The sequence below is a fragment of the Apium graveolens genome, chromosome 11 (assembly GCF_009905375.1).
Source record: "Apium graveolens cultivar Ventura chromosome 11, ASM990537v1, whole genome shotgun sequence".
Lineage (NCBI taxonomy): Eukaryota > Viridiplantae > Streptophyta > Magnoliopsida > Apiales > Apiaceae > Apium > Apium graveolens.
The window spans coordinates 184,078,208-184,150,296 of record NC_133657.1 but is presented as its reverse complement, the minus strand read 5'-3'; the positions used below and the strand labels follow the sequence as shown (position 1 = coordinate 184,150,296).

The 72,089-nt window shown below is 34.2% G+C and overlaps 3 protein-coding genes across 5 annotated transcripts; 1 reads left to right on the top strand and 2 right to left on the bottom strand.

Moving 5' to 3' along the window:
* Positions 1-29,044: 29,044 nt before the first annotated feature.
* On the top strand, positions 29,045-35,227 carry LOC141697196 (protein SUPPRESSOR OF K(+) TRANSPORT GROWTH DEFECT 1). The gene is made up of 9 exons (XM_074501477.1): positions 29,045-29,227; positions 29,811-30,445; positions 31,732-31,837; positions 32,229-32,427; positions 33,979-34,047; positions 34,135-34,209; positions 34,320-34,418; positions 34,518-34,670; positions 34,850-35,227. The coding sequence occupies exons 2-9, from the start codon at positions 29,974-29,976 to the stop codon at positions 34,973-34,975; spliced, it is 1,299 nt and encodes a 432-aa protein (XP_074357578.1). The 5' UTR covers positions 29,045-29,227; positions 29,811-29,973; the 3' UTR covers positions 34,976-35,227.
* A 623-nt stretch (positions 35,228-35,850) lies between these two features.
* On the bottom strand, positions 35,851-40,634 carry LOC141697195 (uncharacterized). Of its 3 annotated transcripts, none has more exons than XM_074501472.1 (15): positions 40,373-40,634; positions 39,316-39,427; positions 38,948-39,060; positions 38,751-38,873; positions 38,496-38,668; positions 38,261-38,336; positions 37,516-37,602; positions 37,308-37,388; positions 37,189-37,221; positions 36,993-37,046; positions 36,859-36,900; positions 36,519-36,597; positions 36,354-36,424; positions 36,172-36,274; positions 35,851-36,088 (listed from the first exon to the last, which is right to left on the bottom strand). In XM_074501472.1, exons 1-15 carry the CDS (start codon positions 40,547-40,549, stop codon positions 36,021-36,023), a joined length of 1,392 nt encoding a protein of 463 aa, XP_074357573.1. In that variant the 5' UTR covers positions 40,550-40,634; the 3' UTR covers positions 35,851-36,020. The 3 variants fall into 3 exon arrangements, with proteins under 3 accessions (XP_074357573.1, XP_074357574.1, XP_074357575.1); XM_074501473.1 differs by having other exon boundaries at positions 35,851-36,040; XM_074501474.1 differs by having other exon boundaries at positions 35,851-36,037.
* Positions 40,635-58,935: 18,301 nt separating this feature from the next.
* Positions 58,936-66,510, bottom strand: LOC141696880 (uncharacterized). The gene is made up of 5 exons (XM_074501016.1): positions 65,990-66,510; positions 61,717-62,434; positions 60,231-60,603; positions 59,323-59,698; positions 58,936-59,184 (listed from the first exon to the last, which is right to left on the bottom strand). Exons 1-4 carry the CDS (start codon positions 66,243-66,245, stop codon positions 59,648-59,650), a joined length of 1,398 nt encoding a protein of 465 aa, XP_074357117.1. The 5' UTR covers positions 66,246-66,510; the 3' UTR covers positions 58,936-59,184; positions 59,323-59,647.
* Positions 66,511-72,089: the final 5,579 nt, after the last annotated feature.

Here is a 72,089-nt window from a genome sequence, read left to right as displayed (position 1 = left end):
AACTCAATCAAGACAAGGTCACTGAAATTGTAAAATTTATCTGTAACTAGCATGTATAGCATGTTAAGCATAGAAATGTTCACAAAATCAAAATTACTGATTTTTCCAGAGAAAACCTTAGTAACTACATCACACATGAAACTCCACTCCTTCCTAAGACCCATTCTTCTAATATCACTTAGTTTAGAAGTAGGAAGTGCATAATGCATGGAATTAAGCATATTGATAAGATCAGAGTCAGTGTGTGGTGAAGTTACATTATTATCAGGAATTTTGAAATATGCTTTTATCACATCACTATTGATACAAAATTTGTTACCTTTGATGGTTAGAGTGATGGTCTTGTCAGTGGAGTTGTAGATTGCAGTGGTCCACATCTCTTCAACAACTTCACAGAAAATTGTGGGTGATTCTAGCATGGCGTAATTTAACTTGCAGTTCTTCACAAAGTCCATCATCTTGTGATAGTCTTCTGATTGCTGAATACCCTTATTGACCAAAGCAGTGAAGTTGTTCTTCTCATAAATGAACCCAGTTTGAGACAGAATCTTTACTACAGGTGCCATTGTTAGAGAATGAAAGCTTGAAGAGAAAGAGAATATTTGCTTGAGAGATAATAAAATAAAAGCAGTTGAATTTGAGAATGATAAAAGAAAATAATTGGAGTGAAATAAGTTTTTATACTATCTCAAAAATAACTGACAAAAATAATAAAAAAAAGTAAATTAACCAATAGGAATTGACTAAAAATAGTCGTTTAAAAATAAACTGTAAAAATTCCACCCATTATCCGTCGTGTGATGTTTACAAACTGTAAGTATACTCGATGGATAATGTTCAGGAAATTAACGGCTGTGATTTAGACAATTCGACGGATGAGGATAAACTGATATTCGTCGAGTCATAAAGTATTCCAGAAAAGTAATTGACTTTTATTAGCAAGTAGTATATCGACGGATGGCTAAACTCGATGGATAAGGGTCATCCGTCGAGATGCAAATTTTGACTTAGCCAAAATTTCATCCAAGACTTAAAAATCAGCTAAATTTATGGCTACAATTCAACTTGCAAAATACAGATAAATTAAGAGTAATTAAGCATACCTAACTCACTTACCAACCTTGAAAAGGTGGATTCATCCAGTGGCTTGGTAAAGATATCTGCAAGTTGCTTCTCACTTGGAATAAAATGTAATTCCACAGTACCATTCATCACATGTTCCCTTATGAAATGGTACTTGATGTCTATGTGCTTTGTCCTTGAATGTTGCACTGGATTTTCAGTGATGGCAATTGCATTGTGTTATCACAGAAAATAGGAATCCTTTCAACTTACAAACCATAGTCCAGCAATTGATTTTTCATCCATAAAATCTGTGCACAGCAACTGCCAGTAGCAATATATTCAGCTTCAGCAGTAGAAGTAGAAACTGAATTTTGCTTTTTACTGAACCAGGACACAAGCTTGTTTCCTAGAAATTGACAGGTTCCTGTTGTGCTCTTTCTGTCAATTCTACAACCTGCATAATCTGCATCTGAATAACCAGTTAGATCAAAACCAGAATCTCTAGGGTACCAAATGCCAAGTTTTGGTGTTCCCTTGAGATATCTGAAAATTCTCTTAATAGCTATCAAGTGAGATTCTCTAGGATCAGCCTGAAATCTAGCACATAAACATGTAGCAAATATTATATCTGGCCTACTAGCTGTTAAGTACAGAAGTGAGCCAACCATGCCCCTATAACTTGAAATATCCACAGACTTTTCAGTAGTGTTTAATTCAAGCTTAGTTGCAGTGGCCATGGGAGTTTTTGCAGATGTGCAATCCATTAGATCAAACTTCTTCAAAAGATCAAAAATATATTTAGTTTGCCTAATGAATATTCTATCACTAACTTTCTTAACTTGTAAACCAAGAAAGTAAGTTAGTTCTCCCATCATACTCATCTCATACTTACTTTGCATCAATTTGGCAAACTTTTTACAAAGTTTCTCATCTGTAGAGCCAAAAATAATATCATCTACATAAATTTGAACAAGTATGCTAGAGCCATTAACATTTCTAAAAAATAAAGTTGTATCTACAGTACCTCTTGTGAAGTGATTTTCCAAAAGGAACTTTGATAAAGTGGCATACCAGGCTCTAGGTGCTTGCTTCAGTCCATAAAGTGCTTTCAGAAGATAATAGACATATTCTGGAAAATTTGGATCTTCAAAGCCAGGAGGTTGACTGACATATACTTCTTCCTCCAAATCTCCATTCAGAAAGGCACTTTTGACATCCATTTGATAGACCTTGAAATTGGCATGGGCTGCATAAGCTAAGAAGATTCTGATGGCTTCAAGTCTTGCAACAGGAGCAAATGTTTCATCAAAATATATTCCTTCTTGCTGACAATAGCCCTTAGCAACCAATCTAGCTTTGTTCCTGATTACTATGCCATTTTCATCCATCTTGTTTCTGAATACCCACTTGGTGTCTATTGGATTCTTTCCTTTAGGCTTGGGTACCAGCTTCCATACTTTATTCCTTTTAAATTGGTTTAGCTCCTCCTGCATAGCTAAAATCCAATCAGGATCTAACAAAGCTTCTTCTACCTTCTTTGGTTCTTCTTTTGACAGAAAGCTGCTGTATAGACATTCTTCCTGAGTTGCTCTTCTTGTTTGAACTCTAGAAGACACATCACCATTGATAAGCTCAAAGGGGTGATCTTTTGTCCATTTCCTTTGCTGAGGTAGATTAGCTCTAGATGAAGAGGCCTCATAATTGTCTTGATGTGTGATTGAGTTTTGATTTCTAGAAACTCCCCCTGAGTTTATGGATCTTTGATTTGAGAAGGGAGAATTTTCTATAGGTGATCTGTCTTGACCTCCTGCTCCTTTCGATAACCCGACGGATGGTGAGTTTTGATTATCGAAGGATGAGGCAGGTTGTCTTCCGACGGATAACACAGATTGCCTTCCGACGGATGAATCATTATGTAACTTGACGGATGTTGAGTTTTTTGCTTCATTGGTGGTAGATTTGTCTACATTATCCTTAGACACTGTTTCTTGATCACTCTCATCATCACTTTCATCATTAACCATCTCAACATTGTCGAATTTGAGGCTCTCATAGTGATCTCCATCTTTCAGTCCTTCAATCTTTTTATCATCAAACACAACATGTATAGATTCCACAACAATGTTGGTTCTTAGATTGTAGACTCTATATTCTTTACCGACAGCATATCTAACAAAAATTCCTTCATCTGCTTTAGCATTAAACTTCCCATTTTGATCAGTTTGATTTCTCAGAATATAGCATTTACAACCAAAGAAATGAAGAAAGTTTAGAGTTGGCTTCTTGTTCTTGAACAATTGATAGGGAGTCATGCATCTTGCTTGATTAATCAGAGAAATGTTATGAGTGTAGCATGCAATATTTACAGCTTCAGCCCAGAAATATGTTGGAAGTTTAGATTCTTCAAGCATTGTCCTTGCAGCTTCAATAAGTGATCTGTTCTTTCTTTCCACTACTCCATTCTGTTATGGAGTCCTTGCTGCTGAAAACTCATGCAAGATCCCATTTTCTTCACAAAGTGCTCTCATGACATAGTTCTTGAACTCAGTTCCATTGTCACTCCTGATTCTTCTAACTTTGAAATCAGGATGATTGTTAGATTGCCTTATGTGATTGATGATGATTTCACTAGCCTCATCTTTAGACTTTAGGAAATATGTCCAAGAGAACTTTGAGAAATCATCTACAATTACTAGGCAAAATCTTTTCCTTGATATTGACAACACATTGACTGGTCCAAACAAATCCATGTGAAGCAGTTGCAAAGGCTCTTCAATTGCTGAATCAAGTTTCTTCCTGAATGATGCTTTAATCTGCTTCCCCTTTTGGCAGGCATCACACAGTCCATCCTTTATAAACTCCACTAGAGGAATGCCTCTTACTAGTTCCTTCTTTACCAGCTCATTCAGGGTCTTGAAGTTTAAATGGGATAGCTTCTTGTGCCATAGCCAACTTTCATCTTGACTTGCTTTACTGAGACGACAAGTTACAAATTCAGCTTTAGTTGAGTTGAAATCAGCTAGGTACACATTTCCTCTTCTCACACTAGTGAGAACCACTTTGTTGCTTTGATTATTAGTCACAACACAGGCTTCTTTGTTGAAGGTTACTGAATTGCCTTTGTCACAAAGCTGGCTGATACTCAACAGATTGTGTTTAAGACAATCCACTAAGGCAACCTCTTCAATGATGACATTGTCCTTTGAAATCAAGCCATATCCCACAGTATAACCCTTGTTGTCATCTCCAAAAGTAGTACTTAGGCCAGCTCTCTCCTTAAACTCTGTGAGCAGGGTAGAATCACCAGTCATGTGTCTTGAACAACCACTATCCAAGTACCAAAGATTCCTTCTGTTTCCCTGCACACATCAAAATCAAATCAAGTTGATTTTGGTACCCAAGTTTCCTTGGGTCCTGCCTTGTTAGCTTTCTTCTTCTGTTTCTTAGGTCTTAACTCATTTGACTTAGGAATTTCAGATTCTTCCTTAGTTATTTGGGTTGGGCCTTTGAAACCATTTAATGCAACAGAATTATCATGCATATTATGGCTAACAGGAAATGGCATGCTTGGTGTAAACATGTTATTCCAGTAAGGCATGTTAAATGGCATTTGAGGCATACTATATGCAGCATAATATGGATTAGGTGCAAATGACATATTAGCAAACTGTGCATTCATATTCTGTGTAGGCATAGCATTAACAGGCATGGGAGGCAAGGCATTTATGTTAGGAAATTGAGAGTGAACAGACATGGGAGTACGCATGGCAGATTTGCAATTAACAGACAGATGATTTACACTACCACACTTGACACGGATTTTTCTAGGAGCATATTTATCAGGTGTGTAGTTATTGTGTTTGTTAATCCCTACTTTACCATTTCTATTGTTTTTCCTTTTAGTCTCTGTTTTTACCTCAATTTTCTCAAGTCTGTCACTCAACTGTTTGACAGTCATGTGACCAACATTAGCCTTTTTCCCTTTCTTAGCTTGACTTGACTCTCCTGAAACAAAGTTCTTGGAAACAGACCCATACTTCTCATTTAGCTTGATTAGTTTGGCTTTGCTAATGGGCTTGCTCACAGCCGACGGATGAGGATTTTCATCTTTCGACGGATAACACTTTTTGTTATCCGACGGATAATCCTCATCAACCGTCGAGTCTACATCTGTCAGCAAACCATCTACCAAATTAGGTTCTAGTTTCTCTTTATTCTTTTTCCAGGCTTCATCACAAAAAGACTCAATTCCTTGAACTTTGGTGATTTGAGCATGGACATCCCTGGATGTTTTCCATGCTTTAATCACCTCTTGTTCACGCTCGAGCTGCTTCTTTAAAATCTCTTCCTTTTTCAAGGACTCGGTTAACTCCTCCTTAGCAATATTACACTCAATTCTTAATTTCTCAAAATTAATAAACTGAGACTCAAGCACATTGTTCCTCTCACTTAAAAACAAGTTGTTTTCTTTGATTTTAGCATTTTCTTTAGTAAGAGACTTAAGTGTAACACGCAAATGATACAATTCTGTAGACATGTCATTTATGGCATCATTACACTCAGCTTTAGATAAATATGCAAGGTTTGTAGTGATTACCTGATTGCTTGAGGAACTTATCTCTGTTTCATCAGACTTGGCCATTAGGGCTAGATTGACATAGCTGACATCTTCATCTTCATCCAAACCATCTGCTGCCCAGTCATTCTCTTGTGTAATGAAAGCCCTTTCCTTTTGTTTGAGTAGATCAAAGTATTTTTGCTTATAATCCACAGACTCAAACCTTTTCTTACTGGAATCTGACTTTCTACACTCATTAGCAAAATGCCCTGCCAAGCCATATTTGAAACATTTGAATTTTAACTCATCCACCATGTTTCTATTTGGCTTGGCTGCTCCAAAGTTCTTTTTGAACTTGAGCTTGGAAAATCTCCTGGAAAGAAATGCTAGGTGCTCATCAATGTCCTCCATGTCATCTTGGCTCAATGAATCCTCACTTTCTGGTGCAAGACCCTTGCCCTTACTCTCACTGACCTTTGAAGTTGATTCTACAGCTTCCATCTTCACTTCCTTCGCCTTTTCCAGATCAGCAAGTAGTGCAATGGATCCTCCTTTCTTCTTTCCTCTCTCCATCCTTTTATCCTGCTCTATCTCAAGCTCATAGGTCTTCAGGATGCCATACAGTCTCTCCAAAGTAAACTCTTTATAATCTTGTGAGTTTCTCAATGAGACTGTCATTGGTTTCCATTCCTTTGGAAGAGATCTAAGGAATTTCAGATTAGAGTCTTTAGTCTGATAGACTCTTCCATGCAACTTAAGAGCATTTAGTAGTTTTTGGAATCTACTAAAAATGTCAGTGAGTGACTCACTTTCTTCATTGTAAAAATGCTCATCTTGCTGAATCAGAAGCTGCATTTTATTTTCTCTAACTTGCTCAGTGCCATCACAGATTATCTGTATAGTATCCCGGACTTCATTGGCAGTTTTGAAGTTTATAATGTTGTCAAACATGTCTGCATCAACTCCATTGAACAAAATGTTCATGGCTTTTTTATCCTTCCTGACTTGTTCAATGTCAGGATCAGACCATTCGTGCCTTGGTTTGGGAACAGATGACTCATTTCCTATTGCAGCTCTCATTGGAACATGAGGACCTCTTTCTATGCAGTCCACATAGGCCTCATCTTGAGAAAGCATATGAAGATGCATCTTTACCTTCCAATGATGGTAATTATCTTTATCAAGAAAAGGAATCTTGACTCCAACGTCTTTCTTGTTCATCTTGCTGAATTGTTTTGATCTTTAAACTCTTTGTAGATTAAGAGCTTGCTCTGATACCAATTGTTAGTCCCTTAACAATATAGCAAGAATTACAGAAGGGGGGTTGAATGGAATTCTTGAACCTTTTTCTCGAAATAAAAATGTTCAACTCGAATATAGATATAATGTTTTGATTAGCACAATGCGGAATAGAAACTTAATTGAATCAAAACATAAGTAATTAAAAACAAGAGTCTTTAAAAACTTTCTTGTGGATTTAAACAATTCCACCAGAGATATATATTATATATCGAGAGGACTCTGTGTGCAAGAATGCTCACAGCTGCTTACAAATTGAATTGCTGAGAATACAGGGAAATGCTAATGATTCTGCTTACAAAGATTTCTCTTTTTATGTTTCTCAACTCACTTTTTCTATTTGCTACATTCTTGGTTTATATATCACCAAGATTACAAAGTCAAAAAGATTGAACAAATATAAAAACTATCACTCTTAAGCTTTGCTGCTTTTCGTCCTCTATTACCCGGTTAATGGGCTTCCACAGTAGATTTGTATACATCTCAACGGCTGTGCTCAGCTTTCACTGTTCAACTGTTGTTTGAATTCTTTATTAGTTGAGTACATGATCATCCGTCGGGTTGTTGATCATCCGTCGGTTGCTTTGTAGGTTATCCGTTGGGTAGCAATCAATCATATGACTTCATTTCACTTATACATAATTACAAGACATCATTTATGTACAATTAATCAACCTATTCTGCATATCTGGTTAAAGTCAACATGACTTATATGATACTACAGATTCTATACAAAGGTGTATACATAACTGTGCTACAGACTTATTATTACATAAGCTACTCACTCGATGGATAATAAGTTAACATCCGTCGGGACTATAATGAGTTATCCGTCAGGACTATAATTCTTATCCGTCGAGTGCTACATTATTTCAATAAGTAAAATCCACTTAGATGTTTTGTTTATGAAATCATCAAGTACACAACATATGCACAACAACAATAAATTCTTTAAGGGTGATTATGGTGACCAAAGACAATTTTCAGGAGAAGAGGATAATGGTCAATATAAATGACTATGGGGTTGATAGGTGTATGCAGGTGTCCCTCAATTATCTTATCTCAAGGAGGGCATCTAAGTTAGACATTCTAATAAGCAAAGTTAGAGTGGTGATTCATGAAGATACTCTCTTGCTACATGAATTGAAGAATGCATAAGTGACTGCTTTTCCAGAAGCTTATCCACATCCTAGCAAGGGAGTAGCATACATCTGTCCTACCACCAAACACTTCAAACACTTCCAAATCCCTAAACAGTGTGTCATGGCCAACAAGAAGCTTATCATGATTCTGGAGACTGAATTAAAAGCAAAGAAGAATAAGACTTTTGAAGATGAGGAGATGATCAAGCTGTTGAAAAGATATCTGAGAAATCCTGAAACCAACTTGCCTACCTAAAACTCAAATCAACAAGGATAATTTGGATGATGATGAGCAGAAGAAAGATGATCAAAAATCTGCTGGCTCAAATCCAATTCAATCCAGTAAGGCAGCTGGAAGCAAGGGTGGGGAAAAGAAGAATGATGAAAAAAAGAGAGGAAGTGAGAGGAGAAGTAAAAAGAATCATGATGGCTCAAAACCACACCAAACCCTAAAAATCCAAACATAATTAGCTCAACCCTCAGCTCAACCTTCAAGATCAACTATCTCAAACATCAAACCACCTCAAACCTCAAAGCCCAAGTTTCTGTTCAAACAAACTGCAAACACCTTTCTTAAAACACCAATTACCTCAACCCAAACCTGTCTCAAGAAAATCACTACCTTACCTTTAGACAAGCCTTCACTCAAAATCAATTTCAAGTCTGTTGGGAAGAAACCTAGAAAAGTCAAGTCTACAGAAAAAGTAAAAGTCGCTGAGAGGACTCTCTGGAATTGCTTCAAGTAAAATGACTTACTACCCTTGAATTGGTGCATCTCAGATGAAGATTATTTTCAAAAACTAGTTGAGGAAATAGTTAGAGTCTGGGTTGTATCTTTAAAAAAGTCAATTTATTATGCAGATGGGTCCTTCACTTTCCTTGGCTGTGCTTTGATGGATTCTTTCTCTCCCACAAAAATCAAGAGAGTGATAAGCTTGCTAAAAGACAAAGATACTGCTACAAGAGCATGTAGATCAGTTTTGGCTGAGTGTTGTTTGCAAGGGAAGAAAGAAGAGCTAGAGGTAAAGCAGAATATGAGGAGAAAATGAGAAAGTATGATGAACAGATTGAAATGTACATCAAAAGATCAGAAGAACTTAAAGCTAAAGGGATGATCAGAATTTCTAAAGATGGAAGATTTCTGAATGTAAAAGCTGGCTCATTTTCAAGATTCAGAATTGAAATGTTAGATGGTTATCCAAAGAATGACATACTTGAACTAATAGAAGCTCTAACTGGGACTCCAATCATAGAGGAACTAGAAAATCCTGTGTATCTAAAGGACCTCTTAAGAGAAGAGTCAAAAGTTCCAGTCTTTGTTTGATGCTTGTAAATTCTCAAATTCAAAATTATCTAATGTACAATTGCTGTAATTGTGTCAATTTTTATATTAGTCTTATTTTCCATTTTAACTTGGGGTTAGTCTTGTTAATAGACATTAATTTATGTTAAGTAATCTTCTCACAAATTGGGGGAGATTGTTGTGCAAAACATGCCTATACTTTAACAAGACTAAGTCAAATTCACAACCCTAAGTAAGTTGTATTGTAATCTTAATTTGTATTTTGTACTTGTAACATTTAAAGTCTATAAAAATATCAAAGGAGTAGACTGGAGTCTTTTTCTGTAAATAGTGTCAAGCCTAAGAATTCTATCTAGAAGAAGATCATGCCTCAGAAGAATTATGAAGAAGTTTGGAGTTGAATAAATCTGTTTTGAGAAAAATATTCAAAGTCGAGATCTCTACAAGTCACAAATTTAGTGTTATAGAGAAGTAAGTCAAATTCCACTAGAGAACTCAGAGATATCGATAAGCTAAAATTCACTAGAGAACTCTGAGTTATCGACAAGTCAATAAGCCACTAGAGAACTCAGAGATATCGATAAGTCAAGTGAAGATATGAAGACTAGAGATCTCGACAAGCCAAATTCTCTTATAGAGAACTCAGAGACCTCTACAAGTCAAATTAACTATAGAGTACTAGAGATCTCGATAAGCCAATATACTTATCGAGATGTCAAGTTCTCTATAGACCAAACTAAAGATCTCGAGGTAAAATCTCAAAGTACAAAATTACATATCAGTTCAATATTCAAGATTAACAATCAACAAACAATCCAACCAGCTGGATTGACAAGTCTACAAAAAGCAGCTTGAAGAGTGTACAAGATCAATGGTAAAGATTAACTGACAAAGGAAGATCAAAGTTAACACAATATGAAAAGATTTTCTAAGCGATAAATGGAAGATATACTTTTCCTAAAATAGAATAATTAGTGACAGTTTACTAAAGTTAATAACATGTCTTATTATACACTATGTAAAACAGTAGTTAACTAAGATATAAAGTTAACACTGGTCCTTTGTTAGTTGTAACAATTAGATCAGGAATTCTTGTATTCTCTCAAGATAGAAGCTAAGTTCTTTATCAACAAAAAGCCTAGAAAATTTGTATCAAAACATTCTTAATTTTAATATAAAATTAAGTGAGTTTTGAAAGATCTGTATTCCTTATTATTGCATGTTTAATCTGTGCATTAACACATTTCACTACAAGATTTGATTTACTTTGTTCACAACCAAAATATTTCAAGAAAAGCTTAAAAACACTAAAACACATTCACCCCCCCCCCCCTCTGTGTGTAATTCATTACCTAACAAACCCATATATCCAATTGTCACAAGTTAACAAGTCGGGGGTCGAACTCATGTATCCAATTGTTTTAAGTTAATAAGTCGAGGGTCGAACTCATGTATCCGATTCTCATATTTTTATTGGGTTAATAGATGATGAAGGCTAAGTTTAACATATAGGAAACGTTTTAGAAATGAGCCTGAGTCTTACACCAATATAGATATTACAGGAGGGATGTGCATGGTGACTGAAGTGATCGATGAAAATGCTACCTCAAACGATGCTCTTTCTAGAATGAATTGTGCATCAGCTTCAATAACTGATTTGTCTAAGCTTGCTTTGTAAGATAGCCAGTTCCAATGCATGTGCTAAGCTGGAACCGTCGGGGTGGGGAATCCTCATTTAGTTCGTATTTTGGGGGGGGACTTAATCAAGTCTTGTTGTAACACCCCAGTCCCATATCGAGGAGATTTGGGACTTCTGTTCAGTTTATAAGGCAAAGTACTACTGTAATAACCCCAAAAATTTTGAACTTTTAGTAACCCTTATGAATAGTATTTTGCTGATTATGCTGAATAAGAAAACTTTCCATGCCACACTATGTAGGGGTTCTTTTATTGTTATTCTGAGATCTTATTAGTACTCTGTATGGTATATAAGTGTATGTAAAGATCGTCAAAATCAAAATTCGAACACTTTGATTTTTCCTGAAAATCCACCAGATACCGAAAGAATTGAGTATAAGGGAACGGGATAAAAAGGATTTAAATTCAAGGATTATAAGAGAGGACCATAAAAGGAATATAATGTATTGAGAAAGGTTAAGGGAACCCAAGTAATAAGATCCCGGGTATGATCCCTCAAACGATAAACAAAAACGAAAGTTAAGCGAACCGTATAACAGATCAGCGGTCATTAGACAAGTGATTAAGAGTTAATCAAAGGGTTAGTGGGGAGTGATGTCATCTCACCAACAAGAAGAGGACAAGTGTGGGAGGATGACATAGCATGATGACCTAAGCATGACCAAAAGAGAAGTGTGTTGTTGGTTGATTATGAACCACACAAAATTTACCATGGTAATAATCCAATTAGCAAAACAACATCAACCAAGCCAAGAAAATCATAAACACAAACTTGACTTTTCATTTCCTAGAAAGAGCTCTCAGCTTTTCTTGTTTTTCAAAGAAGAAAATTTCAAAATCCAAGATCCAACCATTGTTAAATTGCAAGGTAATTATCCAAGGTTCCTTATGATTAGTTATGGTTATCCTAGGAGTTTAAGCTCCAAATTCCTTCACAATGTCTTTTAATAAATCCTTTAAGAAGAGAGTGAATAGTGTTTTCAAGAAATTTAAATTGTTTGATCTTGTGTTTTTGGTTAGATTAAGCTTTGGTAAGGACTTTCAAGGGTGATTCCAAGCTCCTTAGTTACTTTTACTCACCAAGGAAGGTATAATCTCTTAACCTAGCATTGTTATTGAATATTAAGAGCTTATTATGAGTAGTATAGTTCATGAGAAGCATGGTGATTGAATATGTAGAGATTAGTTGGTTTTGTGATGTTTTTGGAGTTGTAAATCTTGGTTATTAGTTAATGAACTTAAGAATAGTTTTAGTTCATGTTTGAGAATAATATAAATTGGAAAACTTGAGGTGTTTGGGCTGTTGTAGTGATTTATGGATGGAGTTTGGTTGTATGGTTGAATTGTGGTTGATTTGGGGTTGATTTGGAGTAGGATAAAATTTGGTAATCGCGTAAATATAGTCGTCGTAATGCCCGATTTACTTTAGACTGTTTTTGTTATTAACAGCAGGACCCGTGAACTCACTGTTAGGTTTTGACCATTGCCATGATTAGATAGTTCATGTTATGAGCTTCGTTTTGATATGTGGTTCGTTTGAATCCGATATACGGTTTAGGAGAAACGACCGTTTTAAGTAACGGCGTTTCGCGAACGAACAATTACCCCTCGCCTTACTTTGAAACATTGGTTAAAGACCTTAAATGACTAATTGGAGTATGAAACATTTATGTAAAGTGGATTAGGAAGTTGGTAAGGTGCTCGCGAAAGAATCGCCTTAAAACTCTTAATGGTTAATTTATTAAAAATAGTGGAGCTGAGGGTACTCGAGCGACTTAAGAGAATCATTAAGCGCAAAGCGAGCGTTAGAGTCTAATTAGTTAAAGTATAGATTCTTAAGCGACTTTGGTTTAATTCCAACTTATATGTGGTTTATAGGTTACCAGACTCATCCCAGGACTTTTACCACCCCCAGTCGCTCAGGCAAGTTTTCTACCCGTTATACTGTTGTTGTGATGTATACATATGTATATGCATTATCTTGTGATAGATGCATGATGGTTAATTAGCAAATCTTGCGATATATTGGAGCATGTGATATGGCATATATGCATGTCTGTTTCGTAATCTTGATATATATCTGTTGATTCAAATGCTTATTAGTTGCATAATACCTATGCTAGAGATAAGCAGTAATTGTGTATACCCTTAGTATAGGGGGGACCCAAAGGTGAACATTTTCTAAAACAGGGAGTCGATGTTCTAGAGAATATTATATATATTTATATATATATATAGTTTACAAAACTATGAATCGAATAAGGTTTATTCGATAACTTTATTTTTATTAATGAATATTATTTTGAATATTCATTCGAGGACATATGACTCAGTTTATTTTATTAATGAATATTATTTTGAATATTCATTCGAGGGCATATGACTCCGTTTATTTTATTAATGAATATTATTTTGAATATTCATTCGAGGAGATATGACTCCGTTTATTTTATTAATGAATATTATTTTGAATATTCATTCGAGGACTTATGACTCCGATTATTTACTAATTAATATTCTTTATTTTATTAAAGAATAATGTGTTGATAATCAAACTTACTTTTGATTATTCAAATAAAGATAGTACGTTCGTATAAGTATATCTTTGGTTATTTAATATTCATTTAAAGTATAAGTTTTAAAACTTCTACTTCAATTATTTTTATAAAGATTATTCTTTATGAGAATATTATTTAAATAATAATATTCAGATATTTTCTAATATATTAGGATTGATTTATTTTATTAAATCAGCATCACTCCAAACATTCTTAAAAATGTTTTCGAGTCTTCAAAATGATTTTTAAAGGTTAGGGCGGATCCCAAAACTCATTTCTATATTTAAGATCCTCCTTTCGAAGGGGATTTAAATACTCGCTCAAAACCTGAGGGATCCGGCTCTGTGGTATATTTTATATTCGCAATAAGGTTGTTATTCTGATAAAAGAGTTTTTGATTACTTACCCAACACTCGGGAAGTAAAATTCTTGGAACAAGTTAATCCATTAACAGGCATCGCCTGGGAAATATCGGTGAGTTTTCCTTTCCATCTAGATACGATTTCTTAGTGGAGCCGTATCAACAAGTTTCTACTTGGGGAAGGGAGAACGAGCTTTACGTTTCAGGGTCATGGATTTCATCTGAACTAGGAGTGACGTAAGTGGTCGAGTAGCGCCGGCCCAGCCTTATTATATTGGCCCAAATGGCCCGGAAGTTCCGCTAAGACGGTCCATTCCTTAGGAGTCCAGTGTTCGGTTGACAAGTAAATCCGACAGGTTCTCCTCTACATGTAGAAAATGGTGGGGTTGCACTACTACGACTGATCATCGTAAGTGGTCTTCCTGGCGCGGCAAACTCCCGTAATGAGTTCATCATCCAATTGGATATTTCTGCAACACTACCCAGAGCACTTCGATTGAAAGGCTACGGTTGGGCGATTGTTGAGTGTTGGCAGGGTCAAGCTTTCAAATGATGTTTGCATCAAATGAAGTATCCCGTAACTTTATTTTATTTTGATGATATTTTAAAGATTGATTCTATACAAGTTTTGTCTTGTAGCTTAATCTATGCGATGAACTAATTATAACTTGAACGGTGGTAGTTCAAGTAGTATTCGGAAAAGATATAAGTATATTGGAGTATCTTGTAACTTCATCTTTTAAACTTATATCTAGTAAATGATTATCTTATGCATGTCAAAGATTTTCAGAAAAACGTTGAGACAAGGGTAGATATATGAGATCACCTTGCAACGATATTTTTATACAGTTATAAACTGGAGCCATGTGTGTATTATGCATGGCAGAGTATTTCAAAGATTTTGAAAAGTATATATGTATATACTGAATATTTTGTGACTTGGTCGCGTTAAGATATCAGCTTGGTTCATTTCTTCTTGACCAAGACTTTCATGAGTACTATGAGAATGCTCATATATTGTTAATTATTATACATATTATTTCGGTGGGCTTGTTGCTCACCCTTGCTTTCTTCTTTCATCACACAACAACAGATAGAAAAGATGAACAGGACCAAGCTTCCAATTCGCAAGCGGTTAGGAAACGTTCCACAGTTTTCTGGAAGCGTTGATGCCGCTGTAGCTGAGGTAGAAATTACCAATAGGCTAGACTTTCAACTTCTGATGTACCAGACTTATGTATCTATATGAATTGTAATAATGGCAAAAAAATGTAAATTTGTTCAGAAACCCTTTTAAGGTGTAACGGTTTATAATTGTGGAATAAAATGACTTGTGTTATTTTTGGTATTCATCTCTGAGACTATAACTTGTGGTGTGTGTGTGTATATATTGTGGGGTCACAGTACTCAGTAGTTGGTTGACTGTTAAGATTAAGTATTGATAAGGGAAATGGAACTCGTGACAACCCGAATTCCCGACCCCGGATTTGGGGGTGTTACAGAAGTGGTATCAGAGCCAAGCGTTATAAACCTCAGAGATGATGTGACGTTAAGATAATAAGTTCACAAAGATAATAAGAACTCTTGCCAAGTTCATAGTCGGGCTACCTAATGTAGTACTGACAGTTAAAACCCTTATGGGAACCCTTATAAATATCGTGGTAGTAACATAGTTCGTTCTCGTACAGGGCAGCGGGGCACCGAACCCTGAGGTTCAGGAGCATCAGCATGAGGATGTTTTATTACATGTTGGAGATCAAATTGTGAATCCGATAGAGTACCCTAACGAGGGACCGGATGAGATTCATATTGAGAATGTTGCGGTTGAGGATGTTATCCCAGAAGGGATTGTTGCTGAGGAGGATCTCATGGAGGATCCTGACGAGAATGAAGAGAGGGCCGCTGAGGAATTGATGACCGTAGTCAGGGCGACTACCAGAGCAAGGATGGCCGCGAGGGTGGCACTAGAGGATGAAGAGTTACCAAGGGTACAAAGGTTAATGAGGGCAGAAGGAGTGGGGCCTTCCACGACACCAATTATACCAGTATCAGACCCTCTTTCAGAGGTTCCTGTAGACATCCATGAGGTTCCACCAATTCTTGTTCCCTCCCCTGTACAGAGCCCAGCACCTACTGAGGAAATTCCACATTTATCTCCTGCACCATTGTCACCTGATATCGTGCTTGGTTATCCATTTGGATCTCCTGGGTCTGCACCACCTGCACCCCATGGACTGTTAGATGCTACCACTCAGGCTTCTCTTATCGCCAATTATCATATGACTTTGGGTGGCCTGTCTAAGGCCCGTAATGTTAGAAGTGATCTGTTGGACCGACTTACTGCACCAAGAATTGAGGGCGGCGTACTTCCGGCAGGATTAGCTCATAGCATGGACAGGATTGAGGCTACCACCCGAATTACAGCTAGAGGCCATCTTGAGGGTCAGGTTGATCCAGCTCTACTTGCGACTATCTTAGACCTCATCACCTCTGTGATGGAGCAGGTTAGGGATGTCGTGCGTGCCCACATTTCTTGATCCATGGTAGTGTGCAGAGCCAGAGCGATCAGACAAGGGTTTCATGTAGCACCGCTTTTGGAGGATTAGCCTAAGTTATGAATGATTAGTTTTGATGACTTGATGATTATCTATGGTAGTACTTTTGGGATAGAAGCGATCAGATCAAATGATGCAATTCTCTTTAATGTGTTCAGTTGTTGTACCCTCGAACAAATGGTTATGTATATATTCGTTAATTTCAGTTCAGATCAGTTTGTTTGTGATAAGTTCATATTGTTAATTGCACTATTAATACTTAAGAGAGTGTCGCGAAGTTTATAGAACTTGAGAATTCATAATTTGCAATCATGCAAGGATTGAACGAGGGAAAGACTTCAGCAAAGTAAGTAAGATAAATATCCAGAGATTCTCAAAATTTTTCTAAGCATTATGCCCCCACGAGGAATAAGATTAGGGGCAAACCTTGAATGTGATAATCAGGGAGGTCGCAATTAAGATATAAGGAACCCAGAATATAATGAAGTGGAAAATGAGGATTTTAAATTAAAAGATGACCCCAATTATGGGGAGTAGGAAGAAATATTTAGACTGAGAAAACAGAAGTCGAGCAAGATAGGAAGAACCAGTTTGGTACTCCTATTGGGAAATCCATGGACCTGCCTAAAACAAAACTTATACTTTTACCCCTAACCACCACCTTGAGGAAACAATGTGGTGTGAAATTCTTTCAGGACCTTTAAGTCGCTAAGCTCTCAGAGTTCCAAGGAACAAGCTGACCCAGTCGAGGCAAGAGCCTGGCTAAAGGAAATATAGGAATTAATTGAGATTCTAAATGATTGATGAATCACAAAAGACTATTTTTGTCACTTACCCTCCTAAGAGAGAGGCCACCCGCTGGTGAAAGTCCAAGGAAGGCACGGAGCCAGAGGTTATAATAAAATGATTAAAGTTCAGTCAATTATTTTCGAGAAAGTAAATCCCAAGGTTATGGATATAGTGTAAAAGCTTTAAGAGCCAGAACAAAGGCGGACGAATATGATGAATTATGAATCTAAGATTGTAAAAGTTGTAAAGATTCGTTCGGAGGACAAGAATCCCAGAACGACGTGATGTTTCAAGTAAATAATTAGTGGGTTCATAAAATGATTGTAAGAGAAAGGAAAATAAAAAGAAACTGAAGTGGAAAGGAATATAAAGGCAATAGAGTTTGAGGAATGATAAGGGAGTTGGGTATGGGGAAACCCTAAAGAATCATAGTAATAGAAATAGAAAAGTATGTGATCGTCAGGATGAGGATGATTCACTATGAGTTAAAGTTGATGGTTGAAGGCATAAGAGATGTACATATTGTACCCCCTTTAAGTTGGGAGAATTCGAGGAAACCTTGAGATAGTTCGAAGGATAAATAATGAGACGCGGATAGACTGAGGAGACAAGAAAGTAGGAAATTAGGAAAATTGGATGAACGAAGTGACCTTCAAGAATGTGAAGTGTAAGACCGGTGGCATGATACCCAGAAAGGGAGACGCCAGGTATGAAAGACATCCCAACATTGAGATGACTGTTGAGATAAACAACAAAAGAAAATGATGATTTATTAAGAAGATGTTCACGTTGAACACGACCAATATCTTCCAGAACATCCATGTTATCATTACCAAATTAGGAAAGAAAAGTGGGTAACCATTGTTATCTTTTGAAGGCCATATGTGTTGACCTCAGTTTGAATAAGGATGCTATTGTGAAATTGGTATAGACTATCTGGGTGGGAATGATTGAATAAGATAATCTATCAAGGATATATGACTTGATTTATCCATGAAAGGATGCAAGTACCTTTTTAAAAGGTGGAATTAAGGTTATAACTTCGATAACTTGAGATGAATCCTAGGGGAATGCATAAAGGTTGGCATTCCACCCTTAATAGGGACAGCGTAAGTTTTGACAGTATGAATTGGAAAGGATCAAGGTAGCAACAACCTTTAAAGATCAGTAGAGAAAATTTTTAGAAGTACATAGACAATGGTTCTAGTATTAGTAAATGGTATTTTGATATGCCCTGTATCTAGGGAATACAGGAGGAACGATTCAAGGATGACCTTAGAGGTTTTACAAGGAGAAAGGTAATATTCAAAATTCTCAAGAATATAAATTTTGATAAAGGAAATATGAAGTAATAATAATAATGCCAAGTGGGGCACATGTTAAACCATGAGAAAGTATAGATTGAACCCAACGAAGGTCAAGAATGGTGAAAACAAGAAGGACCCAAGATAAGAGACGTCCTAAGTATGATCGAGAGTCAGTCGTCACAATGATTAACCTCTAAAGACCGAGGCAATTACTTATAAAAAAATGGTGGTATTTTTCTTTACTCATCAGATTTTAAGGAAAACATCTTCACACAAGCAGTGATTGGAAATGAGGTAGAAAATTTAGTTGGAGATCGTTCAAACGACATTGATTGTAAGGGAATTTTACTATCAGGAAAGGCCAAAGAGGTGGCTGACACTTTAAGTGTAAGAGAGCAATTATAGGCGCTCGTGCCAAAGGAATACAGTGATGATGGTTGAAGCCGTAAAGGTTGTATTATGTTTTGGAAGATTGACATTCCTTCTGATGACTGTGCAATACCCAACCGTAATAGTAGTTTGGTAAAGGTTTAATTCGTATAATCGCCATGAGCGGGCTATCTATCTTAGAAGGTCCTATCTTGAGAATAAGCCAGGACCATGTTTCAAAAAGGACTAAACAAACCTTTGAGTTAAGTCTTCTATTGAAGGCATATGATTAAGAATGGTATTAACCTGCTATCGTTGTTTTGATTAAAACTCTTCTGCAATTTTATATGCTTCATGTCATATGTACTTCAAGTTCAGAAGTGTTCTTCATGAATCATGAACGGTGATCATGTTACCTCCTTAGAAGAATTTGATGCGACACGTATGGACTCCGTATGGTTAGCTATTAAGATTTCATAGAAAATGAATAACTACAGTAGGTCAGCGATGGACCACAGTAATGCAGCAATGATTCTGCGAGTAATGAGTCGATTACAACCGTGAGAGTTGTATTGGAATGGATGTTGGGATTAAGTACCACTAATCGGGTCGTGGTGGTGTATAAGTTATCATTGATAGACTAATTAAGTAGATTATCTACCTATTGAATACTTATTCCTTCTTATTAATAGAGAGTCGTATTACTATACGAAGAAGGTTGCGGTATAGAAATGGATTCTAGCAACGATGAGGTCTAGAATGAAATCTCAGATTCGATTTTCGTTGTCGAGGGAGTTTCAAGGGTGATTGTGTATAAGCTCGAGCAAGAGCATGGGTCCATAAAATGATGGATGGATTAGTAAATATTTAAGCATGTGACATGCGATGCTATAATACCTGATGTTGATATATATACGTATATGTTTTGTTCTCCTATGATAAACCTCTATAGTTCAGAGGTAGATTCCAAACCAGATATTTTGTGGCAGTATATATATTTTTTTATATACAATTCTCTTCAATTCATTCTCTTCTCTCCTTTTCATTTCATATAAGCTGAGAAGAACAACCTTTCCAGAAGGGGAGGTATTGCTGAATGACTATCTATCTGTGTGATAGAAGCCTAGTAGGATACCACATATTGTTTAATTGCTTGTCAAGTACTAAAGGTTGGCCACCTTCTGTACTAACTATGCAATAGAACAAGTGTTCATGATCATAGTGATCTCTCAACAAATTCATTTACTTCTATACGATAGATCAAGCTTTCGAAGATGGAAGCAGCTAAAGGAAGTAGTATCAGTGCGGTGGTAGTCCGAATCTAACGCGTTCATGATACTAAGGTTGACGCGGTTATTAAAAGGTTATAGAATACTAACGAGCAAAAGTGTAACCAGTATAGTATTATGTACGGAAGATAGTAATGACTACGAACAAGAAAAAAAGGAGTATTGAGAAGCAAAAGCTATAGTGTTAGAAGCTATTATGAGAGTTTGTGTAATAGACTTGAAAGAATTTGGAATGATCATTTACCGCGGATTGAGTTTTCTTACGATAATAGATCATATGTCAGTATTGAGATATCGCCTTATGAGATCCTTGAGGGAAGACAGTGTCGATCTCCCATATGATAGGATGAAGATTGCAGAGCGCAAGATGCTCGGACCAGCAGTGGTCCAAAGGACCAAGGATATAATAGATCTAATCAGAGGACGACTGGTAGTAGCCCGAGATGGACATAAGAAGTATGTTGGTTCGACACGAAAGGACAAAGGATAGGAAGTAGGGGACCTAGTGTTGTTATAGGTATTCCCTGGGAAATGATTAATGAGGTTCGGAAAGAAAGGGAAACTAAGCCCAAGATACATTGGACCTTTTGAGATATTAAGACGGATTGGGAAGCTGGCTTACGAGCTAGCCTTACCCCCGAACCTACAACAAGTTCATAATGTGTTTCATGTGTCAATGCTACGGAAGTATCATCGGGATGCCAGACACATAGTGGAGTACGAGCGTGTGGATATGCAACCAGATCTGACTTACGTGGAGAAACCAGTAAAGATTATGGATAAGAAGGAGCAGGTGCTTCGGAACAAAGTGATCAAGCTAGTCAGAGTGCTATGGCAGAATCATAATGTGGAAGAATCAACATGGGAACTAGAGAGCGTAATGCTAGAAAAGTACCCCCATTTAATTTCTATTTGATTCCGGGACGGAATCCTTTTAAGGAGGGGAGACTGTAATAACCCCAAAATTTTTGAACTTTTAGTAACCCTTATGAATAGTGTTTTGCTGATTATGCTGAATAAGAAAACTTTCCATGCCACACTATGTAGGGGTTCTTTTATTGTTATTCTGAGATCTTATTAGTACTCTGTATGGTATATAAGTGTATGTAAAGATCGTCAGAATCCAAATTCGAACACTTTGATTTTTCCCGAAAATCCACCAGATACCGAAAGAATTGAGTATAAGGGAACGGGATAAAAAGGATTTAAATTCAAGGATTATAAGAGAGGACCATAAAAGGAATATAATGTATTGAGAAAGGTTAAGGGAACCCAAGTAATAAGATCCCGGGTATGATCCCTCAAACGATAAATGAAAACGAAAGTTAAGCGAACCGTATAACAGATCAGCGGTCATTAGATAAGTGATTAAGATTTAATCAAAGGGTTAGTGGGGAGTGATGTCATCTCACCAACAAGAAGAGGACAAGTGTGGGAGGATGACATAGCATGATGACCTAAGCATGACCAAAAGAGAAGTGTGTTATTGGTTGATTATGAACCACACAAAATTTACCATGGTAATAATCCAATTAACAAAACAACATCAACCAAGCCAAGAAAATCATAAACACAAACTTGACTTTTCATTTCCAAGAAAGAGCTCTCGGATTTTCGTGTTTTTCAAAGAAGAAAATTTCAAAATCCAAGATCCAACCATTGTTAAATTGCAAGGTAATTATCCAAGGTTCCTTATGATTAGTTATGGCTATCCTAGGAGTTTAAGCTCCAAATTCCTTCACAATCTCTTTCAATAAATCCTTTAAGAAGAGAGTAAATAGTGTTTTCAAGAAATTTAAATTGTTTGATCTTGTTTTTTTGGTTAGATTAAGCTTTGGTAAGGACTTTCAAGGGTGATTTCAAGCTCCTTAGTTACTTTTACTCACCAAGGAAGGTATAATCTTTTAACCTAGCATTGTTATTGAATATTAAGAGCTTATTATGAGTAGTATAGTTCATGAGAAGCATGGTGATTGAATATGTAGAGATTAGTTGGTTTTGTGATGTTTTTGGAGTTGTAAATCTTGGTTATTAGTTAATGAACTTAAGAATAGTTTTAGTTCATGTTTGAGAATAATATAAATTGGAAAACTTGAGGTGTTGGGGCTGTTGTAGTGATGTATGGATGGATTTTGGTTCTATGGTTGAATTGTGGTTGATTTGGAGTAGGATAAAATTTGGTAATCGCGTAAACATAGTCGTCGTAATGCCCGATTTACTTTAGACTGTTTTTGTTCTTAACATCAGGACCTGTGAACTCACTGTTAGGTTTTTAAAATTGCTATGATTAGATAGTTCATGTTACAAGCTTCGTTTTGATATGTGGTTCGTTTGAATCCGATATACGGTTTAGGAGAAACGACCGTTTTATGTAACGGCGTTTCGCGAACGAACCATTACCCCTCGCCTTACTTTGAAACATTGGTTAAAGACCTTAAATGACTAATTGGAGTATGAAACATTTATGTAAAGTGGATTAGGCAGTTGGTAAGGTGCTCGCGAAAGAATCGCCTTAAAACTCTTAATGGTTAATTTATTAAAAATGGTGGAGCTGAGGGTACTCGAGCGACTTAAGAGAATCATTAAGCGCAAAGCGAGCGTTAGAGTCTAATTTGTTAAAGTATAGATTCTTAAGCGACTTTGGTTTAATTCTAACTTATATGTGGTTTATAGGTTACCAGACTCATCCCAGGACTTTTACCACCCCCGGTCGCTCAGGCAAGTTTTCTACCCGTTATACTGTTGCTGTGATGTATACATATGTATATGTATTATCTTGTGATAGATGCATAATGGTTAATTAGCAAATCTTTCGATATATTGGAGCATGTGATATGGCATATATGCATGTCTGTTTCGTAATCTTGATATATATCTGTTGATTCAAATGCTTATTAGTTGCATAATACCTATGCTAGAGATAAGCAGTAATTGCGTATACCCTTAGTATAGGGGGACCCAAAGGTGAACATTTTCTAAAACAGGGAGTCGATGTTTCCGAGTATATTATATATATTTATATATATATAGATATAGTTTACAAAACTATGAATCAAATAAGGTTTATTCGATAACTTTATTTTTGGGGGCCTGTGGTGGGCTTGTCGTAACCCAAGTTGGCTGCACTCGGGACAGTAGGCTTCGGCTTATTTCGGACTCTGAATCGGGACTTGACCCGGTTTTCAAAAAAGACCCAAGATTTGACCCGAGTTGTCACACTTGTAAACCCGAATTTTTATTTATGTCTGAAATGTAGTTAATAGTGATAAAATATATGATTTTTTTCGAAGTTTGGCTTTAATAACTTTTGTGCAGTTGACAGAGTTGGTCGTGGCGGGGGTTAGCAGTTTTGTGGAAGAAACAAATTATTTGTAATGTGGTTGAGTCATCTTCAAATCACATAGATGTGAGTATGATGCAAAATAATTCCCCTTTATGGCGGTTGACATGTTTTTATGAATTTCTTAAAAGGACAAGAAGTAGAGAGTCTTGGAGTTTATTGGCTTGTTGTCTACTAAATTTAATCTACCATGGTCTATTGTGGGCGACACCAACGATATGTTGTATGCATCTGATAAGAAGGGACCTCATGTTTACCCTCAATCGCTCTTAAATAATTTCGAGAAGCTATAAAGGATTGTTGTTTACTGAAGTTAGACTTATCAAGTGGGAGATATACTTGGGAGAAACACAGTGGATCAAAGAATTGGTTACATGAAAGATTGGATCGAGTGTTTGTAACAAATGCATGATGACACACGTTTAACTCGGTGTGCACCATATTATTTATTCGGATCATGAACTCATCCAATTGAAGCTTATTGACACATATGTTAGTAATTGTGCCCTAGAGACAACACTATGATATTTTAGTTTAAGACATTAGGATTATTAATGTTTATGTTCTATCGATTATTCTCTTTATAATTTATTAATTCTTAATTTACTGCGATATAAATGTTAGATTAATAAATGTCCTTGGAATATGATATGCAATTCTATATCTCTAAGTACGTGACTTGGAAATGAGATTATGAGAATAATATCAATATTCCTAAAGGTCCCTAGTCGAGTATTATTATTAAGGGACAATAATAATGTATTAAGACTAGTGTGTTTCTTGACTGATGATCACATCTCATTGATCATAGGTATGATGATACTAAAGTTAAAAACACAGGCAGATGTATATGTACATGGTGCTGAACAGACCCATTGTGAGATTCTACATGTCTGTTGTGTCATAAGTAATTCTCACAGTGATAATGATGTAATGGTCCTTAGACCTGAAGTCATTATATTTCTATACGAGAATTAATATACATTGATTCCATTAAAAGTTATCTTTGACCGGGTAATGATAAAAATGGACATTGGGTATATTATGAATCGTATGAGAAATATGAATGATCTAGATGGGATTTAACCCTCCTGTTTTAGGAGTGATATTATTGGCCTCTTGTATGAGCTAGACTATGAAATGCATGGTCACGCTCAAATGTTGATTTGATATTATAGTCTACTCATTGATCAATGAAACTTGGATTAAACTATGATGAGGATGACACATTACATGCCTCTAGTTTAATCTATAATATTTGGTTAAAGGGATTATATTACATTGTACATTATTCACAAAAGGTTTAATCGATCACCGATTCAATTATTATTACTTGGGTAGTAATAATGTATTACTAGATGCCGCTCATTGTTTACGATTTTAAATTAGATTTAAAATTCGTTGCCAACGTAATAATAACCTATAGGGTCACACACTAAGAATGCTTGAACGTTTATTTAATTTAAATTGGATTTAAATTATATTAAAGTAATTCGAATTATTTATAATATTAATTAAGTATGACTTAATTAATTAGATAAATATTGATATTCGAATTTACTAATATTAATTATGAAATTTATTTGTTAAGTAATTAAGTGAGACTTAATTATAATATAAATAGGAATTTCGAATTAATAATAACTTCTAATTTAGTTAAGAGTTATAATTCATTTTTCTACTCTCTATATAATATCTCTTGTGTGGCTGATTTTTTGTGTGCAAGACTTTTACTAAAACCCTAGCCACTAAGGGAAAATATGGAGAGAGCGAGAAGAAACGAGTTTGTACTAGTACACATTCAATCCTTGCGTTCAAGCATTCGTGTGGATACCGATAGAGCATAGATCGCGAGAGCGGGATGCGTGGTCATTGAACAAGCTTTGGATCTCCATTAGTCAACCAATTTGTAAAGCTTTTTAAAGTAAACAATCTGATCTACGAATTAAATATCTATTTTTCGCATGGATCATGTGGTGGATTTCGAAAATTCTGATTTTTCACGTTTTTAATTATTGTTTTCGTTGCGTTTATGTGCTCGAAACCCTTCAACATCACATTCTAGAAGACAGTTTCGCTTCAGGTTTGAATATACGTGGCTGAAATAAGAGAATTTCCACAACGAAGTCTTTCAGTACAGGAAAGCATTGGCACCCACCCATTTTCTACCAAAACTGATTGAAGTGCCATCGTTTATGGTTAGATGGGGACAGTCTTTTCACAAGTTTCGCGAGAAAATCAATAAACAGAAAGCAGCAGTTGAGTTATATGATAATTATGCAGATGAGGAGACCACCTAGAAGTAAAAATTACTCACGTATGTCCAGTTAATTTTTTTTACACTCGTTGTTCAAAGTTTTTTATTCATTTCTTTATATTTTCTAGAATTAGGTATTTTTCTAAACCATTATCACTAAATTATACCTACTTTCTTTACTACTAATAATCATTTTTCATTATGTTCAACAAGAAGAATAGGAATCTAGTGTGTGAGTAAGCACCTAAACTTGTAAAATACTTTTACCACATTTCCAATCTAACACAAACACAAAATTACAATTTATTAAATAAATTGCATTTTGTGTACACACACTTTATCTAGACATTTGTATTATTATTGTCCATAATCGTGCACTTTAAATAACAACGTTTGTTTTTCATTATACTTAATTATATTTCGTCAAAAATCGAGCATATGAAATAACAACGCCCGTTTTCATTACACTTAATTATATTTCTTCAAATTGTGTCAACTTCGTTACTAAGGTGTATTATGTGTATATGCATTTTCACATTTTTAAATATTTCACAATTATGATATTAATTAATTTTTTATTATAGTTTATGTGTCACCGTTATTTTTTTTAACTTAGTTAACCTATAATTTAATTATCATATACAAATAACTCTTCCATCAATCTACATGTGTACATTTAAAATATTCACAGTAACTTATAAGTTATAACCATATATTAATAATGCATCAACTTAAAATATAAACATACTCAAAAGTTTAATTTGTTGTGTTGATATAATTTATAAGTAGATGTTTAAAGTTTTGATTGGAAGAAGAGCATGAACATCTTTGAGTTTAAGTTATTTTGAATGAGGTAGAATAAAATAATTGATGTTCGTATAAAATTACTCTCACAGTTTTAATTGGATTTATAAAAATGATTAAAGTAAGTTTAATGATAAGTTAGATTCAAAGAAATTAAGAAATAAGATAAAGCTAGATCAAATCAAATAACATTAAAAAGAATTTTTAAAATCCAAATGAAATTTGCTTACAATATTAAAGAATATTGATGGTACTATACATATTATTATATAAAATGATATGAATTCTTTTATCATATAATAAATTATTTAAATCTAGCTACCATAAGTTTAATTCTACACAAAATATAATTAACTTGAGAATAAAAATTGTATAAAATATTTAAATGTGTATACACTATATTCATTCTTAATATTTATAAAAATTATAAGAAATATATTTAGTTAATAAGTAAAAACGAAAATTCGTGCGATACAATACAAGGTTATAAACAAGTAATCATTATATATTATTAAAATACTTAATGACTTCCGGAAGAAATCTAATGTATTTTACAAGTAAAACATGTATGTCCTAAGGATGCGTTCTACAAACTAAATATATTCTCTAGAATAATATATTTGTAATTTGTACTCATAAATTGCATGTATCTTACGCAATTTTTATTAAAATAGTGATATTTATTTTTAAAAAAATAATGATATTTATGTAAAATAATTCACAAAATAACATGTTTTACAATATTTTACATAATATTTTAATTCAAAAACGTATATGGATTGGATGACTCCACAAAAAAGGTAATCTCCGTCTAGCTTAACTCATACTCTTTCCGTCCCATTCAATTATATGCATGCACATATTTTAAGGTGAATATAAAGTATACTTCCACAATTATTTTTCAATTTTTTTGTATTAAACTTTAAACATCAAATTTTTATTTTAAATAATAAAACCTTAAAATTATTTATGTTATTATATAATTTATATGAGTATTAAAATACGTACCAATCTCTACGGGACAGAGAGAGTGAAATTTATTAAAAGAAAAAATAACAAAATATGAGTCACTTATAAATCTATGTTACTATATTAAAGACAAAATATTAAAAATTTGGTTGTTGATTCTTGGTCACTCAATTCAGAATCGTCAGATCATCAAATTGACGAGAACCGTTAGATATAATCTTAAAATTATTATACAAACAGCCCGCAAGAGTTTATTCAATTGGTTAAAGAGGGGATAATTATACTCTTGGTCACAGGTTCGAATCCCACGGTAGGAAAATTTATGAGTATGTCTCTTGAGCCAAAGCTTGTCGTTTAAATGTGGTTTATCTTGGTTCACATGGTTTGCAGGCTATTGCGTGAGCCCGAAGGTTTTACCCGGTGCGCATCCGAAGGGTAGCGGCTGCGGGTCGGGTTATCTACGATAAAAAAAAATATTATACAAAAAATACAAAGTTCGAATCTTACTAGTAATATATTAAACTTATAATTTACAATATATAATGATAAAAATAATCGTTATGCATTGTAAAATTATTATACTAAGGGGGTGTATTGAACTGGGATTTTGATACATTATATATAATCCATGGATTTTAATGGATTATATCTGATTTTGATTTTACGTGGATTCTAGATAAAATATCCTATAGTGTCGTAGAGTTGACGAAGAGTTTTTGGGATTTAAACACAATTCTTCAAAATCTCATGAATTATGGCGGGATTTCAAAAATTATAAAATAGATTGAACAATCCCACAAAAATCCATCATTTTATGAAGTACAAAAAAATATATCAGATTTTAATTGATTTTAAATAATCTCTGTTGAATACCATCAGATTTTTAAGCATAATTTAAAATTCTGATCGAATACCACCAGATTTTATAGCATAATTTATAATCCTAGTTGAATACCATAAAATTCTAACACATTTTTAAAAATCTTAGTTGAATACACTTAGATTTCATGAATGAAAAAAATCTTAAAATCCCAGTTCAATACCCCCAAGAATATAAGGTTCAAATCTCAACATCAATATATTAAGATTATTTTTACAGTATATAATGATAAAAACAATTATGCATCGATACTAGTACTATTATATTAAATACAGAATATTAAAGATTTGGTTGTTGGTCCTTGGTCGTTCAATATAGAGCCGTCAAATCAGATTGATGAGAATCGCTAGATATAATTTTAAAAATTATTATTCAAATAAAATAAGATTGAATCATATAAGGAACATATTATTAAAGTTATAATATATATATATATATATAATAATAAAATTAATTATGAAATTGAAAAAGGGGCTAATAAGATTAGAAGAATCGTAAGTCAAAGAGGTATCCTTTCAAGCGGTGCAATTGGAGGAGGTAACTACATCGAAACCCTCCCCTTTATTAATTTTCCGCTTTAATTGATCAAAAATCTTCTTCTACTTGTCGTCGTAGCAGCCAATCACACCCTTTCCTTCTTATTCGTTCTCTTCCCCGATCTCTCTTTTATTCGCTTTTTTCAAGGTACCTTTTTTTACTTCTTCTTCTATCTCTACATCTCGCGCGTATCTATATATATTTTTAATCAATTGCTGTTAATTGAGGTTCTGTTAAACACACACACAATTTTGAGGATTAGATCAGTTTGTTTACTGTTAATAGTTGATCTGATATTTTCGATTAATCGAAACTATATTTTGACTCTGTTTTGGATGAATTGAAGTGTTTTTTTATGTGAAATTTATCGGTTTTCGATGGCGTAAATTGATCAAAGGAGATTTGAAGATGATAACAGATAATCATGTGCTGAGAATTTTAGGTTTTGTTTTCGGGACAAGTTTTAGTATGTTTATCGGGTTTTTGGAGATGTTTTGAGGATTAGTATTGATCGTGTTTTGTGTGGATATTATTTGACTTGAGGCGTATAGAAAATTTATAGAGCAAGGATGTGTACTCGCAATTGTAGTGTAAAATTTTGTATTAGTTGATCAAGAGATTAGAGTACATTCTGTTTATTGACGATAATTTTACTGTTTTGATGTGACCTTTATGATTTTTTTGTTGTTTTACTGTTTAAATGACTTATTATGATTTTGAATTTGTACAGGGTAATTTAATTCTGAAGGTGAGATGACATCGGAGATAAAGTTCTGAGAGTTTTAGGTTTTTTTTGAAATATTAAAACTATTGTAAACTGGAATAATATTGAGTGTTCGAGAGAGTTTGAGGAATAGCATTGGTTGTGTTTTATGTGATTTATCTGAGTAGAGATGTATAGCAATTTTAAAGAGCAAGCAATAGTTTATATAAAGCAAGCAGTTGAGCAAGATGAGGCCGGGAATTATCCCAAGGCGTTTTCACTTTATATGAATGGGTTGGAATATTTTCGGACTCATTTGAAGTATGAGAAGAATCCCAAAGTCAAGGAAGCTATTACCCAGAAATTTACTGAGTATTTGAGGAGGGCGGAGGAAATTAGGGAGGTTATTGATAATGGAGGGGCTGCACCTTCGTCTAATGGAGATGCTGCGGTGGCAGCAAGACCAAAAACTAAACCGAAGAATGGTGAAGGTGGAGATGGGGAGGACGCGGAGCAAGCTAAGCTTAGGTCTGGGCTTAATTCCGCAATTATTAGAGAGAAGCCAAATGTGAAGTGGAATGATGTTGCAGGTCTAGAGAGTGCCAAGCAGGCATTGCAGGAGGCTGTCATTTTGCCTGTCAAATTTCCACAGTTTTTCACAGGTTAGTAACTAGCTTCTGTTACTTGATTCTTTTTCTACTATTTCCTAATGAATAATTATCTTTTTGATTTTGATGTCAAATAGACATATCTACGTTGAATTGCCATTTCGTATATATTTACATTCAGCTTTTATTTGCATTGTGTTGTATAACAAAAATAAGAGTAAAATTGGCTTAGAAAGAAAACCGATATTAAAACCCTCTCCAAAGAACATCGCGTAATGGTAATAGATAAGATGGACTACATGTTTTCGTGACTGCAGAATATAACATCAGTTTGTTAAACTTTGAGTATAATTTATTCCGTATACTTTTGATGGACCTAATTCCTTGTAACATGCTGTAAAAGAAATTTCTGGATAATGCTAGGAAGATCAGCTTTGTGTAGATGCTTACTAGTTCTATTTATGTCAATACTATAAATCATATAAGTTCTGATGAGAACATATATTTTTTCTGTTATATTTATTTAATTATCTATCATATATAATTTAGCCTGCACATCACGATGAAAACACCCGACTTTTTGGCTGCACCTAGACTCGAGGGAGGCATTTGAAGCGGGGGTTTAATAATACTAGTTAGGTCGAGTTAATAGAAATGTAAAATTTGAATGGAAACAATGTACATTGCTCTTCTGAATCCCATCAATATCTATCTCCCACCCACATTTCTGTACTGTTTAGGAGACTAGTGGGCAGCACAGCCGACATTCCTGTATCTATCTTCCACCCACAGCCCTGTGTTGTTTATGGAATTATTATTTTTCTATTTAGCCTCAGCTGAAGTTTTCTCAATTGTAATTATGATTTATTAAATTAGAGTTCGTTAGGAGCTCACTAAATTTGTGTTAGATGATAAGCAGTGCATTTGTGGTGAAGAATTAGAAGTAGTTATCTGGAGTCAGAGGGAAGTATGACTCATTATCCAAGTAGGTTTCTGATGAGGAACGGAAATAAGGAATTAATTTATATGTTATATTACTGCATCAGTTTCAGACTCTTGTACAAAGTGGTATTTGAAATTACTAATTAATCGATATTTTATTGATTAAATATTGTGGTTTTAGGCTTTAAACATCGGTCTATACCTTTCTACCTCATAAATTCTTGTCTGGCACCATTTTTGTGCTGGAGAGAGGAACGTACAGTGCCATGATGCTTGGTGTTTTTACATTTTTTATATTGTAATTATTCTATATGTATGTACTTGCTAGTGTCTAGGGTTTTTTGTTGCGCGGTTCCATCTTGAGATTGATAATTGGATTTTCTTCTATTTTTTATTAGGAAAAAGGCGACCATGGAGGGCTTTTCTCTTATATGGTCCACCCGGGACAGGAAAGTCATATTTAGCAAAAGCTGTTGCAACTGAAGCAGATTCAACTTTCTTTAGGTATTATGTTCTCTACAGCTTGATATTCTGACAAAAATGCACAAATTATCACTTCTCTTAATTAATGTATGAAGAGGTACAGAATTTATGTGAAACTTGTTCATGTAATGCAAATCATTTGTTTTCTCCATATCTGAATAATTACTTGTATGATGTTATTCTTCTTAGTTATGGATGTAATTGATGATGCAAGACACTAAGACAGGTTTTCAATTCAAAACTTTGGAGTTCCCTTGCCAAGTTTGGAAAAATTCTAGATTAATTTGAATATATTAATGATAGCTGGAACCTAATGTGTTTGCCTTTCGGACATAGTGTTTGCTTATAAGCAAATGCAAATATATCGAACTAGCAAAAGTGACCAACAGCTTTTGTTTTTTGTTGCTTGCAGCATTTCTTCATCAGATCTTGTTTCAAAATGGATGGGGGAAAGTGAAAAGCTTGTTTCAAATCTTTTCCAGATGGCTCGTGATAGCGCTCCTTCAATTATTTTCGTTGATGAAATAGACTCTTTAGTTGGTCAACGAGGTGAAGGCAATGAGAGTGAAGCATCTAGGCGTATTAAAACTGAACTTCTTGTACAGATGCAGGTATTTCCTGTTTCCAATAGCAGTGAAACTGTTTTGCACGTAAATTGCAACCAAGTAATATTGTTAAAGCTATATACTTGTGGTAGAATATATTACTATGACTAACCTTTTTGTTTTTGTTCATGTGATTCTAGTTTCTGCCTGCAAAATTTGGTGATTGCAAAGTCCCAAAATCTGTTTTTAGCTTCTGCTTCCATACTAACTATGACAGACAATTGTCAATATGATTACTGACATATTACAAATTAGTCATGTGCATTGTTCATTGATCTGATTAGTATTTTTGTTGGGTCATGTTCTTTTTAAAATATTATTGTTTTGTTCTTCACTTTGGAGATGTTTGCACTATCTCTTGTTCCATTCTTATCTCATTTAAAAACACTTTCCATTAAATTCAATTGAAACTTTTATTGGCGTATAAGTTTTTGCAGAAAATAAAGAAGCCATATATGTGGAACTTGACTTAGTTAATAGTTTAATGTATCTTACTTCTTAGAGTCAATAACTTATATTGGACTTTTCAATGGCACAATCCCTGATATATTTTACCTGATGCATAGTAAAAGATATATTTGCTTGTGGCACAATCCCTCCAAAAATGGAAGCAACAACAATTTGTTTATAAATATAAAAAAGTTGTTATATATCAGCTTTGCAGGCAAACTCTATTGAATAACAATACATAAAAGAATTATTGTGGATTTTAAGATTCCGATATTAGTGGAGTCAAGTGGCTGCTTCTTCACTTTACTGAAGGTCCAGAACAATTAGGAAAAACAATTTCTCAAGCCTTTTGTTTAGGACACTCTTCTGTATTAACACTTCATTCCTGGTCCCAAGACTCCCTGTACATCAGACTATGGGGGAAGAAGCTGTGACCTGGAAAATCTCAAGGACTTGGCCTAGCAGCAGGAGAGTGCATAGCATGTAAAGAGAAAAAGGTCTACCATTCAGTCGTCTTAGAGCAAAAATTTCCTGACCCACCACCATGCGAAAGCCTTATTACTTGGTCGATAAGTCTTTGGGGGGGGGGGTCATAGGCTTTCTTGGCAGGCATGAATGTGTTTTCCGAAAATTGGGCCAGCCTGGCAATTTATGCTGGTTGGATACCAGCTTTAAAGCTCCGCTCGAGTTTGTTTACTTATCGCACACATTTTCCTGTTTAAGCTCAGGTTTCGTTAAATAGTGAACTGAGCCAGGCTCACTTAAATGTGCCGAACTCTAGTTCTGTTTGCAAATGGCTCTGTTCGTTACAGCCCCTATCAAGAACACAAAATTGGGGGAGGTAGGATAGTTAAAGTGGTGAATTTATCACTTTTCTGAAAATGTATTGATTGTGATAGATGGAATTTTCTATTTGTAGCATTTAATGTAACCTGGTCTGGTACAGGATTTTAGTCTCCTAAACTCTATAAATCACCTAGCTTCCCTGACAATAAATTTGAATAATTTCGTTCAGTATGAATCTGAGTCCTCCTACTTGTCCGAAATCGTTTGTCATTCATAAGCTTTGTTGAATGTGATCTAGACCTTTATCTTATAATATTTCAGGGTGTTGGAAGCCACGATGAGAAGGTTCTGGTTCTTGCAGCAACTAATACTCCCTATGCCTTGGACCAGGTGATTTTCTAGATCTTGTAATACTTGTTTGCTATGAGGACCTATTTTTTGCTTCATATCAAAATGCGATAAAATTTTAATTAACAGGCCATTAGGCGGCGATTCGACAAACGGATCTACATTCCCCTGCCAGATCTAAAGGCAAGGCAGCACATGTTTAAGGTAATTTAACAATTTCTGTGCACTTTCGTCACAATGATAAGATAAGTGATTGATGCCTCTAACTGAATATTTTATATAATTATCTCCCATCCTTTGTTGGCAATGATCAGGTTCACCTGGGAGACACTCCTCACAACTTAACTGAGCGTGACTTTGAGCAACTAGCTCGGAAAACAGAAGGTTTTTCTGGTTCAGATATAGCTGTGTGTGTAAGTGCCTGCTGTATAACTTCTTTAACCATTATAACTGTGTGACTGATTTGGCTAATATTAAAGAAATTCCACCCGAACTTGTCCCCTCTGTTAAAGGTGAATGAAGTGCTCTTTGAACCTGTACGTAAAACTCAAGATGCTCAGTTCTTCATAAAGGATTCTGATACATGGATACCTTGTGGACCTAGACAACCCGGTGCTATTCAGACCAACATGCAGGAGCTAGCAGCACAAGGCTTGGCTTCCCAGGTATAAAATTATTGTAATCTTTGTTGATTCAGATTTCTTGCAACCATCATTTTTTTATAGGTCAAAATATATAATTAGTAAATCTTTTCTGCACTCCTGAGACAAGGTAAAGTTTAGGCTCTCTTTTCAAACTTTAGATGTATCTCATGATATTTAACCTAAAATTGACTTTGTTGCAGATTCTTCCACCTCCCATTAGCAGAACTGATTTTGACAAAGTTTTGGCAAAACAAAAGCCGACTGTTAGCAAAGGAGATCTGGAAGTGCACGAGAGATTCACCAAGGAATTCGGGGAAGAAGGTTGATTTATTTCCAGAAATGGACGAGGTCAATTTGCTGGATTGCCTGTATCATATTGTTTATGAGACAAGATCTTTCAAAGCTCAATCCACCAGATCAATAATATCTGCCGTACTTGCTATAACTGTATATCACGTTTTTCTTTATTGTTTGCGCTTAATATAATTTCATGTGGATGTACAGTAAAGAAACTCATATTTATTTTTGTTTGTAAAGCATAGATGATGGATATATGGATCAATTTTGTTTTTAACATATATGCTCTGGGAACTATATGTTTATCAGATACCTTTCTGGTTTACAAAATTTCAGTTACAAGTATTTGAACTTGTTGCATTACGAAAAGGAATATGAATATTACCTAAGTGTCTGCCATTTTAATTCCGTGGATCAAATATAGTTTACCAAAATGGCAAAATTTGAACCTGAGATTCATGAAAAAGATATACTCGGCTGCATCAAACCCACCTATGATTAAGTAGAATATTTTTACATGTTCCAACTCTTTTTCGGAGATATCTAATGGTATGCAAGAATGTAGGCAATGATTCAAAACTTCATTGGTTCAAAAGAAGAAAAAGTTGATTATTGATGACGAGGGTGAGGAAATATAAGGATGCACTGTGCAGAGTAAGTGTAGAACAAGTGACAAGTCCATTAGCATCTTGGTGAAAAGAACTCGATTTAAGGTAAAGCTTGTATTTAAGAACCCCACAGCTATATTCTTTTTTCTTTAGGACACCTAAAATTGGTGAAGGGCGATTCTGGATACAAACTTGATTTTCTCGTATATTGTATATAATCACACTCTCGTGCCTCAGTTGAGGTACTCTTCCTATCAAGAAGATAGCACACGTTGATTATCAAGAGGACAGGGGCATTCGTGAAATAGGCAAAAATTGAATATAATTCTGCTCACCAGTTTACATGCCGTGATACATTTAAGCAGCAGATTGAGAGATACAACGAAACAAGCTGTTTTTTTCATTTCATTATATGAATTACATATGTATTCCTCATTCCTCCCTACCTATCATGCTAATACTCCTATCAATTGCCCTTTGCACCTGCTAAATGTAGAGACAACTTTAATTGGCAAATCCTAAACTCTCTACTTCCTGCATTAATTTTCTGGTCGTAAACTTGTGCAGCTTGATATAGATATATATACACACCCAAGTAATGGTATAACAAGATTAACCTTGTGATAGCAGTGGTGCTTCAATACTTTCTTCATTCTCCTCTAATGTGTTATCTGATGGTGCCTCCAGAGTTAGCGTTGAAGCAAAATATAAAGACATGACCTGAGAGAAATTTGTGGTAAGTTTCATATAGAGATATAAAGACAGTATTTTCATATGTGGGATGGAAAGAGAGACTCACCATGCATGATGATGCGCATATAATACTGAAACCTTTGCAGTCAAATGGTGCATCGCTAGAAAGAAACCAAGCTAAGAGAGCAACATACATTGAGTATCAAATTAGGACAGGTGGAGTAACTAGCTACGGATAGTTAAATTATATATAGTGCAACAGTTGCCTTACATGTCAACGGACTCATTGCTAGTGGTGATAACAAGCTTGCAATTGACTGTACACCAGCTATGAATCCTTGTGCTTTTCCCTGTGAGATGATAATTTAGTTTTGACCGGGTTCATCATGGCTAAAATTTTGAATTGACTTCATAATTGTGTGTACTTGTTTTCTCTAGTTGGTTCTGATATTTTGCAGTTGCGTGTTTTTTCGGTCTAGAATGGCATCGCCCACAGAGCAAAGTTGTTATTAAAAAATTTATTTATGTGCATAAGAATGGTGTCACCTAGAGAGCGAAGTTGATATTTTATGGGTACCAAAGATCAATTTATAAATCTTAACTTCACAAACCTGATTGGTTGAATTTGATCCTTTTGATATAACAGCAAAAGTCTGTTAAAAGCAAATGTAAAACACACAATAATTTGTTAATTTCTAGAGTTAAAATTGATGCAACTTTACTAATAAATACAAACACAACATACAGCGGGTTTAACAAGGACAAAGATGACTCCAAATGCAGCACTCAAGTATGGCACCTGAAAAAAATATACTTGCAGTTAACAGATTTATAACAAAATATTACCCTCACGACCCACTTTTTGCAAGTATTATTAGCGATTAGGGCTTCTACTTCCATATCAGTTCGCTAGTATAAATGAAATTTAGGAGAGTGCATACCCAAGGAGCCCAAGCCAATCCATAAAGCAGAGCCTGTAATATGTAAATGAAATTACTTTTTATGAGGATGTCTAATTATCTAGAGCAGGACTTGTATTTACCTAATAACTGCAACTTACATAAGCTATGGACGCAAGTATAGCTGCACAAAGTATTCCTTTCTCTCCTAACCACGGATTGAGTAGAGGAAGCCCTGCCAACTTTTACAAAATGTAACATAGGATCTAAGTTATCCAGTAAATATACTTATGGTTTTACAGGAGAATTTAAAAGATAACCTTTTTAAATCTCAAACCACGAGTAATCTACAGAGGAGAAGCTGGATACCTGAGAAACAATAGAGCCTAACCCCACCACCGACAGAATTTCCGAAAATTGATTTTTGTCGAAACCAAAAGCCGCCTTGAGATAGTACTGGAAAAAGAAGAAGGAAGGTGTGACTGTGCCGCGAATTTAACCAGGACTTTTATTGTAGCAGTTGCAAGCTCACAAATATGAAAAAGAATAGTATTTAAAAATTTCTGAGTTAATTTATACTTTAGGGAGAACAGGTGGGACCACTATCTGGGAACAAGTCCATATCAGTTGGAAAAGTAGATAATCATAATTTATAAAAAGGGCAGGTATTTTACTTTAGACCTATACTTTGGGGTAAATATTAAAAGATAATTTTAGGATATTTATTTAATTCAGGAAATGAAATTCAATATTTATACATATTTAAATTATCAGTTACTCGGTTCAAGCTTATCTGTTCTCCAAGAAAAGATTTGAACATTATTTGTGTTAGAATATTAATATGAGATCCCGGAAAGGAGCTTCCTCTAACACCTTGAGGTTTAAGAGGTTCCTAGAAAATTTGCCATTAGCTAGAGTAATAAGAACAAAATTAGGTTATTAACGTCACTTTTGCATTACATTGGAAAACTGGTATTTACTATTTATAAAAAGCATGGTGTCAGAAGTCCTATTAAAAAAATTTAGACAAAATAAGAGAAGAAAGATTGGTAAAGATACTTAGCAAAAAAAAATTGGTAAAGATTTAAACATTATGAGATGGTGTATAACTCACCAGTAAGACTGCGCTGATGCCAGACATTCCCAATTCATAAAAGAATGAAACAATCGATATGCTCTTTAGTGTTTGGCTGAGGAGTAAAATAGAATTTCTCAGAACTAATAGAGTTAAATTACAGTTTATTTCCTCTCGATAGTTGGAGAATCAAAATTTTAATATAACTTAAACATTTCTCAACTCTCAAGTTATATGATAACATAGGCAATTAAACAATAAAGCTTAAAAGTACCTTGTAACAACAATGGTCGCAGCATATCTCATTGAAGTATATCGTGCTTGAATAACCTCCAAAACCCCGTGCAGGAAAGACGAACTCTTTTCCCTCTTTGGACCTGGCTTAACTGTCTCCTCCAGAAACAGAAACATGTAAAACGAACAGAACAGCAGGAGAGCAACTGAAACCTGAAACAAACAAGAATAACATATTACAGAAGAGAATGCATATGCTTATCTAAAAATATTCAAAGTTTCACCATTAGCATGCCTGAAAGATGTAGTTTTCAGGAAGAAAACGTGCTAGGAGATTCCCCAACACATGTGACGCAGAAAAGAGACCAGTAATCCAACTAAAAACTGCAGCCCTCTTGCTGTTATCAACAACATCTGCCTGAGAGGAAAAAAACCAGTAATCTTCAAGTGCCCTTAGACACATAAAACAGTAGCATATCAGAAAAGTCTTACCACATAGGCAACCGCTATGCAGAAAATGCTCCCTTGACTTATTATGTATGAAATTGTACGAAGAACATAATAGGCATACACAAATTCCCTTGACTTGCTGATGATGAGTAAAGCTGAAAGAAATTCACAAAATGAACTTGTAATTGCCTGTTCGAGCAGCGCTAAATAGTTCATTAAGACAGAGGTGACACTTTCATATGGCCATTTTATGGAGGTATGATATATATTATTATTCGACAAACATCACCCTAGGACTGGGCGCAATTCCCAGCACAAGCAAAAGGAAAGTGATGTTTGAATGCAATGTTTCACAAGTAATTTGAGGATATTATAAAGAATAGTGAACTAGTAATCATAAAAGTCCTTACTGAAAGGGAAAATTGTTGTCGACACAGTAAGGATGAGCAGGGGTTTACGCCCGTATTCATCAGAAAGTTGACCTAGTACTGGAAGCATCACCATTTTGAAGATTCCAACAACCTACAAGCGTGTAAAAAATCATTGACTATGCATCAAAAACAAGGAATCAACATATTTTTTCAGAAATTGCTACAGTTATGAAGTTTATATACTCCAGAAGTAGCATAGTCAGAATAAGGCTATTCATACCAAAAGAGCCTTTATTGTGTTGATTAAAAATTCTATAATAGAAAAATGCCAGATGAATTCTTTTCATAAATTTAAGCATTTTCTCTGTATCAGTTCAATTCATAACCAATTAATAAGTGCAACTTCAAACATCAAAATATGTTGGTTTAAGTTATAGGGGTATGAGAATTCAAACTCGAGACCACCTCTCATAACCCTGAGCTACCATCGCCCTACTGAATCCAGGGTTTTACTAAAAGTCTCTGAATAAGCTTTAACATAATTATTAAAAAAAAGAAGCCGAATTGTCCCGGTGGATAGGTGTCCAACTCGTGACCATTTGTTCATATCTCATATCCAAAATCCCGAGGTCATTTTCAGGATACAACAATTGTAAATAGGTTATAGAGTGTCCGTTAACTATATGATCCTATTGGGGCATTCTTCTAAGACTTTAAGGTTTTAAATGAGCTGGTTACTTAACATGGTGTTAGAGCTTTGGTGGGAGAGGACTAAGTTCGACCCTCTGTGGCCCTCAATATTCTCACAATTTACTATAAACACTAAAGGCAATTAATGCACCAAAGACGGACGCCGGTCATTGACCCCTAAATGGACTTTCGAGTCAATATGATTCTATCGTGACCTACCTGGGACTCTTGGGATTTTAGATGAGCTAGTTAGTTAACAGTATCATTAAACAATAAGCACAAAAGAATCCCACATATTGAAACAACAAATATAAAGTCATTAAGATTAATCCAAAAAGTGAAAACACAAAAACATAATTATTATTATCTGAAAGAGAGAGAGTGGGAAAGAAGAAGGGGGGAGTACAGTTTGTTGAAGGCCATTGAGATAAATAGCAGGAGAGCAAGTGGTGTCACCAGGACAAAGAGCACCAGTTGTAACATCAACAAGCACTGAAACTGTCATTTCCTCAGCAATCCAATGAAAACAAAGTGGTAATAGTAAGTGAATTAGTGGCCTTAACAGCTCTTTTGCACCTCCCATTTCTTTCTTGCACTTTCCTTGTTGTACGATCACTTTCTGTTTATATGCTATGTTTTTTGGGCATGCTTTCCTTAACTCAAAACAAGGACTTAAATATCCTGTGTTTTCTATCTTATCATTGGTTCTTGTAATAGGCTAGGCTGCTCACCTAACAACTGTCACACGCGTTCATGTACTCGTGCTCACGCACCGGGTAGTATGAATTTGTGATCTTTTATGAATGTATGATCCTCAATTTATTAAAATTAGCTTATAAACCTATGTGTGTTTCTAAAATTTACTTGTTTATTTTTTAAAATTTTATAAATTTATTTTAGAATTTTTTAATGTATGTATATTTACTTTTGATGTTTGTATTTATATTTTTATTAATTTTTATAGTTTGTTACAATAGTATTTTAACAAATATGAAAATATTGAGAAATATATAGATGTTGAATTTAATTACTTTTTTGTCATGTATATTTTGTAATTGTATATAATAAAATATTTAATCATATTACTGTTATATTATTTCATCATATTTTAGTATTTGAGGATTAGTTGAACAATACTTTTATATTTATAATTGGTTCAACCTCTAATCATATCGTATCTAGAATTATATTCGGAAATTGTATCGTATTCTCGTGTTTGAATAGTATTATAACAATGTGATCATTTTCTATTCACAATTTTATTAAGAATTTTTTAATTGATTTTAGAGATTTTTTTTTCTAATAAGATATAATAAGATAATTTATTTTTATACTATTTAGTTTAGGATGACTAGTTTTTTTATTTAATTTTTATATTCAATTTAATTTAGAATATCTTAAGATATTTTATCATTATTCTCTTTAATTTAGGATGTCTAAATCCTTTTGGTTTAAATCTTATATTCTATTCAATTTACACTTTTATTATTATATCTAATTTTATAATCTAACGGCTATGATATTATCTTTATAATCCAACGATTGAGATTATTTTGACAGTTTAGAAACTATAATTATCAAATATTTGGATAAGATCCCCTTTACGTATATTATAAAATAAGGATATAATTTTTTTTAACTTGTTTCTCGGTGATATATTTAGGGATATAATACGTGCACACCCTCAATTTACATGTGCGCCCCTTTTTATAATTAAGCTCAAAATATTCTCATGTGTAAATTTAAATTCAAAATATTGGATAATTTTATCTCAATTCTAATAAAAGATGTGCATATTTAAATCAAGAGTGTGTACATATCACCTTATTATATTTATTAATAAATTATTAAATAAATAATAATTCAATCATCTAAGACGAGAAATATAATTTATTAATAACTAATGTATTAATTATTGACAACATAACATGAATGTTTAACCAAAGCAATCCCATTTGATTATATTTTAATAAGTTATAACTGCGTGAATAGTTATAACTACCTAAATGGTTAAAATTATGGAATAAAAAATGCAGTAATATACACGCGCGAGGCAGGGCGGTTATTTGGAAGAAAAGGTGGAGTACGTGGTAGAGAAATTTCAAAATATGGAAAGAGGATGGAGGAGCACACGCGCTTAAGCGCAAAAGTCACGTGCCAGAACGTGGAATCCATTCGACGTTAAACCTTTTACTTCCGGCTGCCTTTTTAATTTAATTTTTAACTCCAAATTCTGAATTATTTTAAGACATCCGCTTCACTTATTTTGATTTATTTTTTAAACTAATGTTAAGAAAATACATGAAAAAATTTGTAAAGAATTTCTGCAAAATAATTTTTTTTCAGAAGATATTTATATTTATCTAGTTGGATAAAAGTTGCATCAATCATTTTTTTTTTGTAGATTTCAAATTTTTTGAGGAAAAAATAAGTTAACAAAAAAAAGATAATGAAGAAATATGAGGACCCGTGGCCCCAGCGGTGCTCAATCGAATTTGAATCTAATATTCTACCGTACCGCCCACTTTTTTCCCTTGTGTAAATAAAATATTAGGTTTGATAACGCATAGTTTAAAAAAAATAAAATATAAAACTGCCATAAAAACAGAGGCAGACTCCCCGATGAGTGGGGCCCATTGCATTCACGGGGATTTTAAAAAGAAGGAATTTTTTTTACAGGTACAATATTTCCAGAAAAATATTTTCTAACAAACTAATTTAAAGAAAAAATAGTTATGTATTCAAAAATCCAATAACATAAATAAAAAATAATAAGGGCTTGTTTACTTGTAGAAATTTTTTCCATTTTTCCATTTTTTGTTTCTCTAAAATTTTCATTTCTAAGAAAAACTGAGAGAATGTATTCCAAATGTTAAAATAATATATGATCAGTATTCTGTTTTTTAAAAATATTAAATAAATGATGATATAATTTGAGTAAATATATAGAAGAGCAACCAGTAAAATAATTTCAACATTTCACAATTTAATTGTACTAGCTTAAAATCCGTGCGATTCACGGATCGCACATATTTTTTTTAATTTATATAATATTTTTTAAAAAAATTGAATTCAATTCTTAATTTTGTCCATTTAAAATTTTAAATGATATCATTTCATAATAATTATTTTAGTAGACGTATATGTTAAACATTTAAATTTATTTAAAGTGATAGTATTAGTAAGGGGAAATATTATTATAACGATTATTTTATTGAGGGTAAAAATATAATAATATTATTTTGGCATGGTGATCACTTAATCGATTAATTATAATTCTATAAAAGATATTTGAAATAAAAGATATTACTAATTGAACGATATAGTTTTATTGATAGTTTTACGTGTATTTTAATAATAATAATATTTATGTTTTAATTATAATTTAATTTTTTAGTTCACATAATAGGATACAAATTATACTTAGTCTAATATTAATTTGATTTATCTCGGATTAGTGGTTTACATTATTTTATTTTAGCCCGATGCCCAGACCAAATCAAACTAATTATTTTGAGTTTGATTTTAATTTTTTTTAAGTCTAGATCAATGAGATAATTTTGTTTCAGACAGAATATTTAGTATATATGGTTTTATTTTTGTTGGTCGGGTTGTATTTTTAATTTAGTTTTGTGTTAGTTTGAATCAATTGTATAATGTATTTTTTATCCAGGATAAAAAAAAATATTATTTTGTTTATCCAAGTTCGTTAGTATGATTTTTTTAGGAGAATTGATAGTATTATTATTTTACCTTAAAACCCGTGCGATTATCGCACAGATTTTTTTAATATTATATAATTTTTTTAAAAATATTTTGAATTCAATTCTTAATTTTATTTATTTAAAACTTTAAATGATATTACTTCATGATAATTATATTAATAGACGTATATGTTCAAAAAAATTTAGAACATTTAAACTTATTTAAAGTGATAACATTGGTAGATGGAATATTATTATGACGAAATTATAATTTTATTGAGGGTAAAAATATAATGTCTTCATTATGTTGGGACCTTAAAAAATATTATTTTAGTATGGTGATTACTTAATGGATTAACTATAACTTTATAAAAAATATTTGAAAAAGACAATATTACTGATTGAACAATATAGTTTTCTTGATAATTTTATGTGTATTTTTTTAAAAAAATAATATTTATGTTTTAATTAAAATTTGATTTTTTTAGTTCACATCAATAAGATATGAATTTTACTTAGTCTAATATAAATTTGATTTATCTCGGATTAGTGGTTTACATTATTTTATTTTAGCCCGATGCCTAATACACCAATCAAATTAAACTAATTATTTTTAGTTTAATTTTAATTTTTTTAAAGTGTGGATCAATAAGAAAAATTTATTTTAGACCGAATAATTAGTATATATAATTTTATTTTTGTTGATCGAATTGTATTTTTATTTTAGTTTTGTGTTGGTCTGAATCAATTGTATAATGTATTTTTTAATTTTATGTGTATTTTTATAAAAATAATATTTATGTTTTAATTAAAATTTGATTTTTTAGTTCACATCAATAAGATATGAATTTTACTTAGTCTAATATAAATTTGATTTATCTCGGATCAGTGGTTTACATTATTTTATTTAGCCCGATGCCCAATACACCGATCAAATCAAACTAATTATTTTTAATTTAATTTTAATTTTTTTAAAATGTGGATCAATAAGATAATTTTATTTTAGACCGAATAATTAGTATATATGATTTTATTTTTGTTAGTCGAATTGTATTTTTATTTTAGTTTTGTGTTAGTCTGAATCAATTGTATAATGTATTTTTTATCACGGATAAGTAATACATATTATTTTGTTTATCAAAGTTCATTAGTATAAGTTTTTTAGGAGGATTGATAGTATTGTTATTTAATCTTAACCCGACTCACATGATATATTAACTAAATCATAATATTATATTTTGTTTGCTTAAATTTAATTTAACCCGAAGTAACAAATTAGAATAATATAGAATTCGATATGAATTAAACTAAAAATTAATAGAATAAGTTGAATTTAATATAAATTATAATGATATAGAGTTCGATATAAAATAGAATTGAAATTGGTTAATCAACAATAGAGGAAGTTGACTTAACATCAATTATAATTAGAACCGATCGACCCAATAATTAGAATTAGAATAATTAATTAAGGGTAATTAAGTAATTTCAGCAAGTACCAACCGAACCGACTACCAAACTTTTAATGTTTCGTCTATTATAAGATAGTATAGATATACATATTTCTTTAACATGTTTAAAATAACTTTTTAGATAAAATATAATTAAATATGACAAATAAAGTATAAAACAGTTTTCCGAAATAGGTTGAATAATAAAACTTTCTAATTATATGACTAAATATATATACGATTTTGTAGCTTTTAATAAATAATCCAATTAATAATTATATACAATTTTTTTGAATAATATTTTATAATATAACTCTGTTAGGTATGAATACAACACAGAGGGGTGAATGTGTTTTGGCTTAAATGTTTGATTTTTGATCGACTTTGGCTTTAACAGTTGGTTGTTATCAATGATTTAGTAGAATAGATGTTAAACATAAATAACTGTGCAAATATGTAAAACAAAGATTTTCAAAACTCACTTAATTTTATATTAAAAATCAAGGAGTGTTTTGCTACAAAATCTCTAAGTTCTTGTTTTAGAACTTAGCTTCTTTCTTGAGAGAGAATTACCATATTTTCTATCTAGATTGTTACTACTGACTAAGGACCGGTGTTAACTTTATAACTCAGTTAACTGCTAGTTTACACAGTGGATAATAAACATGTTATTAGCTTTTCTAAACTGTCACTTGTCATTTCTATTTATAGAAAAGCAAATCTTCCATTTCTGACTTAGCATATCTTTAGCATTTTGTGTTTACTTTAATCTTCCTCTGTTAGTTAATCTTGCCATTGATCTTGCACATCTCTCAAGCTGCTTTTTGTAGACTTGTCAATCCAGCTATGTGAATTGTTTCTTGATTTGCAACCTTGGATATTGAACTGTTCTGCAATTCTGTACTTAGAGAAATTTCTTCACTTCGAGATCTCCAATTAAGCTGTAGAGAACTCGACATCTCGATAGGCATGTTGACTTGTCGATATCTCTGAAACTTCATTGTTGACTTGACTTATCGACAACTCTGAGTTCTCTAGTGAATTTTGGTTTATCGATAACTCAGAGTTCTCTAATGGACTTTGGCTTATCGATAACTCAGAGTTCTCTAATGAATGTATACTTGTCGATATCTCTGAGTTCTCGAATGGGTATCTGACTTATCGATATCTCCAATAGCATTTCCTGAGTTCTTGATAGGCAATTCCTGAGTTCTCCATAGGCAATTCCTAAGTTCTCGATAGGTCTTTCTGAGTTCTCGAATGACTTCTCTATAACACTAATTATGTGACTTGTAGAGATCTTAACTTAGAATATTTTTCACCAAACAGATTTATTCAACTCCAAGATTCTTCATAATTCTTCTGAGGCATGACCTTCTTGATCTTCTTCCAGATAGAATTCTTAGGCTTGACACTGTTTAGAGAAAAATGCTCCAGTCTGCTCCATTTACATTTTACAGACATTAAGTGTTACAAGTATAAATTACAGATTAAGGTTAGAATACAACTAATCTTAGGGTTGTCAGAATGACTTAGTCTTGTTTGTTACAGGCATGTCTTGCACAACAATCTCCCCCAATTTGTGAGAAGATTGCTTATCACAAATTCATGCCTGTTAACAAGACTAACCCCAAGTTAAAGAATGAGAATAAAACAATACAAAAGCTGATACAACACTTGTACATTGAACATTTGACAACTTACAATAATTAAGTAAAGACTGAGCTTTCTGATCCTTTCTCAATTATGTTCTTAATCTGTACAAGTATTTCCAATTCTTCTAGGATGGGGTGTCAGTTAGTGCCTCTATTAGTTTCAGCAAATCTGGCTTAGGATAACTAGCTAACATCCCTATCATGTATCTTGACTAAGAGCCAGCTTTTACATTCAGAAATTTTCCATCCTTTGATAATCTGCTCTTGCCTGCTGCCTTCAACTCTTCTGATCTTCTGATATACTCATCAATGTCATGCTCATACATCATTTACATCAAGGCATTCCAAGCCTGGATACTTGTCATCATCAAAAGTCACATCTGTGCTTTCCATAATTTTCTTTTTATCAATCACATAAACTTTGTAGGCTGTTCTTTCCAATGAATATCCCAGAAAAATTACTTCAAAAACTTTAGAGTCAAATTTTCCCACATATTCAGAGTTGTCTTTTAGAATATAACACTTGCTTCCAAACACATGTAGATGCTTCACTGTAGGCTTCATGTTAGACATAATTGAGTAAGGTGATTTGCCATGAGCTTTGTTTATGAGATATCTATTTTGAGTGTAGCATGCAATATTAACAGTCTCTTCCCAAAAACTAGTTGGCAACTGAGCATCTTGTAACAAAGTTCTAGCAGCTTCAAACAATGTTCTATTTTTTCTCTCAACTACTCCATTCTGTTGAGGTGTTCTAGCTACTGAAAATTCTTGAACAATGCCTTTGCTTTTGCAGAATTCACTTAATGTTGAGTTTCTGAATTCTGTTCCATTATCACTCCTCAATCTTTTCACACTAACTTCTTCTTCAGCTTGCTTCTCAATTTTCTTGATGTGCTCCATTATAATATTTGGAGTTTCATCTTTAGAGTACATGAACTCAACCCAAGTGTATCTTGAAAAATCATCAACCATGACAAGGGCATATTTGTTCCTTGAAATGGACAAGACATTTACTGGCCCAAACAAGTCCATGTGAATAAGTTGCAGAGGTGCACTTATAGAATTCACAGATTTTGACTTGTGACTTGATCTTTTCATCTTTCCTTTCTGACAAGCTTCACAAACTTCCAGTTGAGCAAATTCCAGACAGGGCATGTCTCTCACAAGCTCCTTCTTGACTAAGGTGTTGATTGCTTTGAAATTCAAGTGAGATAACTTCTTATGCCATAATTTGCTTTGCTCTTCTGATGCCTTGGTGTAGAAAAAACACACTCCATCCTTATTTGTAGAGTCTAAGTCTGCAACAAACAAGCTTCCCTTTCTTACTCCTTTGAGAGCAATTTCACCAGTCTTTTTGCTAATAAAAGCACAATCTTCTTTGTTGAAAACAACTTGAAAACCTCTGTCTGCAAATTGACTAACACTTAGAAGATTTACTTCTAATCCAGCAACTAGTGCTACATCTTTAATGACAATATTTTCAGAAATAATCTTGCCATATCCCATTGTGAATCCTTTGTTGTTGTCTCCAAAGGTCACCAAAGGGTCAGCCATCTCCTCAAATTGTGATAGAAGGGCCGTATCACCTGTCATATGCCTGGAACATCCACTATCAATGATCCATATGACCTTCTTTCCTTTGCCCTGCACACAATGAGGATTAATCGTGTTTAGCTATCCAAGCTGTGTTGGGCACTTTCTTCTTGTTAACTGATTTTGCAGAAGTAGAATGTGAATTTTGAGATAAAATGAAATTCATAGACTGTTGAGCATTCTCCCTTTCAGATACAGAATAAATTTTTGATTCTACGAGATCAATTCCCAATTTGTGGCAACTCTTCATCACTTTCATGTTGCAGGGAATGCAGTCAAACTTGTCACAGAATGAATAGGGATCATTAGCCTTAGCTTCATTGTACTTGCAGACTCCTTCAGGTGTATTGCTAACAGTCTTTTTACAAAGATGAGTAAGGTGATTCATTGATCCACAATTCTCACACCTCACTTGCACACTTTAATTTGTTCTTTAAGTATGCATTTTCTTACCTGGCAGCATCAAGCTCAACCAACAACAATTCAGTCTCTTGTTTTTCACTCTCAAGTTTTTCATTGATCTTTTTCAATCTGCTAACTTCCTCATTTGCAGCAACCATGCTTGTATGAATGTGGAACATTTTTATGCTCATCTTTTCAAAAGTTTCCTTATATTGACTCACATTTAAATCAATTGTGGTAAGAGTTGGTACCTGTGATTTAGATGATGAAGAGTCTCTTTGCTCCAAGGCCATGAGTGCATAGTTTCCAACTTCTTCATCTTCATCATTATCTGAATCATCCCAGCTCTTGGCTTTCCCTTGTTGCTTCTTTAGAAGAGCATCATACTTTGCTTCCAATTCAAGATAGGCTTTGTCTTTCTTTGCCTTCTTGGGTTTCCTACATTCTATAGCAAAATGGCCCAACTCATCACAGTTAAAGCACCTTATGTTTGATCTATCAACAGATCCAGTTTTGTAGCCAGTTTTGCTATCAGGAGTGTACTTCCCTTTTCCTTTCCAGCTGCTGTCTTTGTTGAAAGACTATCCTTTACTCTTGAAGAATCTTGGTTTCTTCACTCTAATGTTAGAGAATTTTCTATCCAAGTAAGCCATTGATTTGTCTAGCTCATCAAGCTCATCAAGATTGTAGAACTCATCTTCTTCATCCAATTCCAGTATGACTTGCTCTTTAGTGTCATTGACTCTTTTCTCACTTGTAGAAATTTCTGAAGTTTGGGATCTTTGCTCATCATTAGAGGTCTAGCCATCATTCACAATTAGTGCGCTTGAGCCATCTAGTACATATCCTTGACCAGCCCTTAATGATTTCTTTTTAATCATTTTAAGTTCATAAGTTTTCAGAACCCCATAGAGCACTTCCAGTGTGATTCAACTCAAATACCTTCCTTCTCTGATTGTAGAGATCTTTTGTTCCAAATGATCAGGGAGAGTAAGCAAGAACTTCAAATTCACTTCTTCGACATCATAAAATTTATCATGAAGCTGGAAGTCATTTATCAGCTTATTAAACCTTTCAAACACATCAGTAATACCCTCCTTTGGTTTAGCCATAAAACCCTCATATTGAGAAATCAATATCCTTCTTTGATTTGACCTAACCTCCTCAGTTCCTTCACAAAGTATCTCAATCTTTTCCAAGATCTGTTTAGCAGTGTCACAGTTGACAATGTTATTATATATTACATTTTCAAGTGACTCAATTAGTATCAGTTGCAAAGCACTGTCTAGGGAAACTTTCTCTCTTTCAGGTTCAGTATACTCAGGGGATCCTTGGGAGCATAATGAGTTGGAATAACCATATCTCCATCTGTGGTTTCCTCAACTCTAATCACAGGAGTGAAGGGCCCATTCTTGAGGATACCAATGTAGAGGTAATTGGCCATTCTTATAAACAGCAATATTTTCTTTTTTCATAAAGTGTAGTTGGCCTTATCAAAGGGAGGAATCTTGATACTACTGATTTTCTGTGTATTCATTTTTTTCAAGATCTAATCTGTTTACTTTCAGATTTTGCTCTGATACCACTTGTTAGGTATGAATACAATATGGGGGGGTGAATGTGTTTTGGCTTAAATGTTTGATTTTTGATCGACTTTGGCTTTAGCAGTTGGTTGTTATCAATGATTTAGTAGAATAGATGTTAAACATAAATAACTGTGCAAATATGTAAAACAAAGATCTTCAAAACTCACTTAATTTTATATTAAAACTCAAGCAGTGTTTTGCTACAAAATCTCTAATTTCTTGTTTTAGAACTTAGCTTCTTTCTTGAGAGAGAATTACCAGATTTTCTATCTAGATTGTTACTACTGACTAAGGACCAGTGTTAACTTTATAACTCAGTTAAATGCTAGTTTACACAGTGGATAATAAACATGCTATTAGCTTTTCTAAACTGTCACTTGTCATTTCTATTTATAGAAAAGCAAATCTTCCATTTCTGGCTTAGCATATCTTTAGCATCCCGTGTTTACTTTAATCTTCCTCTGTCAGTTAATCTTGCCATTGATCTTGCACATCTCTCAAGCTGCTTTTTGTAGACTTGTCAGTCCATCTATGTGAATTGTTGTTGATTTGCAACCTTGGATATTGAACTATACTGCAATTATGTACTTAAAGAAATTTCTTCACTTCGAGATCTCCAATTAAGCTGTAGAGAACTCGACATCTCGATAGGCATGTTGGCTTGTCGATATCTCTGAAACTTCATTGTTGACTTGACTTATCGACAACTTTGAGTTCTCTAGTGAATTTTGGTTTATCGATAACTCAGAGTTCTCTAATGGACTTTGACTTATCGATAACTCAGAGTTCTCTAATGAATGTATACTTGTCGATATCTCTGAGTTCTCGAATGGGTATCTGACTTATCGATATCTCCAATAGCATTTCCTGAGTTCTCGATAGGCAATTCCTGAGTTCTCCATAGGCAATTCCTGAGTTCTCGATAGGTCTTTCTGAGTTCTCGAATGACTTCTATAACACTAATTCTATGACTAGCAGAGATCTTGACTTAGAATGTTTTTCACCAAACAGATTTATTCAACTCTAAGCTTCTTCATAATTCTTCTGAGGCATGACCTTCTTGATCTTCTTCCAGATAGAATTCTTAGGCTTAACACTGTTTAGAGAAAAATGCTCCAGTCTGCTCCATTTACATTTTACAGACATTAAGTGTTACAAGTATAAATTACAGATTAAGGTTACAATACAACTAATCTTAGGGTTGTCAGAATGACTTAATCTTGTTATGATACAGGCATGTCTTGCGCAACAAACTCATAACTAAGTTCTAGTCAAGAGTGCCTCTTTATTTTTCGAACATATAAGTTATTAGTTATTATATTATCAAACTCCCTCTTATAATGTAAATATTAATATTAATCAAACTAACAAAATAATTGTTAAATTAAACTATTTTGAATTTTTTTATTACAAATATGTATTATACTTTTTAATTAAGAATATGTATTATAGTGTTGAAAATTTTTAAGTTCCATTAGTTAAGTTAGTAATATATTGATTGTTTACTCACTACTTTTTTTTAACTTTCTAAATTAACATTGTTAATACGCCAAATAAAGTTAAAAATAATAAAAATATAAAATGTTTTTGTATATGAGAGATCCAAGCGGGTTAGGTGTTTAACGTGTTTTTACTTTTCTAGGTTTAGAAAACATCAAAATGTTGTTTTTCACACTTTTCATATTTGTAGTTATAATTTGGAAAATACTGGAAACCGTATTTTTTATTTTTCCAAGTTTTTTGTTTTGAAAATTTTGTATTTGAACATGTTTTCTATTTTTCCAATTTTCTTAGAAAAATTTTCTGGAAAACAGTTGAAGTAAAACATGCCCTAAAAGTTTCTACTTATTTTTTACATTTTTGTATTCTTTAGCTATAATAAAATTTTGTTTCTAATTTCTATTCTTTTTCATTTGTATGTAAAAGTTATTGTAAGATTCCACATATATTTTGAGACATTGTTTTTTAAAGTAAAATTGATTTTATTAAACTTCTAAATCAATTTTCAAAACATTCATAACATCAATAACAACATCATTTTTATTGAAAACTCGATTAGAAAAAAAATATGCTTCGGTATCTAAAACGTAAATAACTATTCTAACAAATCATTTAATAAAAAAATAACGACAATGTTTAATTCTCGCAACACCCTACGACACTCTTCAATAAAGTTTCCAAACGGAGACACCCTTCTTCCAATAGCATGCACCACCACTAAACAATAAGATACAATTTTCATATTTTGTTAATCCTGCCCTTTATTCAATGCAGAGCCTCTTTGAAAGCCATTGCCCCTGCATTTTCTGGAGTTCTTATTCCTTACTTGCATATAGACTTTGCTTGAATCAAATCACTAGTATGATTTATTGGCGTCATCCTCAAAACAAATGCATCTTTCCCCTCGAATACTGAAGCATCAACTGATATCTTAATACTGTCTATCTTGATATCCGCACTAATGGATTCCAAACCTTCGAAATTGTCAACACAAATTGGCAATTTCCTGTTGGCTATTATTTTACATTACGCGCAACAATGAGACATGTTATGCCACATTTTGGCATGGTAAGTACTTTTTAATAATTCCGTAAAGTGTTAATTATTAATTACGATTAATAATTAATTGCTTAAACCCCAAGTTATCCTCTCTCCGAAACAAGGAAAGAATCAATCTCAATAAATCAATAGCGGAAAATATCTCTCAACGATATTCTTCAAATCAGGAAGATATCACAACGTTCAGATTAAATCAGATAAAATCGGTAATTACCACATTAACGAAACTTATCCCTAAAGTCTCTTAGGGATAAAGCCCAAATTTCACAGAACTGCGTAGACTTGATCCAATATAAATTGATACGCAGACATCTTGGCAAAGGGATCCGATACAACGAGACAAATCGAGACACCTTCCAAATCCAGCCACCCTATTTTTTATAAACATTAACCCCTAAAATTAACCACATTCATTCGAATTACGCTCTACTATTTCAGCAACCTTCGATTTCGTGTTGTTACGAAATTTCTTCAACAACATTTGGCGCTAGAAGGAGGGGTTTATTATTCGAGGAGGACGAATAAATTTTGCAAAATTCGTGGGGTTTATGGCTTATACGTAAAGGGGGGTCGATGCGGATTATCAATAGTGAAAAAAAACTACACAACACACAATTTGGTGGAGTCCAGACAGTGCAACACGGAGTAGCAAAGACAGTCTCATGGTGAACCACAAGACCCGGCGGCGACATGCAAACATGGCAGCAAAAGAAAAAAGGACAAGTAACTAGCAAGGCCACGCACGAAGACATAGAAAAAAAGGAAACAGGAAACTGTGTACATAATTTGAAACACGAAGATTAAAAAAAACAAGGCAAGGATGTAAGTTATTGTGGAACCCGCGAAGTACATCAAGAATAAAGACAACCAACAAATCGGTGTACTATCGAACACAAGCAGGACATGTATGGAAGGAGCAAGGTAGCTGACAAGCAAAGTGGCCCAGAAACTCGAAGATAAGTTTTCGAATTTTTATTTTAATTTTTAGCAATTAATTATAATATGCTACGCATGTAAAAATTATGTTCTCAAATATTTTTATGCTGAAAATATTTATTAATTAAAAATGGGTGCGAGTAATATATTATTGTGCTTGTAAAATTATTGTGTTGAATGACACATATATTTTTAGAAAATATCGTACGTAATATTTATTTGAGAGAATTATAAATTTTTAGATGATCGTACAGGTTGCATCTTTCTGAAAGATAAAATATTTATGCTAGTTGCATAATTTTGGGAAAATGTTTAATAAAGAGCATTATTTTCGGGAAAATAAGTATCGCGACAATTTTAAATTGGCATATTTATTATGTTTGAATTGCGTTTAAAATATTTTGCATATACTGTCGCGATAATACATATATGTTGAAAAATATTTTCAAACTTGTGAATGGGAATTGTTATGTTGGGTAGCTGAGACAACCACTTGGAACGATATACACTACCGATTGTGAACTTGTATTGTTGACACCTTACGCCTAGATAGGCAAAAAGATTACAAATGGAAAGATTGAAGGTACGAGCTCACCTTATCTCAAGTATGGAAAGAGATTCAAGGTGCGAGCTCACCTTATCTTAAGTACAGAAAGAGATTGAAGGTCGGGAGTTCCACCTTATCGTTTGATGAAGGCATGTTTGTTGATCTTGTTACATTCATATAATACTAGCAGTTCACCTCAATAATATAATTTTACAATCGGCTGTTATATCTATCTTGAAGTGTGTACGCCAAGGTTCAACTTAACATCATTGTTCGCAATGGATTTATAAATTTGTGCTCGCACAACCACAAACAAGAAAAATATGTATCTTTTTCGGATCTTACATGGTCTCGCACATGCATTTGCATAATTATTTTGAGCACGAAGGTGCTCTATGTTATGTACTAAACTCTGATTTTTAGTTGTTTCAGCGATTGAAGAATATTTAGTTCTCCATTGCAGCAAGCTACACTAAAGAACTGGGGGTAGTTGTTATGCCATGTTTTGGCATGACAAATACTTTTTAATAATTCCGTAATTTGTTAGTGATTAATTACGATTAATAATTAATTGCTTAAGCCCCAAGTTATCCTCTCTCCGAAACGAGGAAAGAATCAATTTCAATAAATCAATAACGGAAAATATCTCTCAACGATATTCTTCAAATCAGGAAGATATCACAACGCTCGGATTAAATCAAATAAAATCGGTAATTATCACATTAACGAAACTTATCCCTAAAATCTCTTAGGGATAAGCTCAAATTTCACAGAACTGCGTAGGCTTGATCCAATATAAATTGATACACAGGTATCTTGGTAAAGGGATCCGATACAACGAGACAAATCGAGAGACCTCCCAAGTCCAGCCACCCTATTTTTTATAAACCCTAACCCCTAAAATTAACCACATTTATTCGAATTGCGCTCTACTATTTTAGCAACCTTCGATTTCGTGTTGTTACGAAATTTCTTCAACAACAGGATAGTTATATAATCAGGTATAACAAGAAAATGCAATTAAACCAAATAACGAAACAAAATATGAAGGCAAAATAACAAGATAAATTAGTAACTGAATTGACAAAGATTGAATAAAATACTTAGCTCTCACAGAAGCTTTATCAAGTCTTAAAGAACTATGAACAGCTGAGTCGCCTAGCATTTGAGAAGTCTAGACTGTTCTTGAAGAGATTATTGCCCCACTTACGCTGTGTTGGGTTGCAGCAATATAATTTCTAGGATACAACAGCTCAGGATACTTCGTCCACAGATACGTAGCACTCAACAGCGACCTGTATCTCAGTTCGCCCAGAAAACCTATGTTATATTCTGTATATTATGGAGGAGAGAAATAGAGATATGTAGCAGTCAGGGTTTCAAGATTTTGTGTTTACAGGTATCAGCCTCCCTATTCCATACGTTAATTAAAATAAATATTCAGAATTAAATTGCATTTAATGAATATTTTCAGAAACGTAACAGCCAGCCGATCGGGATTTGTAAATTCCTGGCTTAGCCAGCCCATCAGGATTTTCCCATCAATGGATAATGCACATGATCAATCCATCAACGGATAATCCACACTGAACATCAACGGATAAATCCACACTGAACTTCAACAGATAAATCCATCAATGGATAATCCACACTGAACTTCAACAGATAAACCACATTGTACTTCAACAGATACTGAGTTATGTGCATCAACGGGTATTGCTTAACAAATCCTTACTGTTACGCATATTCAATATTCATCATAAAACAATATAATAAGTCAGTAAATATTTTAATTAAATATTATGTAAAATTCCTCTTTACTTAATTAAAGTGGGACATAACCCACAAACCCATTTCAAGCTACTTACTTCAACTCAATTTCTATATGGATTACACTAAGAAAATGACTTAGATCCACACATGAAAGTTTAAGTCCTCATTACAAGGAACAACCTCCAACAATTAGTTTTAGGAAATTACATGAAGAACATGTCTAAAACATGTCTCAGACTTTCCATTTTCTAACAATTTCTGCTCTCTTACTCTTCTCACTGTTACATTTGTTCAGAACCTGAGTTATCCAGGTTAAAAAGTTATCCCCATGAGCATATTGCAGCTCTGGAGCAGCTAAAGCCCAGCATTGGCCTGAAAACCTACAGTTTACTAAAGCATGCATTATAGTTGCGTTTGTTATCTGTCATACTCGATTTACAGAAAATTAAGTAGTACATGACATATAGTCTTCTGGCATACTCGATTTACTTGCGTTTGCGAGAATGTAGTCGATATCAAACCAACCTGTATCTATATAAACCTCCAACCCTTGGCTCCAAAAGCAATAGAATTAGATCAATTTTACAACGTATCTTGTCTCCAAAATTACAAAATTTTGTGAACTTTTAAATTTTTAGGTTCGATATGCATTCAGTGTGAACTTGAGCAGTTATAAAAGGCCTTTAACCAATTGTAGACCTCTATTCTAGTTGCTAGAATAAAAATCTCATTATGCTGCCAAAATACTTCAAAAAGGATGTTTTGTCCTGTGATCATGGTTAACAGGGACATAATATTAAGAAGATCTGTGATTAGAAACCCATTAATCTATAGAGTGCTTAGCCAGTTCCATGTTCAATCTGATTAATCACAACATATCATTCACCAACCAACCAAACAAACCCAGTAAATACCGCACAAAACAGGGGAAGATATTATGTACACAGCCTTATACTCGCTCAAACGAATGAAGAGACTGTTTCCAGCAAAGAATGCTTTTGTATTTTTTTTCTTTTTTATCGTAGGGAACCCGCAGTCGCTATCATTCGGGTGCGCACTGGGTAAACCCCACGGGTTCACGCAATAGCATGTAAACCACGTGAAATAAGATAAACCTCACTTAAGTGACAGACTCTGGTTCAAGAGGCATAATTATAAATTCTCATCCCGTAGGATTCGAACCTGTGACCAATAGGATAATTATCCCTTCTTTAACCAACTGAGTCAACCCTTGCGGGCGTATTCTTTTCTTTTCAAATCGCTTGATTTGTAATCAGTGACAATAGTAACTCTAAACCACACCGTCATATCTGATCTAATGAGCAAAAACAAGATCTGAAATCCTAGATCTAAAATTCGATTGGATCACCAAAACGCGCAATTGAAGGTACTGATCGATATAATATGATTTGAAACCTTTACCGATTAATCTCTCAAAATCCTTTTGCTCGCTGATTGATGCGACGTCGTTTTCCACGGCCCCTCTTGAATCCCCCCTCGTAATTCGGGTATTCAAACTGAGCGAGTTAGAAAAATCCACTTTGTAATAATCTTGTAAGTTATAAGAGCATCTTCAACGAGTGTTAGATAAATTGGTTGACTAAAATAAATAAAATAATGATCATGTAAAATTTGTTGAACTGATTTACTCCAATGGAGTTGGTTATAACGATTGACTATCTTATAAAAATAGTATGTTGCTATTTTTTGCATTTATTATAAATAGAATATCTTATTTTTCTTATATTAATAAATGATGTGTAATTCAATATATGTATATATCTATAGTAATTATTTTTGGTATGTTCGACACATTTTTATAACGGCTAGGCACGTTTGAACAAAAATTCTCCGAACTCAGTATATCCCAAATGAACAAATTCAATCTTATGGCTTCGAGTCCCATTTTAACAAATGAATGATTGAGTTTAATAAATATTTAACATAATATTTCTTATAATGATATAATAATAATAATAATAATAATATAGTATTAATAACTAATACCGAGTATTAATAGTTTTATTAACATTTTAATATCCACCAATTCTTGGATTTACAGGTGAGTAAAAAAACTCAAACCGACTGAACCGGACCGACCAAACTAATCAAACCGCGTTTTCCGATTTTTTCGGCTGTTCAACTTCTTTAGGTTTGGTACAAATAAAAATCGTTATTTTACTGTTCAACTCAGTTTTCATCTCCAAACCGGACCGTTTCAATATATATTAATATATTTATTATAATTATATACTTTCTCACTCCCACCCAATTGTTATCATTTCAAACTAGTATTTTACACATAATATTTGTATCTAAATTTTAAAAAAATAATAAATTTTATAATTATGTATTTAATTAGGTTTCAAATCGTTAACTATCGAACCGGGCCGATAATTCACTGTCTGGTCCAAAATTTCAAAAGGTCCGTTCCTGTTCAATATTCTGTAAAATTGTTATATATGGTCCGGTCCGATTTGATCGTAAAAAACCGACCAAACCAACCCGTTACACACCCCTACTTGGATATAATTTCTGATTAATCATTGATTACCCGGTTAATCACTGCATGGTCGTGCCAATTAGAGTCCCAATTGGTATTTTTATTAAGCACTGCCTGGGACCTGGAGTACTACTTTGTGGACAGCAGCTGAATAACTTAGCTACCCCGTCGCCTACAATTTTTACTCTTGTACTGTACTGCTAGGTAATACCAATACCACCCAGTTTCCCCTTGGAAAATGACAGAAGATGACAATGTAATTGATAATGAAACAGTAATAAATCAACCATTAGCTAAATTCATATTTTTGAGAGCAGGTCAGCATAATTTAAAATTGGAAACAGATACAAGTTCAAATCAGAGCAAGCATTGCATATACATGGCATGTACTTCTTAATTTTCTGGAAATCAGAAGGCACGAGTTCCAATCAGAGCTTGTTAATCCCCGTTCGGCCTGTACCAAAGCATCCACAGCAAAAGCTGTCTTCTGCAGTTTCCGAACAAGGCTGTAGGAATATAAATAAACATATATCTAACATGAGAAGCAAAGACAAAAGTGGTAAGAATCAAGCTAATTTACTTGAATTCTGACTCATTGATTGATAGACGTCTCTGAAACTTGACAGGGTTAGACCTACAATTACCTTCGCCCATTGGAACAGTGTTCATTCAGCTCTGATACATCCTTCTCCATAATTGTGTTCTTCATCATCATCATCATCATCAGTGGCAAAAGAAAAGCTCTAGAGAGGAGAGCTTAAATTAAAAAACAACGTGCCACAACAGGCAAGCTCCAACAATTTGCAGGAAGCTCAATATCAATTACCGAGTTTGACATACTATGAAACTGCGTGGTTGATGTGTATGTTCCAGTCAAACTCGGCGTCTTATGCCTGCACCCATGCTACTTAAGCATATAGCTTTTTCAAATTTAAAGCTTGAACAGGGTGCAGGCATGGCCCAAGCCCCTTAACGGGGCCGGGCTAATCCAAAACTTGCATCGGGTTGCTGATGATGTGTCTGCCAAAGTACGTGTTTAAAAAAAAGGAACATAATAAACAGTCAGTACCAGATGAGACAAGGGGGTAATTCGACATATTACAATACACAAAACCTTATAATTTTATACTTCAGTAATTTGTGAACCAGATTAAAAATTTGGCACAAGATCTGTTTTAAAGTAAAGACGTTGGGAAGAGAATATTGGTTAGCAAAAGAGATAAGAAATCCAGGCTATCTACACTGGATTTCAAAGGGCACGACTGGTGGAATGTTACATGACTTTAACTTTGAAACCGAATTTATTACAGGCTGGTAAGTGGTAAGTTGCGCGCTTCTTAAGCACAAACACGGCTCATAATGCATGGAATATTTAACAATGTAAATTTACACTAGATACTTGGTACTAGCTTGAATATTTAACAATAACCAACATGGTACTAGCTTGAACTTTACACTAGATTTTGACTAAATTTAACCAGTTAAACTTTTCTATACCTCGACTCAGGCTCATTCAATAAGAGTAATAAGAACAGGGAAAAAATTAACATACCTGTGGAAAGGTTTGGTACACTTGTTCATGAGGATGGATAAACTGCATTCCTGGTAACTGGCGAGGAAACTGAGTCGAATGCAAGTATAAAGTAGAGGCAGAGTGGTTCCCAACATGATTAGTACTAAACGGAGGAGTCATCATCGCCTCTGAGGGTACATACCCAATTCCTGTCGGAGTTGCCGATGTAACCCATGGTCCAGGCAGATGCTGTGGGAGTGGCCTGGGTTGGTGATCAGAGGGAATTGTAGGTCTAGGAGCTGAACCAAGTTGTGGAAACTCTGTGCTGTAATTCAAAACAGGAGAGTACAAAGGCTGTATGGCATATGGCCCTCCATTGAATCCAAAACCTGGATCAAATCTCTGTGCATATCTGGACAAAACGAAATACACCTTATTACCTCACTGCTTCACTGACAAATAAGTGAGCCAGCATCAATCTAAAACAAGCAGTATCCTAATCAGCAAGAATATTACAGATGCAAAATATCTGGAAGTTTGTAAGAGAATAAATTTGTCAATATTTCTCCAGATCCGAGAAATTGTATGTAAGAAAATAAACTAGTTGGAGTTTCTCCAGTAGTCAAACGCCTAAACCAGACTATACTTTTATGATCTTTATAAATGATGCACGAATTAAAATCTAACTGTGTGAATTTGCAAAGGTTAAACTAAAACTGCAACTCTAATAACTAACAAGTAACAATCAATCTTGTAACCTATATTTGTTCCTTCATGTGCCTGCTCTGAAACTTGAACACATAATGAAACATTAATTTTGGCTCTTTCCTTGTAATAGAAACAAATTAAACAAAGTTACTTAACTATAACATGGAGATGTTCAAATTGTTGGTGACATGCCTCCGTTCCACATTAAGGATGGATTTTTCTCCATTTAAATCATACAAAAAGTCTAGTAGCTATTATATGGATGTACTCAACTACTCGTTCTGCTTGCAAAAAATATAGTAGCAAAGCTATTATGCTGACTGAACCCCCATACTTGCTATAATTGTTACTGTCACATCGTATACCAAGGTTATTTGTTCCACCTTTTCCTACATAATTAACACTGCATCTTATTAATATGATGTAGCTCTTTTTCAAGTATCTAAAGATCTTACCCAACATGTGATTGTGTATGTGCATGTTACTGAGATATATTGTTAGCGCCTAGACTGAATATTAATTGTAAATGTGAATAGAGATCTGAGCCTGTTACATGGTTTTAGTTGGTTCAGCACCACCAGGCACCAGCAGACTAGTGGTACCACACACGACAAATAATAAAGTGGCACCAATGAAACTCAATAGTAAGGTCAGCAATGGACGCATTTAATACTGGGGCGCTTAACATCCTTCATGATGTAAACAGTGACAAAACAATAACATCACAAATAACGTCTGTGATCAGGAATCATAAACCAGAACTTATTCAAACATATAAAAAAGACTGAAAAGTACTACAACAGTGAAGAAAGCATACCTGTCATAGCTCCTGTCAAAATCAGGATCCTTACGCTCTACCTCACGGTCCCGGAATATGGCAACTCTATTGTTAGTTTTAATCCTACCAACTGGTTCTTTCTCTATCCCGCTACTAGATGATCTACTGCTACCTGCTGAATTAATCAAGCTCCTCCCAACGTTCATATCAGTTACCAAGGGAGCAGATGGCTCTTCAATTCTAGACATTCCAATTGACCCATGCCCATGATGGAACCGATCCTGGACCCTATCCTGGACCCTTGGCACACTTTCCGATATGGCTGGACCCCCACTAGAAGTAGCTGAGTTAAATATTCTTGCACGGGCCTTGTTGTATTCCTCTTTTCTCTCCTCCACACTTTTTGAACTATTGTTTTTTGAATGTGAATTTCCACTATTGGCACCCTGAGATCTTTTCTGAGGTCTCTGTTTGATTGCAACTTTAACAACACCACTGTTTTCTGTTGGTAAATTTACAGGGATGTCGGCCAGACGGATCACAGGAAGCCGGCACTCTGAAGTCTTGCGAACAATAATTTTTGATGCAGTACCATCGGGAAGGCTGTTATCCAATAAAACCATGGATTGAAGCGAGTAGTGTTGAGCTACACGATGAGCAGCCAGCCGCAAGTAAGATGTTGGCAGCTGCTGGAACTCCATTTGTTGTCGGGTGGGATCGCGGATAAACTTCTCAACATCTTGCTCCATCCGCAGTACTGAATTTGAACGAAGTAATAAATTACAGACAAGTAGGTTATAGGAATACAAAAAGCAATTTATAACTTATATAATGTGTTCGTCTTCTTTAAAAGATGGTGGAAAATATAGTAACTGCACAGCTATTCCGTTCTAGCAAAAAATATACCCAGTGTATATAAACGGTTGAAATTAAGCAGCTTGGAATATTACTCATAACACTTTTCTCTAAATTTATAGGGAAACAAAATTACTGTACTATCTGTTGTTTGACTTTGTGCAAGTATTTATGGTACATATACATATACATATATATACACAGTTGCTTGTAAAAAAAAAGACACAGCAATTTGAAAAAAGAGAGTAGCCTAGAAACTAAGCTATTAATGTAACATTGATGATGCAACTTACATATGTATCATAAATGATAATTTGGAGGTAAAACTCATATGGAAACCGACCAAGGATTTAGTATAGATGCTATGGTAGTTGCACCATAAAACAAGTGCAATTTGATTATCGATCAATTTTCGTACACAAAGCAGCACATCCTCAATCAAAAGCACATAAATCCTTGCACTACACATTTTAGCACAAAAAAATAGCACGCACGTGCATGATGCATGTTTATTTATTATAACCCAGATGTCTTGGGCTGAAAACCTCATCTTCTAAAGAAAAGTAGCTAGTATAGCAAAACACGTCAGTTTTAATAAAACCCCAAAGGCAAACCTCACATACACGGACTTCTCCTGGGAGGAATGGCCCTTGTTACCTACATATGTTACCACCATTATAAAGTACAGAAAGTCTGATGGCCTGGTAGACTAATAATAACATTAGTTTGTGAATTGCGCCCCATTTTTAACATACAACTTGCTATATCTAATGGGATTTTCTAGATTTGCAATTTTCTTAAACATGTCATCAAACGTAGAGGGACTCTCATACACTTCACCACTTCTGTGACTGTACCCTTAATAGAAGTGCTACATTTTATCTTTTCTTCTAGAGTTAAATTCTCAGGACTTAACCCTTATGGCTTGTGGATTCCAAACCTAGCACAGTTCTTTTGCGTCTTTCCATCTCATTGTTTCTTTCTTGCCACTTGTTCCTTCTAACTAAATATGAGTTTCCTGACCTGCAGAGCCAGAAAGTTAAAGATGCTACAGCTTACCATTGCACATCTGATTAATTTTAATTTAATAGTAGCATCAGTAAAATGAGAGACCCAGTGCTATAACGTGGATATCAGGTAAAGAAAGTAAGAAAATAATACAAGTAAAAGTCTCTGTCTAGCTATAGAGCCTAGAGAGTCCTAAATAATTATTTGAGTTGGGAATGAATCTTAACAACTCGAAAAATTATTTTCAGACTTAATAATCCATCTAACCTGTGTATAATTGATAGTGCATTAAAATATCAGAGATACATTTTATTCAGAAATGAAATGAAATACAAGAAAAACGGTTTGAAGGTACATGATTCAATGGTTGGTGTATATGGTGGACCAAAGTAGCTCAGTAACTTGGAGAAATAATTAACTAAAAGATACGATTCACTCATTCGCTCACTTACTGTAGTAGCAAACATGTTCTTCTCGTCACTTAGTTTTGAAGGTTGTTCCAGCTATTTTTTCCAAATATGAGTCACAACTTGTTGATGCAAGCTACTTGACAATACATTCTAGTGTTTCATTTTACTAATTTGGTTCTCTGTTTATTTAGGTCCATAAGACATAGCAAAAGAAGTGGATAGAGTTAACTCAGTGAGGTCTGGAAAATCAGATGCTAAACAAAAAAAAAAATCTCTACAGGGAACATGACTGAGATGGAATCCATTCAGATACAGATAGCTTAAGAGCTTGCAAGCTCTGTTATGGATTGGCAATGTCCTGATACCAATTTGTGAGGATATTTGTGCAAAGATTCAGACTAGTAAATAAAGGAGCACGAATAAAGGCAGTAAAATTAACTAATACTACTATCATTTAACAACACTGGTTTACCCTGTTTCAAGTACAATATCCTGATAGGAATAAGTTAATAGGAGAAAAAACAGTAGTTACTGATAGGAATACACTAATAGGAGAAAAAACGGTAGTTCTCGCAAAAAACTTTATAGTTCTTAGTTCTCTATTTACAAACCTGAAGAATTAAGGGTCCTCTTCAGTTTTTTACCAAATAAAAGTCAGAACATGTGAAGAAACTAAATTTTTATAATTCACTGATTATATACTAAAATCATAGCAACTAAGCTGAATGAATTGTAGTAATTTAACTTTAATCTTACCAAGGCAGACTGGCTGCTATAGTTATCAGCAACTATCAACAATACCAAAGAAAAGTCAGAACATGTGAAGAAACTAAATATTTTATAATTTACTGATTATATACTAAATTCATAGAAACTAAGCAGAATGAATTGTAATAATTTAACTTTAATCTTACCAAGGCAGACTGGCTGCTATAGTTATCAGCAACGATCAACAATCCCCCCTTCCCCCAGTTACCAAATAGGTTTGTAGTTACCGAATAGTATGCTTTTACATCTTACATGTAGTTGAACAAGAAAATTTTATTTTAAATGGAAATTTGAGATGAGCACTTCTCTTTGTCGTATACAATTCTAACCTCAACTTTATATCTAGTTGAACATACCATTTAAAATAATTAAAATGGCTATTAAAATATCATTGTATACCAATAACTAATTTATGTCTTAAAGACTAACAGCTGAATCAGTCCATGAACAGAATTCCAGATAGGATCCACATACAGTGAGTCGGTGACTAAAACTAAAAAACCGAAAAACATCTCCCAGAATGCCAAAAACAAAATGCAAAACCATATTTGTAGCAACCGAAACAAATTTGAACATCAAACAAAACATCTGCTCCGTATTCAACAGATATCTCAATATCTTCATACTAGCTTGCCAGAAAGATGGGTCAAAAAACCGTTAATCAATCGGTCCACAATTATCATTACTAAATTGCACTTAAACAATTATTGTAAGTGCAATCATGAGATATACAATATACACACACATACATATATTTCTACATGCAGATATAGTAGAATCCATATAAATTACTAACAAAACAGACACAGTGTATTCTAAACCTTGAGAAATGAATAAATCTCAATAAGTTAATAAAATCACTATCCACTGTCAGAATCAACTAATTTATAGACGTTTTACTGAATAAAGCTAAAGCTACAGAGTAAATAAAAAGCAATCACTGCAAACACCGCACATTTTTAACCTCGATAAATTAATAAAATGATGTCTTACTGTATATAGCTAAATCGAACGAGAAACCAGCAGATAAGTAGTCTTTTATTAAAAAAATAATAACTTTGATAAGCTAATAAAATCCACCTTCCGCAACGTACTTATAAGACAACACTTAAGTTCATCAGTATCATCTACAAATACAGTAAAATCTCGATAAATTAATAACGTAACGCAGTGTCTTTTTAACCTCGATAATTAAGCAATCTCCATAAGTTAAATTATCAACATTTACTCAAAAAAGCTGAATCAGAAGAGTAAAAAGATCGAGTAATCACCGGAAACACGTTCTCGAGGATTCTGAATAGCTTCACGAAGAAACTGATCGACTGAATTAACCACATCATCCGACGCCACGGGCGCAACAGAAGATCCGACACTGGAAGCAGCCACATCACCGCCACCGAGTTCAATAGACTTCGAACTCGCAACAGAATCACGATTTTTAAGCATCAATCTCGCCATACTAGCGTCTAAATCAGCTACCTCCCATGACTCAGGTGGCGCGGCGAGATCGTCCACAGATCCTGCCATGTAAATAGACGACTCGAATTGTGTGCGTGTTGTGTGTGTGTGAGTGTTAATTGTGTTAGAAAGAGGTGAGATTGGGAGTGTAAGAGAGGGTAGAGTGGATGTGAATTGAGAGTTTCATTGAGAATTGGGGGTGAAATTAGGGCTTGTTTGAGAAAAGGAATGAGTGTGTTGTGTGATAATTGGGGGTCTTTCAGAATAATAATTGTTGTTGGGAGAGAGAGATAGGGTTTGACGCGTTGGGGAGTTTTGTTTTTCTTTATTTTGTTAATTCTTTTTTACGGGTGCCGTGTGTTGTACTTGTAATTGGGAATTCGAACGGGTGCACCTGAAAATTGAATTTAAGTACATAAGCTGTATTTCATACTCCATGTCTCATATTATTTGTCCGGTTTTAATTAGTGTACAGTTAAATTATTTATAATTTTAACCGTAAATTATATATAATATATTATTAAATAAATTTTAAAATTAGTGTCATTAGAAAATATATCTAATTTTCTTTTAAATATATTTTTTATTTTTTTTTAAAATAATACATCAAATCATCATAATTATCGGTCAAAACTTTATCAATTTGAACACAGATTAGTCAAAACAAGAAATATAATATGAGATGAAGGGAGTATTTATTTTTAAAATAGCGTTCAAATTTTCATAAATCGATAATATTTTGGTTAAACGGTTATTCCTAATTCAGAAAAAACTAAAAAAAAACTAAAAAGACAGCTGAAAAAACAAGAAAAAAAATACAAGCAAAATTAACAATACACGAAAAAGAAGCCTGCTCAATTACAATCACTTCCCAACAGACAAATTTAGCCTGTTTTTACACAAAATTGACAAAAATAACCAATTTCTGAAAAGTTGGTCAACTTTAGCCGATGGGATACCCAACTGTGAGTGGAGTATCTACTTTATACAAGATACTCAACTGGCAGTGGAGTATCCCATATATGAAATACCCAACTACCAGTGGAGTATCTTATACAAATTGGGATACCCAACTGACAGTGGAGTATTCAATCGGCCAAAATTGGCCACTTTTTTCAGAATGACTATTTTTGTTAAATTTTTTCAAAAATCGGCTATTTTGTCATTTTTTCAAAATAAATTTAGAGCTAGATTGGAGAAACTAAAATTTAAGAAAAAAAATAAATTTAGAGCTTTATTTGGAGAAGAGTATTCAATGGTAACATATTGATGTCACCGCATTAGATGTTGAGCGGATACATTAATAGAACTATTGAAATAATCTTGAAAATTTACAGTGCAAAATGTTTTTGTTGTATTATATTCGTGATAAAATTCTTTAAGGAGTTCAGTGCAACCTATGTTCATACAAACAACATAACGGAAAGATCAAAAGCTGATCATAGTTGCAATGCAGAATGAGTGTGTGTGGTGTGCCCTTACAACTATTGATAAGTGGATTTTATATCTACTTGGAACGCTTCATTTCAGGCTTAAATTGGTATTTTGAACTCAAGTATCTGGTATGTTTTGTTATTCCGAAGGAACTAACAATGAGATTTACAGAGGGGGGTTGAATGTAAATCTCAAAACTTTTTAAAGTTTTGAGCAGTTTCAAAGGCTAAGTGTATAATGAACAGACGTGTGTGAATTGCTTTAAGCAAGTGCAGACAGATATATATTCAAAACACAAATGTAAAGAACACATAAGCTTTTAAAACTTTTCTGGTGGATTTGTTGTTCCACTAGAGATGTGTATTTCAGAAAATCTGTGATATAAAGAATTGTTCACAGCTGCTTCCTAGTACAAACTAGATGATTTTCTCTCTGAATTTTTCTAAACAGCTCTTGAAAATTCACACCTAATTACTAGATGCAACTTGATTTATATATCACCAAGTTTTACAAGTGAAGACAAAGATAAAATATAATTATAAAATAGTCCTTCACATTTTCTTCTTCATTCCTCTATCCAATGCAATCTAAGATAATCTGTGAATCTTTGAATACTTCCTTGTTTGCACCAGAATGGAAATGCTGCTTTTTCTTGATTCCTCCAAGAGGCTGCCACATTCCAATTATCTCTGTCAACCCATGTGCCTCTGCCAGCTTATGAATTGTCACTATCAACTGCTATGGAACTGAGCATCCATTGAAGCTTTCATCCGTTGATGACTTTATCTGTTGATGCTCTTATCCGTTGAGGGATGTTATCCGTTGAAGCTTTAGAGACATCCGTTGAAGCTTTAGAGACATCCGTTGAAGTTTTGTTTCTCATCCGTTGAAGGCCTTTAATTTACCAGTTGATACTACTTCATTTATACAAAATTACAAGGCATGAAATATTTACAATTAGCCCTCCTATTTGCATATCCACTAGTAGTCAACATGACTTATAATTTCCTACAACTTCTAAGAATTATAACTCAATTACAAAGACTGAAATGTGCTACAATACTAAACTTATTTCTAAGTAAAGTTATTCCATCAACGGATAGCCAAAGTGGTCTTATCCGTTGAGGCTACAAACACTAGTTTTCTACTTAAGTGTTTTAGTTTAACTTATCATCAAACTAATACACATATATTCCTAACAATCTCCCCCTATTTATGTCTACTAGAATTGTAGGCATAAATTCAGGGTTAACTTGATGATAACAAAACACTTAACAAATATATGAGTTGAAACTAAGTAGAAATTCAAAAGTGCTGCAAAAGTGTTTGTACTGAGATAGAGTTGAAGATTTACAGAGTTTCCAAGGGTGCTCCTCCAGCCTGAGCAAATCATCTTCTTTTCCTTTGTTCCCATATTTTCTTTCCTAGCCTCCTGTCATTTTCCTCTACTTGGAGTTGGAGTTGTCTGTAGAATTCAGCCAACTAAGTAGAAATTCAAAAGTGCTGCAAAAGTGTTTGTACTGAGATAGAGTTGAAGATTTACAGAGTTTCCAAGGGTGCTCCTCCAGCCTGAGCAAATCATCTTCTTTTCCTTTGTTCCCTTATTTTCTTTCCTAGCCTCCTGTCATTTTCCTCTACTTGGAGTTGGAGTTGTCTGTAGAATTCAGCCACATCTTCATCACTGATATCCAACTTGGATTGCATGTCCTTGAGAGTTTCATTACTAGCAATCTTAAGCTGGTCTTCAAGTCTGAAAAATCTTCTGACTCCTTTATTATCTCTGAACTCCATCAACCAATGAGGTGATTTATGAATTGTAATTCCATGCTCTGGGATGAGTATTGTTCTAGGCTAGGAATTTGACTCCCTCCAAGTCTTCCTTATGTTGGCAATCTTATTGAGAATCTCAGTCTTGGCAGTCCTGGTAAAACCAGTGTCCATTTTTATAGCTAAGTAGACTCTAATCAAGGTAGAATAGCCCTCATTTAGAATTCTTTGAAGAGGCCAAGTCCTTTCCACACTTCCTTTATACTTGAACACTAGCCTTTCTGGTAGCTGTTTGTAGGCATCTATTCCCCTTACTTCCTCCAGCTCATCCAGGTAGAGTTCAATATCTGTATGTTCTTTTATGTCACAAATGTGAACATCATCATCCTTTGAGATTTGTGGCTTAAGCTTAGGCTTTTATTTCTGAGTTAATTTTTTTGAGGTTAGGGGAGGTATGGATTTTCTGATTTGTCCTTTTTGTTTCTTGGTGGTGGAGGAGTGGTTAAGAAGGAAGGCAATTTGATGGTGTCCCAATCAATAGGTTCCTCTTTAGGGATGATTGGTTCACCATGGATATTGATACTAGGATCAGCAACAAAAGGTTCATGAATGGAAGGTAGTGGTTTAGATTTTGATTGAATTTCTTCAGTGTTATCTTCACTCTTCCTTTTTGCCTTGGCCTTCCTTCTGTTCCCCTTCTGCCATTCCTTTCTTTCCTCACTTCTTTCCTCCACACTTTCACCAAGCATATTCCCCATATCCACATTTATGTTTTCAGTCTTGTTTTCACTCTTGTCTTCAATCTCTTTCTTCTCTTCTTCAAGTTGAATTGACTTTAGCTGTTTTCAGCCTTTGCATGTGCTCTTTTGTCAGCTTCCAACTTTTTAGCTTCTTCCTTTAACCTCATGATCTCTTCCTTCTTGGCTATTGAGAATTTGGGATGTTCTTGAATCACACAGATTCTCTTTCCCTCTCTATAGATAATAGCCATATTCATTCTTTCCACTGCATCTTTGGTCTCTTTGTGCTTTATGATATTACCACCCAAAACTTTGTCTTCATCAGGCTTTGGAAGAGGAAAATCCACTTCTTTTAGTTGAGCAAAATTTAGCGGGTTCTTTGTAGAGTCCTTGTTGAATCTGGTGGTTGGCTTGAGTACCATGGGCTTCAGGTTCCTTGAAGAAGTTTCTCCAACCTTATTCCTCCTTACTGGCTTTTACTCCATAATGATTGGCTCAACTTTTGTGCTATGTTTCACAGATAAAGATTTTGTAGTTATAGAGCCAAACACTTGTTGTATCCTTTCATCAATTCTCCTCCATTGCTCTTTCACCTCCATCTCAGCTGCTGCTATCTGGATTAGGTCAGTTCCATCAAGCTTTCCTTTGATTTGAAGTTTTGGAGAAGTAGTGATGGCACGAACTAGCACTTTAGATATTTGAATTTGTGTAGATGGCTCCCCTTCCCCTTTATTCTCCCCTTTTTTATTATCATCAAGGAGAGGGGTCAAGCCCTGTGCTTTAGCCAGTTGCATTAGAAGACTTGTCTGAGACTGTTGATTTTGAAGAATGGTCACCATAGAGTTCTCAATAATTTGAACTCTTTGCTCCAATTTGGCCATCTTCTTTTCAGCATCTGATTCTCTTCTCAGTCTTAGTAACAGTTCCTGCATAGTACCAAAGGGCATAACTGCATCAAGTTTCTCAGTAGTGTAGGACTTTAAGTCAGCTATATCCTTTTTGAGTTCATCCACACTTAGATTCTGTCTTAGTTGTTGTAGCTTCATGAGATGTAGAGAATCTAAGTGTGCTTGGAGAATGGCCTTGGTACCAGCATTGGAAGTTTCCTGAATTGCCTTTTGGATAGCCATGACTTGTTTGACCAAGGATACATTGAAATTCCCTGTGTAGACTCCTTTGTCAATGCCCATTCAGGTAACTCTGGAATAGAGTTTGGGCCTTCATCTCCCCTTAAGCTCATGCTTCCATCAAAATAACCAAAGTCATCATCATTAGAATTTACTCCAAATTATTCAGATGGCTCTCCAGCTGTAAAATGCAACATATTGACAGTAGCTTTATCCCTTTGTAGAGATTCTGAAGTATGTACTAGGTTTAAAGTCTTTTCTGCCTCCTCATTTCCCTGAGTAGCCAACAGTTGATAGGATGATACAGCTAGTGTCAGCATCCAAGAAAATGTTATCAATTTCAGCTTTGTAATGTTGCTGAAATTGTCTTCCCTTGTCAGTATCATCCACAATCATTGACTCACTAGCAATGGTTGGATCCACCCTTATATCTCATGTACATGCTTTTCTCTCAATTTCTCTCTTTTCTTGCATCAGGGGCTCCCCCTGGCTCACACTCCTCACACCCTCACCTGCACCCACTAAGGTGGTACTCCTCTCACTTTCTTTTGCCATGCTGGAAGAAATAGCATGCATATTTATACTCTCAAGCTCTCCTTTTGCCTGGGAGCAACCCATCCTCTCACTCAAGTTTTCACTCCCTTCCCTCAGCCCTAGAAGTGATTGTACAGTAACCATGTCTTCTACACTTGGAGTTAATTTAGTTGTTTGTGTAGAGACCATCAACGGATAAGGAATATCCGTTGAAGTTGAAACTGATGGTATCAACGGATAACTGCTGTTAAGCTTATCCGTTGAAGAACAACCACTTGTCAACGAATGAGGGATATACGTTGAAGAAGTAA

Bases quoted from the DNA above. Each gene is read 5' to 3' on its own strand.
- LOC141696880 (XM_074501016.1), bottom strand. From the start codon at position 66,245: ATGGCAGGATCTGTGGACGATCTCGCCGCGCCACCTGAGTCATGGGAG. The intron at 60,604-61,716 runs GTATGCTTTCTT...CGTTTTGTCCAG, and splicing joins TTTGACAGGAGCTATGACAG to ATATGCACAGAGATTTGATC. The intron at 59,699-60,230 runs GTATGTTAATTT...GTACTTTGGCAG, and splicing joins TGTACCAAACCTTTCCACAG to ACACATCATCAGCAACCCGA.
- LOC141697196 (XM_074501477.1), top strand. From the start codon at position 29,974: ATGTATAGCAATTTTAAAGAGCAAGCAATAGTTTATATAAAGCAAGCA. The intron at 34,048-34,134 runs GTGATTTTCTAG...TTTAATTAACAG, and splicing joins CTCCCTATGCCTTGGACCAG to GCCATTAGGCGGCGATTCGA. The intron at 34,210-34,319 runs GTAATTTAACAA...GGCAATGATCAG, and splicing joins CAAGGCAGCACATGTTTAAG to GTTCACCTGGGAGACACTCC.
- LOC141697195 (XM_074501472.1), bottom strand. From the start codon at position 40,549: ATGGGAGGTGCAAAAGAGCTGTTAAGGCCACTAATTCACTTACTATTA. The intron at 37,222-37,307 runs GTAAGTTGCAGT...TACATATTACAG, and splicing joins TACTTGCGTCCATAGCTTAT to GCTCTGCTTTATGGATTGGC. The intron at 37,047-37,188 runs GTATGCACTCTC...TATTTTTTTCAG, and splicing joins GATTGGCTTGGGCTCCTTGG to GTGCCATACTTGAGTGCTGC.